Below are 69,964 nucleotides of genomic sequence, written 5' to 3' on the forward strand. Positions count from 1 at the left end.
AAATTGTTTTTCTGTTTTGTTAAATTCTGCTAACTAATATGAGCTTGAAAGATTTTCCTTGAGCATCCAGCCTAATTAGGCATCCGAAAGCTACTTTACTACCAATAACTTTGTGAAATAGTTTTTAAAAACGCTGATTTTGACAGATGGAACTTATTTTTATGCCCAACCTCACTGTTAATGTGAAAATGATTGGATGAACGAATTCAAAAGGTCAAAGTAATGTCAAGTGCGGTAAGATAGATATTTGTCCCTTCTCATATCTCCACAATATAATCATGTACAACACTCGGGTCCTCTCGCTCACTCTAAGGGACCATATTTGGGCCCTTAGGGAGTCCACAATGGGCCATGAATTCGTAGACTTGAACTCAACAATTGGGCCTCTGGCTTACTTATGAAATGACTCTTTGGAACGAGATGAGTGCTTATAATAATACAACAGTTAGTAATTTCTTCGTTAAATTATCACGTGACCTAAAAGTTTAAGCCTTACGTAATGGCTTTACATATATATTAGTCCAATAAGTCGTGGCATAAAACTTTGATTTATTATTTTACTAATTAAAATATAGAGATTTGAACTTGAACTTGACTAAGATATCATGTTAAACTTATAGATAATATTTGTCCAACAACTAGCTATAATTTCGTTAATGTTTTAGGATTAATTTAATAAAATATAAAAAGTACGTGTTAATAAATGAGAAAAACTCTAGTAACCCAATGTGTGTAGATAGTAAGAAAAGTTTATTCAAAGGTGATGACATTTTATATGCCTGAAGCATATTGTATTTGGTAAATATAAAATGTGGGGGAGAAATTATAATATTAAGTACATTATTAAGAGATGAGAGTTAGTTTTATTAACACAAGGACTCATCATTATCCAAAACATATTTTAAAGATAAAACTGTATGAAAGGCAAACCGTGCAAGCTTGATATTCTTGACTATAGAATAATATGGTAAATCCATTCATATAAATTTAAAAAAAAAATAATAAATAATAATATTCCTTGTGCAATCCTTGAATTTGGACCATATTTATTGGTCAATCAAAATCCAATAGTTGAAACTAGAAAACGTTTTCTGCTATCAAAGTACGACCCTTTTATCACAGTGTCTAACACTACCAAACCGCAACAAGGAAGGCGACAAAACGACAATACCGAATAGCCGGTAGCATGGCCGAGCCAAAGCAAATTGTGGACCTCACAATAATCACATTACAATCACATCACTCTACACGTCACTTTTCTCTCAGTCCCCCAAACTCGATACTATTCCGTCTTCGTTCATTCACATTATTTTAAAACACGCTGTAGCGTCTGTCTCTCAGTCTTCATACAAAGAACCTTATATCTCTTCCTCCTCACACACTCTCCCCTCTCTCTCCTCACTTATTGTCACAATTGTGGTGGCTCCTGTTTCCCTCGTACCACTGCTTGCCACTCGGATCTCTTCACGTGGGCTTCTGCCACCTCACCTCCCATCCCCCACCCCATCCCGGGCCATTGGGGCTTCTGCTTAGCTCAATTATGAAGAGGAACAATAATAATTAAATTGGTCATGGGTGAACCACCACCACGAACCAGCTCCATCGAATCTCTTTCTGCCCATACGTTTTCGGGGCCCATCCTTTTCATACCTTTTTTTTTTTAAATATTGTATTGTTTTTTATATGTGGATAACGTTATGTTAAAGTTATCCATTAGAATATTATTCCCAAAAAATAAAAAATATTGTTTAATTGGAAATGACAACTGTTTGATTGTCTTCGATTTATTCATATTTTAATATCAATCAATACTCGCATTTAATATTACATAGTTTTGTTAATAATGTGTGTCACTTATTATAACTTATCATTTAATGTTACTACATATAATAGTGATACATTTTTAGAATGAAAATTTAAAAAAAAAAATTACCTTTTTACTTGTAACATTATCCGTATTCAACGAATATTTAAAAGATCAATAAATTATATTCATCATGTAAGAAAAACAAATATTAATGGTATATAAGATTCTATAAGAAGAAGAAATTTTTGGTTGGTAGGCAAAGTTCATGTATTTTAGCTTTAATGTAAGTTCAAAATGAATATTAGAAAAATTATCATCACGTAATTCGTTTGAATAATTTACTTAAATCAAAATATGGGTAAAAATGACAATAACAGAATTATTTAATAAAAACAAAAAAATAATAAACTTTCTTAAAAAGAAGGAAAAGCCAAGCATAAAGCATTGGCGAAGGCATGGCCGCATGGTAAGCGTGGATTAGGGACCCACCGTACGCGTAAGAGGCATGGCTTAATCGAAAGTCGGTGAGTATCACGAGCAAGGGTCTGCCACATTGTGGACTGAAATTGTCCACGTAGACGGACTAGACTAGAGAATCTGCCGCCCTTTGGTTTAGTACAGACCCCACCCATAATCCCATGAAAATTACTCCAGTAAGCTGCCACACCACGCAAACGTATTCCGTCATAACTGACTCTCCACGTGGCACCATTTTTAGAGAACCTTATTAATTGCATTATTAAAGGACTAAGTGAGAGATCCGGTGTACACGACATCACCCTCTCTGACGAAAAACAGGAATAATCAGTCGCCACGTAGAATCACTGTGTGCTTGCTAGCCATTTATTCTTGCGCACGGTACGGTGATTGATTCTGATAATGTTTCTATTTCAAGTGTACGTATCTTTTACTAAATATACCAGAATTTATTTTAAATACGATTTTCTTAAAGAGTATTTTCTATAAAGTAATTCCGAGTATTTTTCAAATATTTAATTTTATTTGAAGTATTTTGTACAATGCTATTGTACTTGTTTGCACACAGATGAACCCGAGAAGATTTTAATCCTTCAACTAGAATGAAATGACTGGTCTACCTCGGAATTAACTTGATTAAATGCGAAAATCAGGGCTGTTTGGCTTCAATAATAAGTTCAAGTAATCAGATTCATTCTTGGATGTTTTCTATTTCAACTGCGAAAGAGAAAGAGCCAACATAGAAGAAGAAGAAGAAGAAGAGGAGAGGAGAAAAAGAGAAGAGATGAGAAAGTGTGAGCTGTGTGAATGTGTGGCGAGAATGATTGTGAATCGGACCAAGCTAATCTGTGCGGGACTGCGATGAGAAGGTTCACCGAGCCAATTTTTGTAGCCAAACACTCGAGGAGTCTCTGTGTCACGTCTGTCAGTCTCACGCCGTGGAAAGCCTCAGGCCCGAAGCTGGCCCGACGGTCTCTGTGTGCGACACGTGCGTCACTTCTGCTCACTGTGAGCTCATGATACTGAACTTGTTAAACCTGAGAATAATCAGACCGAAAGAACCACCGGTGATGATGATGATGAGTTGATATATGATGAAGATAGAAGAAGATGATGATGATGAATATGATGATCTTGATGAGGAGGAAGATGATGAAAATCAAGTGGTTCCGTGGTCAGGTGATTCACAGTATCCTCTCCTCCTGTAGCGAGTCTTCATGTAGTAGTATCAGTGAAGAAGAAGAGGTTTCATTGAAACGAGGTCGCGATTGCGGTGATTTTTACTCTGATGTAAGGCTTGTTCTAATCACTTTGTTTCTTCTATGTAGTTTAATGAGGATCTGTTTCTCTGGATCTGGCAGAATGCGATTCTGAAAACAAAAATTTTGTTTCTACTGTTTCGATTTGCTAAGGGAATCACAATTCACGTGTAAATAAAAATTTTGAACCCAAAAAAAAAAAAAAAAAGAAAAAGCGCTACTTTTGAACTAGTTTTGTGTGAATCCGTGAAGACAAGATATATTTATGAACAACAGAACATGTGGTTTTTAATTTTCTTTTGAAAACTTTATCCATAAGTTGGATTCAAATTTTTTATTTAAAAAAAAAATAAACAAAGGTTAAAGTCTAATTTGTCCATTTTATTGAGAGGAAGGTGCACTGAAATTTCCTTTTGTCTTAAAGACGCATCAAAATTCAATGAGACGTAACCCTCAATTCACTTACTATCACATTTATTTTCGCTTTGCCTATCAATTCATAAACTTTGTCTTCTTCGAAAACTGTGAAAATAATAATTGATGCTAAAATATAGCTCTTATCATCTTGAACATTAAAGCTACATATCGACGTAGAAATGTGAGGTTCATAGATCTTCTTAATGTAATGGTACGGAGACCATTAATTTAAAGAAACCGATTTAATCAACCAGCAAATAAAATATTTATATTTTTTTTCTATCTTTTGAAATATAGTCGTTGATATAGAATTTAAATATAATTTTTAATTATTTTTTAAAACAAATAATACAACAAATTCTATGAATATGTATTTAGAAACAGTTTTCAACCCTAAGAGATTGGTTTGGTAGTCAATAAAGTTTACTGACTTCTTAGATTCAAACTACCTTAAGTTATCTACCACATTTATAACTTAATTATCTAGAACATTAAGTTTATAGGGTATTCATTAGACCCTAAAAATTAATTAAGGTACTTACAAACTAATCTAAACGTCTTGATTATTAAAAAAAAAAAAAAATACATAGTTTTCAAATACAATACTAAAAACCAGTATAAAATTAGATTATAATTCAAAATCATTTTCATAATTTTCTATAACTTCTAATCTGGAAATAATTTTTAAATATTATGTGAGACATGTTTTCAAATATTAAAATTATTAAGATATAACTCAAAATTTTGAATTGTATTTTAGTTTTTAAAGATTAATTCTGAAATCTCAAATCAAACAAGCACTTTTTTATTTTAAGAATTGCTTTTGTTTTGGTAAAAACTTCTATAGTTCCTTTGAGTTTATAGATTTACATTTAACTCAAACAAAAGCAATATTTCATAAAAATAAAAGCAGATTTTTTTTATTATTATTATTTTCTTATGTTTCGTCTCTATCAAAATGACATTGATATCTAAATATAGAGACATAATTTGTAGACAGAGTAAACGACTTTTTCCCACCCAACGTTTGCCTTAACACACTTTTCACTCAAAAAGTTTTAAAATACCACTTTTCCATCCAACATTTATATTTCATTTACTACCTAAAATGCACTTTTCGATTCGGCGGCCAATAGAGGGCAAACTTGATCCATATTTTTAGGGCTTTTGAAAAGGGGATTATGGTGATTCTTTTGGTGATGGCATGTTAGATTTTGGTGGTCGAGATTGGTCAAAATCTAACTTAGGAGGGGTGACTGCACATTTCACAAATCGCTTGATTATTGACGATTGGCAAGGTCAGAGAGAGCAAGATTTGAGGGACTTTAGTAAGTGATGATAGGAGAAGAGAATAGTAGTGATGTGGGGTTGCAAAGATGTCAGAATTGACCAGTGATTGGTTGGAATATAAACTTTGAATGAAAAAATGGTATTTTAAAACTTTTTTGGGGGAAAAGAACATTAAATGCAAACCTTGGGTGGGAAAAAAGTCTTTTACTCTTTGTAGAAAATAATGGGGTGACAATGCCTAGTGATTTGAATCAGAAGAGGCTCCACCTCCCACTCCACCCAATCGCAGATAGTGTAAGTGGGAATGGAAAGTAGAGTGTACGAAAATGGTACCAACAATTTGAAGTAAAGGGTATATAATGGTACAAAATTTGTCAGCGAATTATGAAGTTGTGAACAAAATAATCGTTGTCTTGGCCTCTACCCCATTAATGATCGAGCTATTTTGAACTCTTCATTAGCACTTTTTATCTTTCTAAAAACAATAATCAACCTTGATATATATGCATAATAAAGAAGAAGAAAAGTGGCACCCCACCGTGATTCATGCATGGCTTTAACTTTTACAATATGAACTCTAAATACTGTTTAATTAACCAAATTACTCATCTCAACAAAGTTACAAAACCATGTGTAAAACGTTAAATTTTACCAACATGATGCAATGGATTTGGTATACAATAAACTACTAGTTGCAGTGTAATAGTTATCTACTAGTGAGTGACTACAAAATCTTAGGTTAGTTAAGTGAAAGCTAGCTTATTCAACATCAGAAATGTATATGATACTAAATGGTGGAAGTTTTAGAATATGTATCTACAACTAACAATGAATTAAAACCAATCTCTGTGTGGCTGAGTGATCGAATAAAGACTTTTGAGTGTATAATATTACTCAAAAGTTGTTAATAGAAATAGTCATTAGAGGATTATTCGATCGTTAATTTTGGGATTTCAGGAGATTAGCTGAGGTGCACACAAGCTAACCCGAAAACCTCTGGTCAACAGAAAAATAAATTAATATAGTTTAAAATTAAATGTGTACAGTAGAAAGCGTTTCTGAATGTCCATGTATTTTAAGTCATATTTCATAAATATAATATGAACTATTTCTTCTTATCTATTTCAATTTTATATATAAACAACCATTTAAAATTTAGAAGAAATAGTTCATTTAAAATTTTATATGAACTATTTCTTGTAAATTTGGACTATTACTACTATAGAACTCAAGATTTTAACCCATATTCCAAATGCCTTTAATCATGTGGTTAGCACATCATCTAAGTTATACAAACTAATTACCTTATTTTTATTTGTTTATTTATTATTTTTTTGGTGACCGGGAGTGTTTGGTTTCGTTTGTATACATCTCAACTAATCTCTTAGGTTTCTTAAGTTGATGGTCAGGTAAAACCCCTCAGTGGTTATCCCTATTATCAACCCATGTGGGTCTAAGTTAAGACATCTTTAGTAATACACTCCAAAAATCCTGGTTGACGGTTGGGCCCCTTATTGATGGTTTACTTTACCTTATTATTAATACATTTAGTCAATAAAAATCTTATCATATATATAGGTTCATTTTCTAAACAACCAAACTTAACTATAATTAGGCAGACTAAAAAGATGATTAACATATATGAATAGAATTTATTGGAGGGATAATAATTGACAATATGTTGTACAATCATTCTACTTAAGGTGTACCAGTAACCATATGATAATTAACAATATGTTTAATTTATTATATAATTACACTGTGTAAAAGATCCCTCGAATCTTAATATATTTCATGCAGCTTCCAGGAAGGAGAAGGCCTTCATGAATGAAAGGTTGCAAGAAACTCACCACAAAAACCCAATATTCATTTTTTTTTTTTTTTTTTTACTTCTTAGCTTCAACTTCACTGATCTTTCCGCGAAGATCCCTGCTGTTCCTTCCAAATAATTCACTTTATATAAACCCCCCTCTCCCTCCTCTCCTCGCATCACAAATTCACATCTTCTATTCACGTATATAGCCATTAACATTCAATTCTAACTCTTCAACCTGTTCTGCATAATTAAGAGTTTATTATTTGACGAGAATGGCGTTTTTATTAGATGAAGTAGCCGATTTCGAGGACTTCTTTCCATCGATGATAACGCGACTAGGAACAGAAGGGTTTATCTGCGAGCTGTGCAACGGGTTTCGTTTGTTGATGGATTGTGAGAAGGGTTTGATTACGTTCGAAAGCTTGAAGAGGAACAGCTATCTTCTGGGTTTAAACGACATGATGGATGATGAGATTGTGTGCATGTTGAGTGAAGGTGATCTTGATGGAGATGGAGCGCTTAATCAAATGGAGTTTTGTATTTTGATGGTTAGGTTAAGTCCAGGGTTAATGGAAGGTTCGCCTCAATGGATGATGGAAGATTTGTATGTGTAAAATTTAAAAATTGGGCATGCCTTTGTTTAATTATAATTTCAAAATTACAAAGTAATCAATGCTTTTAATATTGAAATTATATATTCAGAAATTATGTTGGGCATATTCAAGATGTTGTTCTCGTTGCAGCTTTTAATGATTCATGACCTAAATCAATAAAAAATTCATGCATGTTTGTATATATTCTTGAATCATTTCTGGTAGTGTTTGTGTAGAGGCAAAATTTGCTTTGTGTCGCACAAAAGCTCGTCGGAGATGGTTGAATTTCTGGTAGTGTTTTGTGTAGAGGCAAAATCTGGGTTAGGCATTGTTATAGTTGATAGGCTGAATTAGCAAGATGAACAAGTATAGAAATTACCAAAGAAAACCGTCTGAACACTGCGTATTATAGTGTAACACTTTAGTGTAAAAGGAGAGATAAAAGTTAAAAGGGATTGTTTTAAGTAAAAAGAGAGTTAAAAGTTGCCTTTTTTCCATTAATTTGAATGACACTGCTTCTGCGGTTTTACAGTATGAAATTTCACAGACCATGAATTGTATATAATATCAATGTTAATTTAATTAACTTATGTATTATTATCACTGTTTTAAAATTAGGTCCGGCTGGCCGATTCAACCGGTCGGACTGGGAATTGGGGCCTTCTTTGGGTCGATGAAACTTGAAAACCCTTTTAGCATTTAATCCAGTTTAGCATTTAATCCAGTTTAGCCTTTAGTTAGACTAAGGAAACAATAGTGAACCGCAGATTCAACCAGTCAGGTGTCAAAATCAAGTCACAAAATTAAAATCCATTACCTGATTGCGGACCACTTTTCGGCACCCCCTACCCCCTCCCACTCACCGCCCACCCTCACTTGACCGTCGTGCCCCTCGCTCCAGCCGCAGCAAGCCCCATTTATTTACATCATTTTGCATGCATGCAATTGATATTATTGGAAGCAATTATAAGTTTAAAACTTAAATTAACTTGCAGAGTAACATAGATTTTTCGCATTAATTAATTAGATAAATAATCTGAGAAAAATAACAAAACCACATCCATATGATAAACGTTCATATATATAATTAGTCTTTTCTGTGTTGTTAAGTTAATTTCTGCTAACTAATTATGAGCTTTGAAAGATTTTCCTTGAGCATCACAGCCTAATTAGGCATCGGAAAGCTACTTTTACCTACCAATTAACTTTGTGAAATAGTTTTTAAAAACGCTGATTTTGACAGATGGAACTTATTTTTTATACACCAAACTCGCCTATTAATGTGAAAATGATTTGGATGAACGAATTCAAAAGGTCAAAGTAATGTCAAGTGCGGTAAGATAGAATATTTTGTCCCTTTCTCATATCTCCAACAAATATTATATCATGTACAACACTCGGGTCCTCTCGCTCACTCTAAGGGACCATATTTGGGCCCCTTAGGGAGTTCCACAATGGGCCATGAATTCGTAGACTTGAACTCAACGAAATTGGGCCTCTGGCTTACTTATGAAATGACTCTTTGGAACGAGATGAGTGCTTATAATAATTACAACAGTTTAGTAATTTTCTCTCGTTAAATTATCACGTGACCTAAAAGTTTAAGCTCTTACGTAATGGCTTTACATATATATATAGTCCAATAAGTCGTGGCATAAAACTTTGATTTATTATTTTATCTAATTAAAATATAGAGATTTGAACTTGAACCTTTGACTAAGATATCATGTTAAACTTCATTAGATAATATTTGTCCAAACATACTAGCTTATAATTTCGTTAATGTTTTTAGGATTAATTTAATAAAATATAAAATGTTACGTGTTAATTAAATGAGAAAAACTCTAGTAACCCAATTTGTGTAGTAATAGTAAGGAAAAGTTTATTTCAAAGGTGAAATGACATTTTATATGCCTGAAAGCATAATTGTATTTGGTAAAATATTAAAATGTGGGGGAGAAATTATATATATATAAAGTACATTTATTAAGAGATGAGAGTTTTAATCGCTTATATAACACAAGGACATCATCATTATCCAAAAACATATTTTTAAAGATAAAACTGTATGAAAGGCAAACCGTGCAAGCCTTGAATATTCTTGGACTAATAGAATAATAATATGGTAAATCCATTCATATAAATTTAAAAAAATAATAATAATAATAATATTTCCTCGTGCAATCCCTTGAATTTGGACTCATTATTTATATGGTCAATCAAAATCCAATAGTTGAAACTAGAAAATGTTTGCTCGCTATCAAAGTACGACCCTTTTTACTCACAGTGTCTAACACTAGTCCAAACCGCAACAAGGAAGGCGACAAAACGACAATACTGAATAGCCGGTAGCACTGGCCTAAGCCAAAGCCAAATTGTGGACCTCACAATAATCACATTACTCATCACATCACTCTACACGTCACTTTTCTCTCAGTCCCCCAAACTCGATACTCATTCCGTCTTTCGTTCATTCACATTTATTTTAAAACACGCTGTAGCTGTCTGTCTCTCAGTCTTCATACAAAGAACCTTATATCTTCTTCCTCCTCCACACACTCTCCCTCTCTCTCCTCACTTATTGTCACAATTGTGGTGGCTCCTGTTTCCCTCGTACCACTGCTTGCCACCTCGGATCTCTTCACGTGGGCTTCTGCCACCTCACCCTCCCATCCCCCACCCCGTCCCCGGGCCACTAGGGCTTCTGCTTAACTCAATTATGAAGAGGAACAATATATAATTTCAAATTGGTCATGGGTGAACCACCACCACGAACCAGCTCCATCGAATCTCTTTCTGCCCATACGTTTTTCGGGGCCCATCCTTTTCATACCTTTTTTTTTTTTTTAAATATTGTACTTGTTTTTTTATATGTGGATAACGTTACGTTAAAGTTATTCCATTAGAATATTATTCCCAAAAAATAAAATTATTGTTTAATTGGAAATGACAACTGTTTGATTGTCTTCGATTTATTTCATATTTTAATATCAATCAATACTCGCATTTATATATTACATAGTTTTGTTAATAATGTGTGTCACTTATTATAACTTATCATTTAAATGTTACTACTATATATAAGTGATACATTTTTTAGAATGAAAATTTAAAAAAAAAAATTACCTTTTTACTTGTAACATTATCCGTATTCAACGAATATTTAAAAGATCCAATAAATTTATATTCACTTCATTGTTAAGAAACAAATATTAATGGTATATAAGATTCTATAAAGGAAGAAATTTTTGGTTGGTAGGCAAAGTATCATGTATTTTAGTCTTTAATGTATAAGTTCAAAATGAATATTTAGAAAATTAATATCATCACGTAATTACGTTTGAATAATTTACTTAAATCAAAATATTGGGTAAAAATGACAATAACAGAATTATTTTTAATAAAAACAAAAATAAATAATAAACTTTTTCTTAAAAAGAAGGGAAAGCCAAGCCATAAAGCATTGGCGAAGGCATGGCCGCATGGGTAAGCGTGGGATTAGGGACCCACCGTACGCGTAAGAGGCTTATTGGCTTAATCGAAAGTTCGGGTGAGTATCACAAGGGCTCTGCCACATTGTGGACTGAAATTGTCCACGTAGGACGGACTAGACTAGAGAATCTGCCGTGCCCTTTGGTTTAGTTGACACGTCCTCACCCAATCCCCATGAAAATATCTCAGTAATTGCTGCCACACACGCAACGTATTCCGTCCATAACTGACTCTCCACGTGGCACCATTTTTAGAGAACCCTTTATTAATTGCATTATTAAAGGACTAAGTAGAGATCCGGTGTACACGACATCACCCTCTCTGACGAAAAACACGGAATAATCAGTCGCCACGTAGAATCACTGTGTGCTTGCTAGCCATTTATTCCTTGCGGTACGGTGATTGATTCTGATAATGTTTCTATTTTCAAGTGTACGTATCTTTTACTAAATATACCAGAATTATATTTAAAATACGATTTTCTTAAAAGATATTTTTCTATAAAGTAATTCCGAGTATTTTTCCAAATATTTAATTTTATTTGAAAGTATTTTGTACAATGCTATTGTACTTGTTTGCACACCAGATGAACCCGAGAAGATTTTAATCCATTCAACTAGAATGAAATGACTGGTCTACCCTCGGAATTAACTTGATTAAATGCGAAAAATCAGGGCTGTTTGGCTTCAATAAATAAGTTCAAGTAATCAGATTCATTTCTTTCTGTATGTTTTCTATTTCAACTGCGAAAGAGAAAGAGCCAAACATAGAAGAAGAAGAAGAAGAAGAGGAAGAGGAGAAAAAGAGAAAGAGAATGAGAAAGTGTGAGCTGTGTGAATGTGTGGCGAGAATGTATTGTGAATCGGACCAAGCTAATCTGTGCTGGGACTGCGATGAGAAGGTTCACCGAGCCAATTTTCTTGTAGCCAAACACTCGAGGAGTCTCTTGTGTCACGTCTGTCAGTCTCTCACGCCGTGGAAAGCCTCAGGCCCGAAGCTTGGCCCGACGGTCTCTGTGTGCGACACGTGCGTCACTTCTGCTCACTGTGAAGCTCATGATACTGAACTTGTTAAACCTGAGAATAATCAGACCGAAAGAACCACCGGTGATGATGATGATGATGTTGATGAATATGATGAAGATGATGAAGAAGAAGATGATGATGATGAATATGATGATCTTGATGAGGAGGAAGATGATGAAAATCAAGTGGTTCCGTGGTCAGGTGATTCACAGTATCCTCCTCCTCCTGTAGCGAGTTCTTCATGTAGTAGTATCAGTGAAGAAGAAGAGGTTTCATTGAAACGAGGTCGCGATTGCGGTGATTTTTACTCTGATGTAAGGCTTGTTCTAATCTCACTTTGTTTCTTCTATTGTTAGTTTAATGAGTGATCTGTTTCTCTGGATCTGGCAGAATGCGATTCTGAAAACAAAAATTTTGTTTCTACTGTTTCGATTTTTATCAAATGAGTGAAAATAGAAATTTTTTTTGTTTTTGTTTTTTCTGAACAAATTAATTGTTAATTTAGTGAAGCGGAGGCTAATGAGTGCTTTAGTGGAAGCTTTTTTCATTTGCTACCTGAGTCTCGATATTTTCAATTTCTTTCGCTTTCTTTATTTTTCTTTGCAACCAAACAGGACATGATTTTCTCGAGAATTTTATAAATGCAGGATGAAATCGGTTGTTCAACTTCTCAACCGTGCTCTAGAGCAGCCGCTAACGAGGAAGCGAACTCTTCTTTGAGCACATTTAGACCGTTGAAACAAGCAAGAACAACAGCTGAGGAAGATCGTGGTCAAGCAGACTCAAGATCAACGACTGTTATTAGCTCTCTGCACAGACTCCAAAAACAGATGATTACAAACGACCGTGACGCCTCCGCCACAATTCTTGGGATCTATCAACTGAGCAGAGATAAGAACCGTTGATTTCCCTTCCACTGTTGAACTCAGCAAAGACGAGAACCGTTAATTTCTCTTCCACTAACCTTACATTATGAGGTAGCTTTGTTCTTTAATTATCACTAACCAAAGTTAATACTCCTTAGCCTTAGTTAACTTTGTTTAGATCAAAGGGGCCTATTTAATCTTTCTTGTGAATTATTAAAAAAAAAAAAAAAAAATTGTTGCCATCGTATTGGTTCCTTGAAATAGTACATGTGTACTTATTGTGCATGTATTTCCTGTCGTTTGTTAATATATGTCTTCGAGGATGTAATTTGAATCTTGATTTTAAGTCTGTTAAAACCTGAAACTGAAGAATACGATGATGAAAATGAACATGAAATGGGTTTGCATTTTGGAAGAAAAGATTGTGCTCCCGTGGGGGCGGGGGGGGAATAGGAGAGGAGAGAGGAGAGGTGCATTTCACGTTACAAAATTGAGTATTACAATATCAACAATTATTTCTTACCATCTTTCTTTCACAACCTTGTGTGAAAGCTTGTAATTGATTTGTTTGTAATTAATTAGTGAGAGTGAGACTTATGTGAAATTTATTATAAACTGATGAATTGAGAACTGTGAAGTCTGATGAGAACAGGTTTATGAGAAAAAATTGGAATAGTATTATTTTATGATGACCAAAAGTTGGTGTAGTATTATTTTATGATGGCCATTCATGGCTTGGTTATTATAATGTGTGGGCTTGTCTTGTGTCTTTGTCCGGGTAGGAAGCCTTGGTGCATTGTCATAAAGCAGCCACGTAGCCCCATAGTGGCTTGTGGGAACCCATTGAACTTAAAGAAAAAGGTATTAATAGTTATAGATTTTACAATTTTAACTTTACTTAATTTCCTTATAAAATAAATTATTAATTAATACTTTTTAAACTTTTATCTTTTATTTTCTTCTTTTGCTCTTTTATTATATTTTTCTTTTGGTTTGATACTCAATAAAGATTACTCCTTTAGATTATAAGGGAAGATTATAAGGGAAGATGATACTAATTTTATTTTTATTTTTTTACTTAAAATTAATTCTTTTCTTTTAGCTTTCTTAATTGATTAAAGATCATGTGTTACGGGTTTTTGTTGAGTCTAATAAATGAGTTTGAAATAATTCTTAGATTTTGATGCGAGTTTTGATTTAATCTTGTTTATATTAAGCTATGGGTTAATTAATTGTCGTTTTAAGTTGGGTTTGATAAATTGTGGTTAGTTATTGAGTTAATTTTGAATATGGTTTAAATAATTGATGAAACCCTAAGTTATAGAGATTTGGGATTTGGTTTAATTTGGATATATTTGTTAATTGCTTGATATTTAGAGTTAGATTTGATGAGTTTTTATGGGTTTATGAGTGAATTTTATCGAGTTAGTAGAAATTGCTTGAAAACCTAAATTGTGAGTTGAATTTTGATAAATTTGTGTTGTTTTTTAATTGTAATTGCAAATAAATTATATTTATGATAATAAAAATTCTTTTATTTTTTTAGTTATGAACAAGTTTTTTATCAAAAGAAAGTTTTCTAATAAGGAATCATTAATTGAACAAAACATAAGGCGTTACGATAGTGTTCATAATGAGCCTATGGAATTTAGTTCAAGACAAACATATGTTAAGCTTAACTTGAGTAATCTTTTTGCAGATCTTGAATTGAGGATTAAAATTTTAGAATATCCTCTTAATGATAGAGGCAAAGTGAGAAAGACATACTTGCAAAAAGGACCTTGCCAACCACATAATCATAATTTTAAAAAGCGAGCAATTGGAAATTTAATGGGTCGTTTTAATCCCGTTTGGTTTAGAGAATATGCAAATTGGTTGGAGTATAGTGTAAAAAATGAGAGTGATTTTGTTTGTGTTGTTATCTTTTTAGACATGAAAGTAGCATTGATATTACTTGTTGCAACTGTAAGTGTTGAAAGAGCATTTTCTGCAATGAAGATTGTAAAAAATCGACTAAAGAATCGATTAAGAGATCAATTGTTAAATGATTGTCTTACTACATATATTAAGAGAGATATATATTTGATGGAATTGTCAATTAAGCAATTATGTAACGTTTTCAAAATATGAAAAATCGTCGAGAATAATTGTAGAATTGATAATTTGGTATATATAACTTTTAAAAGTACATTTTTTATGCTTATTACTTTGGTATATATTTTATTGTAAATTTACCAACTTTTATGTTTTAAATTCATTAACTCAAAATTCTGGCTACGTCCCTGTCTTGAAGTGAATGTGAATGTGATCGATTTAGTCACAAATATAGAATTCTTTCTTTACTTTTTTAAAAATTTAGAGAAATCAAATCGAGCCAATTAAGTTGTCACACATACTCTCTAATATCAAAAAAATAGATTTGGTAAAAGTAGGAATAGAAAGGAGGATAGCCATGTTTGTTGAGCTTATTAGCTAAGGTGGATAATTGGATATGTATATGGAAAAAAGGCAATGCTGTTGCTTCACTCCAAATGGGTTAGGGGACAGTTCTCATTATCTGGTTGGTGGGTGATGGGGATATTGATATTTGGTGATTAAGAGTTGTGTTCGGTTCCTTTCTTAAACATTAGGTAAAACAAGATATTTAATTAAATAATTGTTTAATCACACACTTGGATGAAAATCTTGGGTTACTTTGAATAAGTTTTATACCAACCGATTAAATTGACTGAAGAATCAATAATTTAGTTGTGGTGGTTCCATTTCCATTTTCTAAGCGATTCTATACCACGAAATGGGTATCAAATAATATAAAAGCTAAAATAAAAATCTCTACTTCAGACTTGATGACTGATAATTAAAGAAGCCACCTAACCAGAAGATGAGAATAATGTTAATGGAAATGGAAACCTCTACAGTGAGAGTTTGGGTTGTGTTGTGTTGTGTTAAGAAAACATTAAAACGTGAGTGAGTGAGAATTGAAAGTGTCAACTCAAGTTTGATTCTTAGAGCATTAAAAAGATATGACAGGTGTTAGGTTGGTGTCACTCAATTCTAATTTTTACATATGTTTTTCTCACCATTATTTGTGGGTACAGTACATAAGGTTGACACAAAAAGAAGCCTTTTATTTGGAATAGATTTTAAGGTGGCATTACTAACCAAGTATATTGGTGAATGGTTGATCATTTACCACCCAAAAAAAAAAAAACAAAAAATTCACTTTAAGCATCAAATAAAGAATAAAGCATAACTACCATTTCTCTGGTTGGTTCTTCATCAAAGTCTTACGCGTTTTATGTCAGATTTCACATTCTGAATATTTTTATGGGGGGTAATTTCAATAGCCTCTCAAAGTTGAATCTTGACAACTATTAATATTTCATCAAACGATGAGATTTTTATTATAATACTCAAAGGAATTTGTAATAATTTAAATAGATAAATAATAGTTTTCAAAAATCATAAAGTTGACATGATTTAGTTAGATTTTAAAAAGAGTCAACAACTTTTTTCTATTCAAACAATGGTTTAATGACATTCTCTTACCTATAAATTTCTAAAATACCACTTTTTCATTAAAAAAAATGCACTTTTCTATTCAATGGCAAACGGAGAGCAAACTCAAAGAAGAGAGGGCGATGAGTTTTTTTACGGTGAAATATTGAATTTTGATGATCGTGATTGGTTGAAATTTGACTTAGAAGTAGGACTGTAAACGAGCTGAGCTGAGCCGAGCTTTTGGCTTATCGAGCTCAGCTCGTTAACTACAGTGTCGAGCTCAAGCCTGGCAAGCCTCAGAATTGAGACTCGAACTTGAGCTCGATCGAGTTCGAGCCAACTTGTGAGCCGACTCGAACTCGAGCTCGAGCTCGTTAAGGCTCGATCAAACCACCATTTCTCCAGGTTTGATTGAGCCAATTTCCCCTTTTTTACAACAATCTTCCTGCGTACAGCGTTCCATCTTTACATCCAATGTTGAATTAACCATGACAGTTTCGAACTTTAAAAAATGCCTATTACTTTACAAAATCAAAAAACAGTTCTGAATATATACAAATAATATTCCAAGGTAATAAAATCCACCAATCAAAATCACTATCCACCAGTAGTCTGCAGTAGACCTGTCTTCGACGAAAACCACAATTTTCCACTGCCTGTAGAAAATGTTCAATTTAGTAAGTATTTTTTAAGGTAACTATTACATGAGAAAAATATGTATAATCATGAAACAAAAGCAAAAGGAATGAAATTTTTACCTATGCATGCCTCTTACCACAACCAAACCATGCACTGAATCTCAGGAACTTACGGGATAGGAATGTTGATCTCCAACGGTTGCTGTTCTTCCTGAAAATGACAAAGGAGGAGTAATTGAAGTTTTGTTAGTATAAATATAAAGTAATAATTAAATTTAATAAAAACAATATTCAATATAAGCATATAACCTACTTTACATCCTTTCTTCACCCCATTCAAAGTCTTGCTCCAATCACATCCACATAAGAGCATCTCCACCGTGTTGGGAGTCAACGACGATCGGTACGTGTCAATAACCCTACTGTCTGCACTGAAAGCAGACTCAGAAGCAACCATAGTAATAGGGATGGCTAATATGTCACGAGCCATGGTAGACAAGATAGGGAACTTTGTTGAATTAGCCTTCCACCACGTCAAAGCATCAAACGTCGTAAGGTCCCCGACACATTTATGGCATCCCTCTCCCAGGTAACAGTCTAATTCTGATTTCGTTGGCTCAACCGTCTCAACCACATCCAAAAATTGACTAAAATCATCCCAATCATCCGCCGTCTCTACCGCTGCCCCTGACCCCTCACCAACAACCTGAACTCCATCCCCTATAGATGCAGAAACGCGGGCAGCTGTCAATGCTTTACTGGTATCAACATACTCCCTATATACCTCATACAAGGCATCTCGAACAACATCAATATTTGCTCGCGCTTCAGGCTCAGGATACATCTTAGGGAACGCCCATTGAATTACCCTCATCTTCAGTCTAGGATCCAAAATAGCAACCACACCCATCAATAGATTACATTCTCCCCAATATTTGTCAAACTTTTCTTTCATTTTCCAAATCATGGTCTGTATAAACTCATCTCCATCCTGACTCTTACTATCCAACATAATTTTGATTGTACAAACTTGTTTTAGAAACAAGTTTGATGTCGAATAATCACTCCCCATTATGAGATTCGACGCACCACTGAACACCTTTAAAATTGAACAAATTTTCTCATCTTTGTCCCAATCCTCTTCCTTGGGACAATAATAATAACTCAAATCTCTTTCCTTCAAACAAGGGAAAACACGCCTAAATTTCATTGTCGTTGTCAACATATCATATGTTGAATTCCATCGCGTTTTGCAATTAAGAATAAGCTTGCGAAATGGCAATCGGCACTGCTAAACAATCTCTGCAAACACCTTTAGTCTACTCTCTGATGAATTGATATATGCCACGGTATCACGGATGTCCTCAATAATGTGTCTAATCTGATAAAGACCATCTTGAACAACCAGGTTCAAGATGTGTGCACAACACCTCACATGAAACATCTTGCCCCCACATATAAGCTTCCCCGTAGCTTGGAAATTATCTTTCAACATTTTTACTGCAACTTCATTGCTTGAAGCATTATCCACCAATATCGTGTGGACCTTAGCTTCAATTCCCCAGTCCATCAAACACTTGAAAATTGCATCAGCAATGGCAACACTAGAACGAGGAGGAAGGAAATGAATAAAGTTCAACACCCGTCTATTAAACTTCCAATTATCATCAATCCAATGCCAGTCAAGGCCATGTATTCCATCCTCTAGTTGCCTGAATGCCATAGATCTGTGGTCAGACTTATCTTCCTAACACCCTTCAATAGGGTCAGCAACTTCTGCCTCTCATATTCAAACGCTCTCAAACAATCATTCTTACAAGTATTACGGGATATCGGAGTCCATTGAGGAATCCCGTACTTCATCATGTTGTTCAACCTCTCTTCCTCCACAATAGAAAATGGATGCTCATGCATCAGCACCCAATGTGCAATAAGCTCCCTCATCTTCAGCATATCGAGTTGGCCCCGTAGAGCAGGCAGGATAGTAGAGCCACCCTGAGAACTGGAAGGGGGGAAATTTATTTGTTGTTGCCTCAAGTGAGATGTTCTCTTTGCACACCTTTTCAAATGTCTATTGAATTGTGTTGTGCTTCCAATGACAGTCATTTTCAACTTTGTTTTACAATGAATGCACTCTCCCTTCCTTGTACCACCAAGGAGAACCACCTCCCTAATTCTGACCACACAGCTGATGTCTTCGCTCTCTTCTTCCTCTATAGTGGACTGTCATTGTCCTCTACATTTTTGGGGCTACTCACACTTTGCTCCGTAACACCTGTGCTTCCATAAATGCTACGTCGATCGACTGCTCTTACCGTAACACAATCGTCGACATCATCCAATGTAGGGGTGCTTGAGGAACTGTCTCCTGATGTCATACCTACAATTGAAAAATAAGACACCATTACAGGCCCTTTCTCTTAGGTTCCATCAAGTAACGGCAGAATATTTCACAGCTAGATGTACTTTCTACATGCTCTTAACTTGTAAAGTACCTGCTCTATGTTTGCATTAGTCATAATCATTAGGAGTATATATCTACTTCAAATTAAACATGGTCTTTTATACGTATAATTTCATATCAGTTATGTGAGAAAATCTTTCCAACTAAGATGTGTGCAAATCACATGTTGATGAGTTAAGTCCCCATTGATTGAATGCACATGAGCTCGGGCTAAAGAAATTTTTTTGCCAATTATGAACTCTAAACTGTTCAGATACTGGTGGTTTTGCTTGTCAATAACGTGAGTCAGATGACATTAAATGATGACACAATAATTGCTACACCTTTTCTCCTTTATGTGGTTTCTAATGACTTTGACAAGATGTTACAAGAAATACGCAGAATTCAAATTATTAACATTAGCTATTTTTTCTTTGAGCCTTCGCATTCTCATGAGTTTATAAGCATTGAAAGAAAGCCTGCATAAAGGATTTCTTTAGTTAGTGCCTTCCCAAATCTTTGTAATAGGTACATTGTCTGAACTTGTATGTGTTATATGAGATCATCAATTAAAATTTTATTGATTAAGGTCCAGAGACCCTTAATGGCTTGACACAAGTCCTTTTCAGTTCATTTGGCTCCGGCAGATGTGCCATTGCATGATACAATCACTGATTTTTATTGCTTTTTCAAATCAATTTACGCTGGAATGCAGGTCATTCTTTTGTTTCTATCAGTTCAACTGGAATGTGAACATGGACCACAGTCTAATTCGCCATGACCAGTGATGCAAAATGACCATTTCTAACTGGTCCTGCATTCAGGCTAAGTAGCCTGTGAGACAATTGACAGGTCTTACAAGGCGAGCGCACTAAATAAAAGGCGAAGACAATTGACTCCTGGAATTTTCTGGAAAGCAAAACATGCGATTCAATTTCAACATCGGTTTACTTTCAAGTAGATTTTGTGACTTTACTCCTAAATCAACTGAAACAATCAAAATGTTATTCGGGCAGTGGATGTTCAATAGACAAAGATTACAAGTTATTCAGCAAAATTCAGCAACTTATTCAGCAAACAAATCAGTTGATTTAGCAACTTATTCAGCAAACAAATCAGCAAACAAAATTCAAATCACATTCACATTAAAAACAAATCATCAACAAAATTCAGCAACTTATTCAGCAAACAAATCTCAAAGATTACAAGTTACAACAATGGCACCATACCTCGTCCCTGCCTGGCAGTTTCACGGTGGTGGCTGTCACTTTCACGGTGATGGCTGGTGCGTGTCTGCGATTTCGGGCAGTCGATTTCAGGGTGGTGGGCAGTGGGCTGCTGGCTGGTGCGATTTCGCGATATGGGGGTTTGTGTGACTCTTTTTCCGGTTGCCGAGATCAGAAATAACGACGGAGATGACTGATTTCACGGCGAGGACTCGTGTCTGGTTCATGATTTGGGGGTTCTTTGTTTGCGATTTGGGAATTAGGGCAAGTGGGCAACTGAAATTGATTTGGTGTATTCGTGTTATACGATTTTGCACTTTGGGGGGGGGGGGGGGGGGGGGGGGGGTGTAACTATCATTTTTTTAAAGTTTTTTCACTGGAAAATATCATTGTAATACCTCATGGTTTAAAAAATCACCAAAGCACCCTGTGTAAGTGCACAGTGTATACACGAGCCGAATCAGGCTTGCGAGCCGCCGAGCCGAGCTTCACTATGTTCGAACTCGACTCGGTTAATAAATCGAGTTCGAGCCGAGTCGACTCGATAATTACCGAGTCGATTTGAGCCGGCTCGCAAGCCGCTCGACTCGACTGACAATCCTACTTAGAAGAGACAATTATGCAAACCCTAATCGTTCGATTGCCAACTATTAACGAGGTCAACATGAGTAAAGTTTGAAGGGTTTTAATGAAAAATAATCAAAGAAGAAAATAGTAATGATGTGAGATCCCAACAATACTAGAATCGATCGATGATTGACGACATAGGTGAAAAGTGTCATTAAAAGGTGTCATTTTGGTGAAAAAGTAGTATATTAAAAGATAGACGAGATCAATGAGAATACAATTTAAAGGGTTTTAATAAGTGATGATCAAGAAAAAAAATAATGATGGTATGAGTTTCCAACCATATTAGAATCAACGATGATTGACAAGATATGTGAAAAGTATCATTAAAAGGTGTCATTTGGTGGAAAAGTAGTATATTAAAGGTTTGTAAAGGGAAAAATGTCATTAAGCTATTATTTAACTGGAAAAAAATCTTTTAGCCTTTTGAAAATAGTCCAAAGGAGATCGTTGCATCATACAAAAAGTACCAGTGATAATTTGGGATCCTCATTGTTTCACATTCAGATTTATGTCATGAGTAATAGGAAGAAAAGAAAATTCATGTCATTCAAGCAGATTTTATAAAATCCTCGTAGAAACTATGCTTATATAGCAATGCAGTGAAACAAGTTTTACAAACGGGCATTAAAGAAAATTAAAGCCTCGTCAATCATTCATACAAGAACACCACCAATCATCGCATACACATCACAAAATGAAATGATGAATAACCATGTTTTCAGAATAAACAAGGAACTCCTAACAATCTTTATAGATTAACAAGATTACACCCCCTGTGAACAAGATCACATTGACTTTTTTCTTACGTGTCGGCTCTTCACTGTCGACTCGATTGATTCTACGTTATCTACAACATGCGAAAACAACATTTAAGATACATAAAGTTCAAGAAAATCCTGTGGCAGATACAAGAAAATATTCGTTGAATGAGATAAAATTTGCAAAACTTGATGAGAAATAAAGAACCAGTATGGAGATTTTCCAGTGCAACTCTTACCTCCTACTGGAGAGGATCAAGTCATGACCCCAAGGAACTACTAAGCATCTGCAATAAAACACAGGCGATCAACAAAGTTACAACCAGCAAAAATTATAAGATTTAGAACCATATATAAAATGAATAAATAAATGGAGCCAACCATTTTTAAGTGAAATAAAGGATGAAGTAAGATGATCAGAAGAAACAATAATAGAGATAGCATTCAAGAATTCATTTCAGTTGCAAAATAATCTCACTCTTTCAAACAATCTTTCAGCCATATGTTTTCAACATTCTTCTAACAAAATGAATTCAATGAGAATCAGTAAGCACAGAATATTTATCTCCGAAAATGCCAAGGCAACAAAATCACAACATCCCGAACTAGTGCAAGAGAAATACAAACTATAATTCATTTTGCATGACATTGCAGAAAATCTTCTTTACATGTAAATCACCCAGTTTACACGCATTTTTGAGGTAAAAAAAATAATACCGTACTTCGGCAAGAATAATCAGGGTGTTCATAACAAATATTTCTCAATTCAATCCAGACAAGTCACATATAAGCATTTTGACAAAATGCAGTTCTTACTAATTTTTTATCACTTCAACATCTTGCCTACTGTTAACCAGGAGTTCTGGTAGACGATTTGATAAGTAAATGACTTCTGGAACTTTTACTTCAATGGATTAATTCTGGTTAATAAACATTTAAACAGTCAAAATAAACAATTTTTATCACTCCAACTTTAGATCACTCTTTTTCCCATACAAGATTTCTCACCTTCCTCTTAATAACTTTCTAGCCGTTTCATTAGGTAGGACCACACAGGAAAGAGGCCCTAGCTACGAAAGCCCACAGGAAAGAAAATAACAATTAGGTAAGCATAGGAACCTATTCAAAACTAGAGGGAGCAGGGACAACAACCCTGCCGATTAGGGAGTCCCAAAAGTACAGCCAAACTATATAAACATCAAACATGTTAAAGACCTACTGATCAAAGAATTCCAATTTGCAAGGACAATACATCATCCAAAGCTTTCAAAATACACCAAGATGAAGCTTGCCCTAACTCATAGCATACCATATCATAGAAATGAAATAATCACCAGAATAGACTACAACAAAAGGATGATACAAATAACTCTAAGATGAATATCAAACACCTCGTAATATAGCTAATGCCTCACAGGAGTGAGTCATATATATAATTTTGACACAAGACAACTGCAGTATGTGGTTGCAGAATACATCTCAGAAATCTCTATTTAGTAGTATCATACATCCCCTTTTCCTTCGGAAAAAAAAAAAAAAAAAAAGAAAGTGTCACACTAACTTTGAAAATGCTGTAGAGGCATCAAGTCGCTGCTACGAAAATAAGAGATTCCAAGTATTGGTGAAACTCTCAAAAATAACAATTAGGTTGACGTTTCAAAATTACATTATCAAAATTATCAGGCTGCATGCATGCACATGTACTAACTGATACCCAAAGAGTACTGATTTTAATTTCGGAAAATTTCAGGGGAAAAGGGTTATTGTTTATAGACTGATAGGAACTTACTCCAATAACTCAACAATTTGAGCTGGGCCATGGGTTTTTCATGGGCTTGGGTAGAAATCTCTTTGAAAAACCGGCTTGCCAAGGGAGAGTGCCCAAGCCAGGCTAACCTTGGGCCCGGGTTGCTACCTCGAGAAAGGGCATGGAGGCCCAAGGGAATAGGGGTGGGATAAATAATCCGAAAACTGAACCAAATCGATAACCGAACCGAAAATTAGGTTTTTTTACAAACCAGTTCGGTTTTCGGTTTGTGAAATTCAAAAAACCGATTCGGTTTGAAAAAAATTTCAAACCGGTTTTACCCTAAATATAAAAGCAAAAAAATTATTATATATAACATAATAAATATTTGAATTTAGGGACTTAAATGAAACATTGAAGAATTTTAAGGATTAAAGGATAATTTGAAAACCGGTTAACCGGTAACCGAATTTTCAATTCGGTTCGGTTTACATTCTGTTTTTAACCGAAACCGGTTCGGTTAATTGGGTTATCCCACCCCTACAAGGGAAACGGGATCCGCGTAGTCACCCAAGGGGTAAGGAGGCCGACGTGGACGTTGGTTGCGAAAGCGTGGTGGAATGTTAGGATCCCACATTGAAAGGGAAAAGGATGGGCATGTGGGTTATAAAGGCTTGGGCACCCTTCCTTGGCAAGCCGGTTTTCCAAGGAGAGTTCTACCCAAGCACATGAAAGACCCATGGCCTGGCCCAAATTGTTGAGCTATTGGAGTGGGTGGGTTCTTATCATAGACAATTCATTTTCTCAATGATAGGTGAAATATTATCTACTAATACATGATTAATATGAGCACAAAATTCATCCTGTCAATCATAAATCTTAACAGGTCCATTAAGAATAAATTTGAGAAACAAATAATCATTTGAACCAGATCTGTTTATTAATTGCACAAGGAAAGAAGTCTAATCTATTTATTCTTATGTTTTCTCAAGTCAAAACATAATTGTGTTGCCAAAAAATAAAAGTACAAGTTGTCTTCAAATAGGATAGTGCTTTGATCAAATTGAAGGGACTACAAGCAGCCAATGATTAAACACTAATAACTCTACCACCACAAGACCAACTTCTTCAATTCAATGAAAACATGTTTATCTATCCACAATGACTGTTGTCCCATTACATTGCTACTAAGTACTAAATTGACTCCACCATGCTAAAGTAATTGGTGATGCTATACTAGTTAGCACCAATCTCCTATAAAACCCATCTACCTGTCATGTAGTCAATAAATTTCCTGGAAAAAACTGTGCTCAAAAGTCAAAACCCTAGTGAAAGACATCAATTCACCGAGATACGCTCACAACTCAGATATTCACATAAATTTCACTACAAAACACCCAGAAGACCAACCACTTCTTATTTCTCCCGCAGTACTCAATTCATATATCAGCAACAAAAACATTTAATTCCCATGAAAAAATCCACCCTTTACAATAAAAATGAGAAACAAGCTTGACATATCCTCCATCAAAAAAAAAAAAAAAAAAACAACCCATCATTCAACAACACACAAAACAAACAATACATACACAAACCAGGTAAAAAAGAAATAAAAACTACTTTTCTAAAAAAATCTAACCTTTAAGCTTTGCATCTGCGTGGTCCTCCTCCATCTCCTCCGGTACCTTAACTTTGACCACCGGCTCGCCGCCGTCCTTATCCTCAGGATATCTAACAACCACCACAGGGCACACACAATGGTGCACACAATAATCACTCACACTCCCCAACTTCCCATCATTTCCTCTCTTCTCAGCTCCAAACCCTCTACTCCCCATTATCACTGCACTCAAACCCAACCTCTCTATCTCCAAACACAGCCTCTCCCTCATGTCATGATCCTTCACTATGTGTATCTTGTACGGGAGCCCAGCCTCCTTCAACGGCCTCGCCAGATCAGCAGCTTTCGTAGCCGTAAAGTTGTCGAAATCATGTTCTATCTGCCGCTGTTTATGCTCTTTGTTACTGTTATTACTATCATTACTATTCTCATCAGCGTTACCAGGGTTCTCTTGGTGGTGGGGCAGTGGGCCCCAGTCGGCGCCGAAGAGGACGGAAGTGGGCGACACGTGGATGAGGACGACACCGTCACCAGGACGGAGGTAATTGTCGACGGCCCAGTGGACAGCGAAGGCGGACTCGTCGGATAGGTCGACGGCAACGCCGATCTTGCGGCGGGCAAGGGAGGTAGGAGTTGGGGTGGCACCGACGGCGGAGGTAGCGGCGGCGGGGTGATGGATCTTGATGGTGGGGAGTTGGGGGTGGTCAGAATCAGATGGGGTTTGATGAGGATTCATTATTTTTGGGTAGCGTTTGCGTTTGTGTTGAGTTGGCTGGAGCAAAACGATCGTGAATCTATTTCGAGAATTAACAGTGGGAGTAGTGGGGTTTAGGCATAGACCAGAGTGTTAAAAGGATAAAGGCCGGTGTGGGCCTTATTTGGAAGAATTGGGCTCAAACTTAGGCCCACAAAACCTATTATCATATCAAACAAATAACGAATTCAATACAAATTGTCATGTGAACTCACCTTATAAATTGATTTGAACTATTCAAACGAGATCTTAAATCTAAGTCCTATTAAATAGTGGAGAATCATATTGTTACAATGCTAAAGTTTACACAATTATTGAAGTGATCAAATTAGAAGAATAACATTCTATCAATACCAGATTAAAACTTCATATTTAGAAAATAAAATTTGAAAACGGTTATCGTTTTTCGTGATTAGATTTGCGGGTTACGTAACCTAGACCTAGTTGAGTATTAGTAAAAAAAATTGTACTCTTTAAGGGGATAAATGATAATGCACTATCCAGGGGGTTTATATAATATTTTCCGAACTCATGGATGCCTTCAAATCTAATAGTATTAAATGATAAGAATATCAACATATAGTTAGTGTCAAACAGTGGACGTGCCGGAGTGGTTATCGGGCATGACTAGAAATCATGTGGGCTCTGCCCGCGCAGGTTCGAATCCTGCCGTCCACGTATTTTGGTTCTTTTTTTTTTTTCTTTGGGCTTTCCAGTTGTTTGTAATTTACTATTTTTAAGGAACATTGAAGAGGCGATATATAATCAGATTAGTGTTTGTGGAAAAAAAAAAAAAAAAAAAGGTTTCTATAAACTCAATTCTCTTTTCTACAGTCTACAAGGTAGCTTGAGCTTTTGAAGATTACCAAAATCATTGAATAAAACAACTTTTACCAAACTAAAGTACTAAACTGAACTCTCTTTTAAATGTCCAACATACTTTCCTCAATTATGTGGGTTTCTTAGAACTTAAACTTTTATAATAACGTAGATGATGACATATTTAGACTATAATCATATAACTTTGACTCCCGTTTGTTATTACTACTAGTATTACTGTTTGAATATGGAAACTAAATCAAAAATAAACATAGAAAGAGGTTAAACTGTTTCAAAAAATCACTTTATTATCCAAATTTATATTCTGACAACAAACTCGTTTTTTTACTATTAGGGTTTTTGAAGAGAGAAGACTGATAAGTTTTTCGGTGATAAAAAGTTAAATTTTGGTGGTTGAGATTGATCGGAATTTGACTTGAAATGGACAGTTGTGTAAACCCTAATCACTCGATTTTCGAAAATTGACGGGCTCGACAAGAATATGGTTTGAGAGGTTTTGGTGAGTGATGATTGGAAAAGAGAATAGTGGTGATATAGGTTCACAATGATGCCAAAATCGAAAATGAAATATAAATTTGAATTATAAAATAATATTTTAAAAGTTTACGGGTAAAAAAGTATCATTAAACCATTAATTGGGTAGAAAAAAGTCGTTTACTGTTTATAATAATGTGGATGTTGACATATTTAGACTATAATCATATAACTTTGATTCCCATATGTTATTACTAGCATTAATGTTTGAATATGAATTTTGGTTTCACACTTAAAATTAAGGTCTCTGAACAAAGCTACAAAAAAAAAAAACCAAATGAAAGAGGGTTATTACTTATTTACCAAAATACAATGGCAAGAAAGAGGAATAAAAAAGAAAAAGCTGAGAATGAATAAGACAAACTGATGACTGAGCATCCAATCAATCGAAAGGGAGTTAGAGAAAAAGGGTTTCCACATAGCCCTTTACTTCTACTGAAACTAACACAGACTCCCAGTGATCTTCACCTGCATCTATTTTTATACTTTACTACAGATTTGTACTGGTCTGGTGTTTTGGCTATGGCTGCCTGCCTGCCTGCCTGCCCTCTGTGCTGCCTCCTTCTGCCATTTTTATTCATCAAAATAAACCAGTGTCGTTATGAGAAGTTTATTCACTTTCTTACTAGTTTTACAGTCTTTGCTTTTTTATTTATTTACCTTTTTTCACAGTTTTTAAAGCACTTCTTAAAAGCTTATGCTTGACTCCCATATACAGAATACTTAGATGCTCATTTGTGGTTTTCAGTCCATGAAAGATGTTCACTGACTCTAGAATGGAAAACCCATCTTCATTTTTTCCAGTAAAAACAATTAAGAGACAGAGAGAGAGAGAGAGAGAGAGAGAGAGAGAGAGAGAGAGTGAGAGAGAAATACAGTAAAAAGCTAGCTAGGGTTGTGAGCTATACCACAGTAAAAGCCATAGCCTGTAGCTCTCTTCTCCATCGTGCAGCCTATTTATAAGTAGTTTATATATATTTTCCATCATGTTTTTCATATTTAAGCTCGTTTAACCTAAATATAATTTGCCTTTGATAAATAAAATATAACATTAGAGACAGAAGAATAATATCAAATTTATGAACTACTGCATTGCCTTAAGCTCTTCAGATCATATGTTTTGCAGTAAAACCAATTAATGTTGGAGGATCAAAAGATCAAAACATTTGCTTATTTGGGGAAATTATCAGAGATAGCGGGGCATCTATATGCCTAATGACAATTAAATAAGCCTTAGAATGCTCTTATTAAGCTATAGCTAGACCCAGAAAAGATTGGTTAGAAGACAAGATAGATTACAAGATGAGAAACAATGGTAATATCATTAATGAAGCTGATGAGAAAATTAAAACAGTTTCTGACACAATCTTGGGTTGAGATCAGTACAAATACTTCACTATTTTGATGAAGATCTTTGAGTTAATTAACAGCAAAAAGGAAACCAAAAAAGCTGTAATTTGGGTTCTGGTTCAAATATATAAGTAAAATATCCCTAATCTGATACAAACAGAAATTTTTATTTGCATCTAATATGAAAGCTTGAGGGACAAATCAACAGAATTAGAAGATGCATTAACACCATAAACAGTAGCAGTAAAACAAGAAGCTTCACCACCCACTACTGAAACTGAAGCTTCTGTCGGCATCAATTCCATCTCCTTGGAGGAAGTGCTTTTCGCATCTTTTCCCGGAAAAAATTCATACTCCATTAACACATTTCTATCCCTTGAGCTACCATTTTTGTGTATTGTCTTCACTTCTACACCCTGTACAATTAAAATCCCATTTCACACAAGTTAATCTAAAGAATCATATGTGCATATACATGGTTTTTTTTTTACAAATGATGTTCAAGAATGAAATAGTTAACCTGCTGCTGATTAAGATCGTGACTTGCATAAAGAGCACTTCTTGCGGCTCTAGCACCAAAAGCGTTTAAACCGCCATTGAAGTTTATGTTGTTTTGTTGATGGGAACCATGAATATCTGAGGTGTTCATGCCATTGAATCCTCCGTTCTGCCCATGGAAGCGCTTCTTCTAAAACAAAAAAGAAGAAAAAAAATGCCAAACTAACATCATATGCAAAGATGAAAAAGCACTTCAACTGTTCAACATATATAATAACATCGGGATTACATAAAGCTAATAAATCAGCTAGAGAAAATGTTGGGAAAGTGAAAAACACAAACATAGGATAAAAAAAACTTTACATTCAATCACCTGTTAGAAAAAAGATCGTGCACTAAGTACATAAACTCTAAACTCAAACTCTTCTTCTTAACACAATCAATCATAAAATCGTACTTGTTTTAAGCCCAGTTAAATTGAGATCTAATGACCTAGTTGATGTTACAACTGTTATGTAAAAAAAATTTCTCAAGAACCAAACAGAAAAAATAAGAAGTATACCTTTGAGCAAATATCACAGCGTTCAGAGGCCAGAGCCCACTGAGGCTGAATCTTTGGTATTGAAGAGAGCTCGTTTGAGGTCTCAACAAAACTCAGCTGGCTAGCTGTAAAATCCGGGTTATGTTGACCCGATCCAGAACCATTTCCAGCACTTTGGATCATCACAGCAGTCTGGTCCAAACCCAACAACGACCCACCTCCAACTCCACCGAGAACGGACACACCATAGTTTGTCGCTCCGTGCAACACGGGAACACTGGGAATCGGCTTCATTAAGGGCATGTGATGAGGAGAGTAATAGTGTTGGTGTTGAAGACGGTGAAGGTCAAGAGGGGGCATTTCAGCCATTTTCTTCAACGTAATTTCTTGCATCCTCAAACTTTCAAGCTGAGCCACTCCCATACCTCTCTGAGGCTTCTTCTTCTGAGACGTTCCGGCTTTGTTGCCGGCGTGCTTTCTTCCTCTACAGCTCTTGGTAGCTTCACCTTTTGCTGGCCCGTCATGATGAGATGCAATGTACACCAAGCTCGCCTCTTGTATTGCGTTGTTGAAAGTGTCCATGAATAAGCTAAGTTAAAGCTTTGTTGGTTGGTTTGGTTTTGTTTATAATGTGATATTGATGAAGAGGCCTATATAAAGAGGAAAGAGATTGAGGGAATAACTTAAATTAATTTAATTAAAACAATTAATAGTTAATTAATAATAAGAAAGAATATAATTAATTGCATGGAATTTGGTGTTTGGAAATATGCCAAAAAATGCTTCTCATATTAATTTTTTATTTTATATTAAATTATTAATTGCTTTTATGAATTAGGGTTCTTCGTTTTTGTCTATTTTCAGACCATGTTTTTCACTCTCTTTCTTTTGGGTTTGTTTTTTGCAATAGTAAAATTGGGCTCAACATAACAATACCTTTTTCTGTGAAAAATGCCATTCTTATTGCCACCATCTTTCATCTCACTCTCCCTTTTTGGCGCGTGATCCACGCTCCAACTAGTGTACAAGAAAACAAAAACACTGAAAAATATAAACCAACCTGATTATCCTAATAAGATCATCCAAAACTTTGTCTGAAATTCATAGATATAAATTCTTAATTCATTATATTTAAATGAAGGGATTATTTATAAGTACGCAAGTATAGCTACGCTCTAGAAAGAGGCGTGGGGAACGAGGGTGTGTAGAATGGTACCTACGGACAGGTGTCAATAACCCAGAAAAATATTCTCCAATTCTACCAAGCAGTTTCTGAGGCAGAGGAGATGAAGACATTGAAGGAAGCTAAAATAAGGCAGGGCGAAAAATTAGCATAAAATCATTATTTTTCAATTAAAAAAATAGATTTGTTTCATATCATTTAATGGCCATGATCTTGTGATCATATGGGATTTTGAGCTGATCAGATCAGGTGGCCAAAAACAATCATATTAAGTAAGATTTTTTTATGATCACCCTATGGTGTAGACTAGCAATCATACTCCTCTTATTATAGAAATTTTTTATCAAAAAGTTTTATCCTATTTGGTAACTTCCAACATGGCAATTCCTTTCTTGAACCAATTGAGAATGTTATATTAACTCGAATATTTCAATTAAATTTGTCATATTAATTTATAATCTTCAATCTATTGAATTATAATTAATATATCTAAATATTTGATTAATTTACATATATTCACGATTCCGTTTAATATATGTTTGTGAACAACAAAAGATGAAACGGGCGGCGTTTACTATTAAAAGCAAAAGCTTATTGACCAAAGAATCCCCCAAAAAGAAAGAAAGATATGTTCCTCTTCTTTTTCAAACTGCATTCTAATATGATTTGGTTGGAGGACAATATAATTTTTTAACTACCATGTCAACATTTTTTTTTTTTTTTTTTTAAATGATAAAGGTGTTTACATGTACTTTAATTAGTCTCTTACGACTCTAGAAGTAAATCTCTAGTAGTTATCCCTATTAACATTCGAAGAAAAACTGAAACTCAAAACTTTTTAAATAATACACCTAAGAATTCTTATCAAACTATGCAACAACTCAGAAATAATTATTTATGGCTCGTTTCTTTTGTTATGTACCATTAAGGCACATGTTTAAGATACATATGAAATCTTGATATAGTAAAGTTACATGACATCCTAATATTCAATATACAATATACTCAAAAAGCATGCGCAAGGCATTACGTCATTCACATATATATATTAAAAGAGTGGTGAAGACAAGTTGGCGGCTACAGGTTCAATCAGTGTGACTGAACAAACGTGGATCAACATGTTTTAAATGAAGATTTTGAACATCTTTTTCACATCTCCGTTAAGCCTACAAAACCAAAATGTTATCGCCGCATTAACCCAATTCGACAAATTAAAGCAACCAAGTGCTTCAATAACTTTACTTTAATTCTTTATTTTCCCTTCATTCATAGCTCATACTTTTAGTACTTTATGTTGATTACACTAAGGTTTTTAGAATATTATTAAAAATTAATATTTAATGTAAATTTTTACTTGCTCTTGCATCAAACATAAAGAGGTGAATGCCTTTTCAATTTCTCAAATTCAATCTCGTATTTAGCTTTAACACTTTCAAATTATTAGAGAATAAATTAATAGATGTTTAATTGATGAAATTTTTGATAAGAGGGGCGGGTGGTTAATATCTAGAAAGGACTAAAATTTTGAAAATGATTCAAAGTGGTCCAAAGCGCCACGTCGAATGAGTGGGCCGGGGGCGGCTGAGTGTCATACACTGTTGGGACAGACATGGTGGGATTCTTGGGTACTGCGAAGCAGATTGTGCCTTGTGTGGAATGATTACCTTTTTTTTTCTTTTTTTTCTTTTTTTTTTTAAATTTCATTTTATTTTTATTTGTATTTTCTTTTGGGGATTTGGGCGTGGATTGAAAGATGCGGCTTCAAAAGACTTGTTACGTAAATGTTCTTGCAATTGCATCAACTTTAAAACGTTACTAAATTCACATGATCTAATCTTACAAATATATATATACCGGAAAATGTACGTGTTCCGATGACCACTCTCGACAGCAACACAGTTTCATTGGGACTCTTGATATATAGGCCAGCGCCAGACCATCATTGCTTTGACACAGCATGTCTTGACTCGTTTTGCCTAACGCCATGATCAGGTGTTGGGGCGGAGCGGAGAAGGCGTCGGAGTTCACTTGTACTTGCGGTGTAACCTTCTTGTCGGGGAAGAGATCAATCTCCTACGGTTTTCCAGAACAACACCACCACCCACAGATGATTTGTTAAGGGAGTTATTTTGATTAAATATCAGTGGATGAGTGAGTTGTTGTTTCCTAGAGAATTGCTATTAAGGAAGGGTAAAGTTAGAGTAACTGTTAGGTCTAGCTCTTATGTAACCTGTGGAAAATGTAACCATAAATGGAAGATCACAATCCCTCTCAAATCTCCAAATATATTTGGATGGACCACAGAGAGAAACAGAAACATCCAAGATGTTAATGTAATTATGCATTTAGATCACAATCTCAACTGGGATTTTTTCTCTCTCATTATTTTCTCAGAGTTTCCCACTTACCAAGCAGCCCCACAGGAAAAGAAAAAAAAAAGTACACTGCATGAGGGGACAGGATGTGAATGCAGAGAAATCAGGATCGTTGAAGAGAAGGGAAGGGAAAAATCTGAGCAACAAAAATATTCGGAGCTGGGGCCTGGGGGGTGTAGCATTTATGTACAGATTGGGGTTGTAATTTGATGCATGAAAAGGTCACTATCATCTGTTAGTTGTGTTGCAGAAAAACAAAAACAAAACACAGTACAAAACAAATAACCTAGACAGACATAACTTGCTTTTATGTCTGTGACATGTCTGCCCCTCCAAAACTACCCACCTTCTCAATCCTATCCTATGCTATTTTATCATCACTATATTTTTGTTTTTACTTTCAATAAACAAAAAAACAAAAACCTTCTGTTAAAAGAGAAAGAAAACCAAGTAGTTTTGTTAAAACTCTAACACAGTTAACTATTTTTGAGTGATTAAGTAGTTTAATAGAAACTTTTGGATGAATTAATCAAGAGATTTTGAATTCAAGTTACTCTTCAGATATTAATAAGAGTAACCATTAGAGCTTTTACTCAATTTCTTAAAGGATTAATTGAAATATACATATACACCTATCAAAAGTTCAGGTAATTGACCGCACGAAAACAGTTTTTCCTAAAAAGAGAAAGGCTTCCTGGTTTGAAACCCAAATCTTTTAGCAGCTTGTGGGGGCCTACCTAACTCTATGGCGAAGCATGGGCGGCGGATGGCAATGGAGAATACTTCCTCCTCCTTTTCTCTCTAATTCTTCTCTTTGTAGCAGTGGCAATTACCCTGGTCATTAAAAAAAAAAAAACTTAATGGGGTTCAATATTCAATGTTAAATTTGTATTGCTTATCGTGATGGAATTTGTTTTCTAAAAACGAAACTGATGAGATTATAAGCATGATATTTTTGACGGTCATGAAGAGTTCTTGCTTTGCTCAAAGCCAACATTGTCATTATAATTTTGTACTGTGTAACAATCTGGCAAACAAGAATTGAGAAATCCATTTGTGCATAAAGTTTCTGTTACTTTCCCTAAGAATTTCACCTCATTTACAGTTTTTGTTACTCCGCATTGCAGTAGTGTTTTGAAACACGACCCAACCAATGGAATCGGTTCAACCAAGACTCGAAGCCTTCACCGGGTCGGATTACAAGTTTTCCTATTAATTGAAAACCTTAGAAATTAGGACATCAATCTATAAACAATTGAAGGTTGAAATGTTAAAACTTTTGAAGTGAAATGGTCATGAGTACAATAGTGGCAACGACGTCGATTTCTAGTGAGTATATCGATCAGAAATTGCAAAACAATGTCGTTGGAAAAAACTTGATGTCGTTGACGATTTAGGAGATGAATGGAGGAGGGGTGAGATAAGTTTTGGTTAGGAGGCTAAGGGAAGTGTTTTTGTGATAATGGAGAGTGTTGTCATCGTCGAAAACAAGCCCTATTTTCCGGTGCTAACGGTGATGTTTGAAGTGTTTTTGCAAGATTTCAAACCTATAAGGACTTACAATAGGTTGCAAATATATTTTTGTTACATTTCAAACTTTGGACATCGGTTTGACCGACGGTCAACCTGAGATCCGGCCACTTTGCCGGGTTTCACCTTGGGTTGGGTTTTAAAACATTGACTATAACAATTGAACATTAGTATATAGTTGGCGAACTAGCTAGAAGGACAAGAAATGGAACTATGCGGTACAGGAAAATTGATAATTATGAAACAACCATTGTAGCTTTTACTGTGATCTACTTCATATTTAATGAACTTTTTGCAAAAGCTACACTCTCTGGTAGAACAAATGATGCACATAACATCCATTTTCCTGGGGCAACATGTCGTACGCTCCGCATTTCTACATTAACAGCTACCTCTGACAAGCAATTCTTATGCGCTGGTGTGACAGGAAAAGGAAAAATAGAAACAAACATCAGGGAAAAGAAAGAGATGATAAACAAACTTGGCATTTGTTAATTCACAAACACAGAGACACACAGGAGGTTGAGTTCAGCACTATACCTCGGTGAAAGTCAAATTCTGGGTCTCGAGCTTTAGAGAATCCATAACATAATTGCTGGGAATGTGAATTTTGTGTCCTTGGGTCTATCTGTATATTCCTCTAAAAACATCTGTTCATAAAGGTGAAAATGTAAGAAGGATAGATTTCAAGAGTTAAATCAACAGAAACCACTCTTGTGATGTTCTCAAAACCACCTTTCTTTTATAAATCTCCACAAAGCACATCATAGCTAATGTAAGAAGATGCGGCGAAAGCACAGCAAACATGACGGCCGCCACTTCAATGATAACTGATACCTTTCAAAACTAGCAGTATGCAATTCATAAGTATTTAACCAACATGAATGTAGACTAAATTAATTGCCACATGGGCAGATCAAAGTTTAGACTTTAGGCCGACTTGTAAAAGCAGCAAAATGTTTCGGCGCCACCGGCCCACTGGGGACCGGGGGTGTTGCAACGTATTTAAAATTTGGGCAAGGGCCATGGAAGATCTGCCCATCCTCTCAATTCTATAAACTTCTGACAGACAGACCTTATGAAGTTCCATAAAATTGATAAGTGATGGCAAGAATTTTGTCAATGCAAATTGTAACTGAACAGAACTGATCAAATTATATGAGCAACTCTTACTCTCAATTTACTCTGAGTATAGAATGAAAAGAGTTTGGTAATGGGTTTGGCAACACACCTAAAATTCTGCTGCATCATTGGTAAATCATAACCACTTGTGTTATGGACTGAGCTTTGTCACTAGCAAACAGCATCAATGAACCTCCTGCCATCCATGTTATAGACCTAGAAAGTAACATACAAGATCTCCATTCAAAGGAGTACATGGCCACTTATTCTTTTATTTAATAAACCAAAAAGAAGATTTTCACAATAAATGCTAAAGAGAAGTCCAGACCACACTCAATCTTTCTCTCGAGTTTGTTGAGGACACTATTTCTTTCAAGGTAGTCGACTGCATAAGGATTCAAATCTAGCATATACACGTTTCACTTACTTGCCGCAGATATAGCTTTGGACCACCACGCAAAAACATCACCTGTCAAATCAGAAAAAAAGAACAAAAAAGTATAAGTGCACACATGTATCCATCTCGGTTGGGCCCGTTTCAATTTCTATTCAATACATAAACACTAATATTGATATTGGTTGTTCGTCAATTCCTGCAAATCCCTACGGAATAAATTCATTCTTGTTTTGGTCTTACAGAATATTATATAAAGAAATATATTGCGAGACGAGAGTCACAGAAAAATATATGAGAACATTAACTAACAAATAACTATACTAAGAACACCCCAAAAACTGACCAAAAATGTTGGATTAGAGACGCAAGCAAACCCACCCCGAAACATACATAGTTACAAAAGACCAGATTTTAGAGAGTATCAATAATAATCTGCAAGCTCCCATAGTAATACAATCAAGATACAAACATACAAAACACATCTTTGTGATTGAAACCATTTAGAAGCCTTTGCCTTTCAGTTGCAAGCTTTGAATTCCATATCTGCATGAAAGAGGATCTATAAGATACTTGTTGTTTCTATTTTTTTGACACTAGTAGGATTGAACCACAGGTGTTGGTCGACAGATTCATAATTAGACACATCTTTGACTCTCTGAAAGAGATGCGCTAACCATCTAGTAATATCTCAGAAATGTTTAGTAGATACATGATGTATACCAGATGACTTCTTGATGATCCAATATGAAATCACATTAGTATATGAAAAATACAGGTGATTCTTTCTGATATATTACTGTGACACAGGAAATGCAGTCAATCAATGTTAGACAAAGACTCAGAGAGGATAAATTGAGATTTAGCTATAAATGGTCACTCAAATCAGTAACAAATCAGAACAGATGCCTTACTCAAATAAGGAACAACGCATGAACCTAGCTGTTACATGACTGTGCTAAAAGAAGTCAAGAAAGAGCATGACTGACCACTACAGAGAGCAGCATTAGAGATGTCAGAGAATTTCATTAGCTTGAAAGAAAGGAGAACATCACTGTAGCTAAATCACATTAAATCGTAATCCATCTCCTACGACGTCACAAGGGAATGATTTCCAGCTAAACCTCAAGTTGCATGGTTCTGTAGTCATTATGGTAGCATCAATTTTATTGACAACTGTTTGTATTTTTGGCTTGTTTTTATCCAAAACTACCTGAATAAGAGCAAAACCTTCTTTAGAAGCCAGTTCTCAAACCCATAAGTCAAAACAGTAAACACTGTAACTAGTACTAAGCACCTTTGCTATGAGATTTTTGCAAGGTAAATGCTCATCTCTAAGGTTCAGGTGTGCGATATGCCCAACTGTTTCAAAAGATGAAGGGACAATCATACCCCTGGTAACAAGGCCTCCAATATCTGCAGGTAACCCAGGAGTTAATAATTCATCAGCATTCAAACTTTCAGCAATTCTCAATGTGACAAATACCATTCCTTCCTAGCAGCAGAGCCCTAATGAAGAAGTGAATACAAAGGATTTGGTCTATGGAGAAATTGGATATTCAATGTTTAAAGATACAATGAGCTGGTTCAGTTTTTGAGAGAGATTGAAAACAAAAAGGTAAACGTTATACCAATATCATAACTGAACTGACCCAAAACAAACAGTTAAGCGAAAAATACCTAAAATTAGAGTTCCAGTTTTATCCAACCCCAATGATCAATTATTAAAATCTAGTGTGCAGAGTCATGGCAACTTCATGTTCATACATTTTTTGCCTTACCATATATAACAGACATATATCTTGCTTTGATGCTTATTTACTCTTAAATTTATTAATTGAAACAGGACCTAAGTTATCAATTTTGTCTGGACGTAATTATGTGAATCACTTTAAACAACTAACAATGTTGTCATAAATGACAGAAGAACATGTGAACCACAATGATAAAAGCAAGGAATACACAAAATAATAATAAATATATAATAATAATAATATATAAGCGTACACAGAAAAATTCAGATGGAATACCTCATCCATTTGCCGTAACTTAATACAATGTGAGCCTGCATCTCACAAGCTCTAAAGTCGGTATTCTATTTTTACTCTTATCTTCTTCAAATACAACCTGAAGCACAGATAATAGCATATATATAACAACATCAGCAAAGAAATAAGCAGTAATAGCAATAACCTCAATAGATTCACACAACAATTAACAAAGAGAAGCCCAAAAGCAGACAACAGACTGCTACAAATGATAATGTCCCACACATTTAACGCCCATGAACCAAGGAGGAACTGAGAGTTACCCAACAAGAACTTCCTCAAGAAATGGCTATAGAACTTTCAGATAAGAGTCACAATTGAAATAATCTTGATTAATAACAGCATGGCAAATCAACCAGAGCATAGTGTGCATAATTACATATCAGCTATTCTACACGAAGATTATCAACACATTTGAAAAAAAATAAACCAATAGAAAAACCAAATTCGTAATTAAAATGAACTCAAAAAAAACCTAGATTCCTTTCACCATTGAATGTTCTTTACTAACCAACCATGGCAAGCCAACAAAGCACCACCCCTATCTTGTAAGGACTCTTCTATTCTTAAATTATCAACACATTATGCTAAACTAAGCACACACAAACCAAATTCACAATTAAATGACTCACAAGAGACCTTGATTGCTTCAGGAAACTCCTCCACACTTTATCCGCTAACTCTTCATCTAAAAGCAACAATCTGTTGCCCTTCCATTCTCCTCCCCTCTAAATTCCTCCCCTAACATCCTTCATTTCTTCACTTTCCTTTTCAACAACCTCCACCACACAACTCCTTTTTCCTCCCCTTTCCCTTCTCTTCTCCCCTTCTTTCCTTCTTCTTCCTCTTTTCGGCCGCGAAATCTTCGCCAAATTCCAAACTTAACAACCCCCGAACGTTAAAGCTCTTAACTAACTATCCCTATACAAAACAGAATCAGAAGATCTAAACTTCTTCATCAGTGTCATTTTAGTATTATCTTGTAACAGAGTGATGAATTGAGTATCCACTCATCACCAGGCACACGACAATGTTGCGGACACGTGGCCAGTTGAGAAGTGTGCCACGGAGGCGGACTCGAGGGCAAAACAACTTTTGCAGGGACACGGACGCGGCAATGTCGAAAATTCTGGTGAATTGGGATCATCGAAGAGGGGATTAGCTTCATCTTGCAGTTTTTTGGGGAATTCTGGGGTTTTGCCTTTCAGAAGAGAGGGGCCGTAAGGGAGGGAGTGGTGGTGTGGCGGTGGTGGTGGCGGAGACGGCGGAGAAGAGGAGAAAGTGTGTAAATTTAGATTTAGCGAAGAGAACGTGAATTGATGAGAAGAGAAGATTGGGAAGGAGAGGGTTTTGTCTCAAGAAAGTTTGGTGGTGGCCATTTGGATTTTTCAAGAAGGATTTATTATGGATAAGGGTTTTTACCAGGGTTTAAGATTTGTGACTAGTGAGAAGATGAGTCTGCCGGCAATATTACCGGGTTTTAGTCCAGTGCTCAATTTTTATTTTTTCTTTCCGTATATTATGGTTATTATGAAACCTTTTTTTTTTTTTTTTTTTTATTCTTTTTATTGTTGAGTATAAGGCTTATTTTTATTGAAAATATATATATTTTTGTATAATTTGATGTACAAAACAATAAAAATCCTAATTTTTGAAATATTGATTTTTTTAATTTTGTTTATTAGTGGCCTACACAGATCAACACCTCATTTGGTCAAAAAATACTTTTAAATAGAAAACGATTATTAAAATAAAGGAATTTTTCAAATGTACCAAAAAGTGTATTTTTTTCGTTTTGGATTAATTAACTGTGCATTCAAACAACAAACTTAATTTTTTACTTAATGTCGTATTTTATAACTAGTTGTAATATTGTTTATATATATTTTTAATTTCTTAGTGCCATAATAAAACAAAAATTATTCACAAAAGCTCTTAATCGAAAAGTTATTTTATCTATGAAAACATTATATATTGTGTTTCACGGGATTTTTTCTTTAACAATCAAAAGTATTTATTAAATGAAATTATTCATCATAAACTATAGTATAATATTGAAAAATAAAATTATATCTAAATGTATATACAATCACCATAAAAATGTAAATACGTCATCGTATGTATACAAGAACAATACAATGTGATAAATGAATCTTACAAACGTTCCCTATACCCAACGTGACAGTTGATAATTGGTTTCTGATGAATTTTTTGTCTAATGAATTTTCATCAAAACCAATTATCAACTGTCACGTTAGTTGTGAGAGAAAATTTATCAGCATATCTTTATTGATATCGATAAGACTTTCACATAATATTTCAATAATATAGTCCAGGATGAAATCTGTTGAACGCAAACTGTTGAAATCTGCAGATAAAAACGGTAAAGAAATAAGAGCAAATGCAGATAATAAGCACCACTGTTAGGTGGTCGAGTAATTGAATAGGGACTCTTGGTATTCAAGAGGTCTTAAGTTTGGTTCCACCTTGGTTACTAATATGGATAGCCACTAAGATTTATCCGATCGTTAACTTGGAGTCCTCAAGATTAGTTTGAAAGTGCATAAATTAGCCCAAAAAAAAAAAAAAAAATCAGGTAATAAGTACTGATTCGTTAACTCTTTCTTTCTAAGAGATTGCTTTATAAGTAAAATATCAGACAAATGCTTGTGCATTTTCCATTATACACACTTCAAACAAAAAAATCATCTTCTCCTCAGAAAAAAAAAAAAAAAAAAAACTGTAGAATCCCCCTAATTCCTGGCTCCCACAAATTTACATGAACCCAGAGCCTGACTAAACGCAAATCAAAACCTACACTAGTAGAAAAATACAGTTAACCTTTTGCAACTTTTGTAGGCTCAAACTCACTTCATTTTATTATTAATATTTTTCCGTATCGAATATGAGAGTTATCGATTGCGCAATTGTGCCTTTCGAGTATCCTCCGATTTAGATCTTCTTCTTATAGTCTGAATCAAGCTGGGTGAATGTAACCAGATTTTGTGATTTTTTGGCAATAGCCCATCGAGGCACCAAAAAAAGCAGTTGAAGTGCAGAAAATGGCACAACATTTACCCAAGACCAAAACAAGAACTAATTAGAATAAACACAACCCAATGTGGGGCCATAACACCCTTTTCCATGCTCTGCTTGCATATTCTCCTCCTGCTTCTCCTTCATTGGTACTACTCTCTCGATGTGCTTAACCGGAACGATTTGTTCCGATCCAAAAACAATTTGGTTTATCACAAAAGGACTGTTCCGATCGGAAAAAGATTTGGTTTTATCAGAAATGCTATTCGATCGGAAAACGACTTGTTTGAAGAGCACTTTGAATGGAGGAAAGTGATGAAAGACATATGAAGAGGATGTGATTCCAGACGAATCGAAGAAAAACCTATAAGAAGTAGTAGTCGAAAAAATTCTTCCACTTCAATGCCCATTATTTCTTGACTAATCGAACTTTCATTGAATGATTCCGATTTTTCGGGTTCTGCCTGTAATGTGGCGCCTTTTGATGCTGCTTCTGCTTCTTTACCAGTTTTCCTCTTTTTAAGCTCTTGCCTGTTCATTAACAAAACAAAAAATATGAACAAAATCAATATAATCTCACAAATCAACAATCGAAAACAACAAAATTACAAAAAAAAAAAAAAAACTAACCATTGAATTTCGAACAAATGGCCTTGAAAATTCGCAGAAGCTTCTTGCCACCGCCTTTCTCTTCTTCCTCTTACCGCCTTCAATATTTCTGCATCATCACTTTCATACTCACCACCAACAGCAGCGTACTTAAAACACCGCTCCTTCAACTCGTCCGCACAACCCCAACGGAACGCAACGGAACCATCTTTATTCATGTTCATGTTCATGTTCATGGCAACAAGCGGAGTCCCCGGCGGCTTGGTACAACACAACAAGAACTTCCTGTTGGTTTCATAGTTGTTTTTATTGTTCCTTGTGATCAACTTGGTGGTGGTTTTTGAGTTCATAACGTGAGACTGTACGAGCGGTTCTTGAAAGAAAAGACTATTTTTCTTTTGTAGGGTGGGCGAGGATTTAGCGAGTGTTTGTGGGGGTAGAAAATTTAGGAGGATCAATCTGAGAAAACGAGGGAAATGAGGGCGGCGATTCCGTTTCTTAGGATGGTCCGTTCATAATTGAAGTACTAAAACTAATTGCATTTCGATAATAATTAAGGATTACGTATAATTAATTTGATGTTTCTCTCACTAAGTAATTACCACTCTTTTATACTAATATTATACCTTATAAATTAGAGTAAACAACTTTTTCCCACCTAAATAATAGTTTAATAACATTATAAATAATAGTTTAATAACATTATACCATCCACAGATTTTTAAAATACCACTTTACTACCCAAATTTATATTTCGTTTCCGATGTTAGCATCGTTACAATCCTACATCATCACCATTCTCTTCTCCGATTATCACTTACCAAAACTCCTCAAGCCTTACTCCTGTCGATCTCGCCAATTATCGGTAATTGAACGATTAGGGTTTGCTCAGCTGTCCCTTCCAAGTCAAATTTCAATCAATTCTAATCACTAAAATCTAATATTTCACTACCAAAAGACTCATCGACCTCCTTTCTTAAAAGATCATAACAACCTGAACTGAGTTTATTCACTGTTTATCGTTGAATAGTATTTTAAAAATACGTGGATAAAAAAAGGTTATTAAACTATTATTTGAGTTAAAAAAAACGTTAACTCTTACAAATGATGGCAAATGCGTGATCTCATAGAGTGATTGTCACGTTTCCAATTTTCTAAAAATAAAAAATAAAATAGTTTATAATTATAATATTATTAGTATATTATAGGGATTGATTGAGTAGAGCAGCTAATAATCTTCCACTTGGAAGCAATAAAGCTCCGTTCAAATCTTCAATACACGTTGATCTGCCGTGTAAATATCCGTTGACCGAGTCTGAGTGTACTTTAAATTGAACGATATGTGTAGACTTTGACTTTTGCCTCGACCCAAATTAGACGCATCGAGTAAAAAACTGTGTCAAACTTACGGAGAAAGATCACACAACTATCAAAACACTATACAAACATCACTCCCTCACAACATCCCCTTACAACATGACATGACAGCTGACATGGCAGATGCCACCTCATCTGCCATATCAGCCATATGCCACATCATTCCCTCCAAAAATAAAAAAAAAAAAAATTCTTACAATAAAAAATTCCAAATTTCATTTTCCCACAATCCACATCCTAAATCAATTTCATTTTCACTCAAATTGGAACCCTAAAGTTTTTCCCAGATTTTCTTTCAATTTTTAGAACTCTAGCACCACATTCCCCAATCTCAGGCGAAAACGCAGTCACCAACACAGCCACACCAGGTTGACCTCTGCACCAACTCTGTTGGGTATTCATCTGTCAGGTCTACGGAATTTCGACCACCTTGATTGTGTTGAGCACTCTGGTTTCCTCCATCACCTTCTTTACTCTTCCATCAACAACCTCCCGAGGAGCAATTCTGACCTTCTCCCTTTCCTCTCACTGGTCCCTTTCATCCGTATGTCCATATCCCTTATTTCTCTCTCTATCTCTGTCTCTTTTATTTTCTTAATTCTGATAGGATTTTGCTAATTATGATTCTTAAACAGATATGGAGGGAATTTGACTATATCCATGTCTTTATTTATTCATTTCATTATAGTTGTTTATCTTTGACTGCATCTCTGCTCTTTATTTTTTTGAATTTGAAAATCCTTTTGTTATGTTCCAGATGTTCTTTCCTCTTGGATCAACGACTGTTGTTGTATATGGTGGAATCAGTTCTTTGGTCTTCTACGAATACATAGTCTATGACACTGATCATTTGATCAAGCGCTTCCCACATGACAAATATATTTTGGCCTCCGTTGCTCTTTATTTCGATATACTGAATTTATTCATTTTCATTTTTCATGTGCTAAGGTCAGCTGACATTTAGGTGTATGGTGGTCTACAAGCAGCCTGGATTAGGCTTGAAAACACACCATTTGGTGATCCGTTGATGTGTTCATTTGAACTTGAAATTGAAATATGAACTATGGTATTAAGGATATTGTACATGTTCCCATGTACTCTTGTGTTAGTGTCCTCACAAACTTTCTTAAGTGTGGTAAATAGGTATATGATTGAGATATTTTTCCATTTGATGCTCCTTCTCACTGCAAATGTGTTTCTTATTATTCATTAATTTTGCTTGAGATACCAAATACTGACAGGTAACTCAGGAGTTAATAATTCATCAGCATTCAAACTTTCAGCAATTTCAATGTGACACAAATACCATTCCTTCCTAGCAGCAGAGCCCCAATGAAGAAGTGAATACATAGGATTTGGTCTATGGAGAAATTGGATATTTCAATGTTTAAAGATACAAGTGAGCATGGTTCAGTTTTGAGAGAGATTGAAAACAAAAAGGTAAACGTTATACCAATATCATAACTGAAACTGACCCAAAACAAACAGTTAAGCGAAAAATACCTAAAATTAAGAGTTCCAGTTTTATCCAACCCCAATGACAATTATTAAAATTAGTGTGCAGACAATGGCAACTTCATGTTCATACAATTTTGCCCTTACCATATATAACAGATATACATATGCTGCTTTGATGCTTATTTACTCTTAAATTTATTAATTGAAACAGGACCTAAGTTATCAATTTTGTCTGGACGTAATTTAGTGAATCACTTTAACAAACTAACAACGTGTTCATAAATGACAGAAGAACAATGTGAACCAAAATGATAAAAGCAAGGAATAGCACAAAAAAAAAAAAAAATAATATAATAAATAAAAAAAAAAAAAATATAAATAATATATAAGGTACACAGAAAAAATTCAGATTGGGAATACCTCATCCATTTGCCAGTAACTATAATACAATGTGAGCCTGCATCTCAAAGCTCTAAAGTTGGTATTCTATTTTTACTCTTATCTTCTTCAAATACAACCTGAAGCACAGATAAATCATTATATATAACACATCAGCAAAGAAATAAGCAGTAATAGCAATAAACCTCAACAGATTCACACAACAAATTACAAAAGAGAAGCCCAAAAGCAGACAACAGACTGCTACAAATGATAATGTCCCACCATTTAACGCCCATGAACCAAGGAGGAGCTGAAAGTTACCCAACAAGAACTTCCTCAAGAAAATGGCTATAGAACTTTCAGATAAGAGTCACAATTGAAAATCTTGATTAATAACAGCATGGCAAATCACCAGGCATAGTGTGCATAATTACATATCATGCTATTCTACACGAAGATTATCAACACATTATGCAAAAAATAAACCAATAGAAAAATCAAATTCGTAATTAAAATGAACTCAAAAAAAACCTAGATTCTTTCACCATTGAAATGTTCTTTACTAACCAACAGCATGGCAAGCAAAACAAGCACCACCCCTATAACTAGTAAGGAAGCTCTCTATTCTTAATTATAACACATTATGCATAAACTAAAGCAACACAAAAACCAAATTCACAATTAAAATGAACTCACAAGAGACCTTGATTGCTTCAGGAAACTCCTCCACATCTTTATCGCTAAATCTCATTAAAAGCAACAATCTGTTGCTCCTTCCATTTCTCCCACCTCAAATTCCTCCCCTACAAATCCCTCATTCTTCACTTTCCTTTCAAAAACCTCCACACACAAAACTCCTTTTTCCTCCCCTTTCCTTTCTTCTTCCCCTTCTTTTCCTCTTCTTCCTCTTTTTCGGCCGCGAAATCTTCGCCAAATTCCTAAACTTAACAAACCCCGAACGTTAAAGCTCTTAACTAGCATATCCCTATACAAAACAGAATTCAGAAGATCTAAACTTCTTCATCAGTGTCATTTTTAGTATTATCTTGTAACAGAGTGATGAATTGAGTATCCACATCATCACCAGGCACACGAGCAATGTTGCGGACACGTGGCCGTTGAGAAGGTGGCACGGAGGCGGGAATCGAGGGCAAAACAATCTTTTGCAGGGACACGGACGGCGGCAATGTCGAAAATTCTGGTGAATTGGGATTCATCGAAGAGGGGATTAGCTTCATCTTGCAGTTGTTTGGGGAATTCTGGGGTTTTGCCTTTCAGAAGAGAGGGGCCGTAAGGGAGGGGTGGTTGGTGATGGCGGTGGTGGTGGCGGAGACGGCGGAGAAGAGGGGAAAGTGGTAGTAAATTTAGATTTAGCGAAGAGAACGTGAATTGATGAAGAAGAGAAGATTGCGGAAGGGAGAGGTTTGGTCTCAGAAAGTTTGGTGGTGGCCATGTTGGAATTTTTCAAGAAGGATTTATTATGGATAAGGGGTTTTTAACAGGGTTTAAGATTTAGTGACTAGTGAGAAGCTGAGTCTGCCGGCAATATTACCGGGTTTTAGTCCAGTGGCTCAATTTTTTTTTTCTTTCCGTATATTTGGTCATTAGAAAACCTTTTTTTTTTTTTTTTTTTATTCTTTTTATTGTGAGTTTAAGGTTATTTTATTGAAAAATTTTTTTTTATTAATTTGTGTACAAACAATAAAAAATCCTAATTTTGAAATATTAATTATTTTATTTTTTTATTAGTGGCCTACGCAGATCAAAACAACTCATTTGGTCAAAAAAATACTTTTAAATAGAAAACGACTATTAAAAAATAAAGGAATTTTTACAAATGTACCAAAAAGTGTGTTTCGTTTTGGATTAATTAACTGTGCATCTTAAACACAAAACTTAATTTTTTACTTAATGTCGTATTTTATTAACTAGTTGTATATTGTGTATATATATTAATATTTTTAGTGCCTAATTAAAACAAAAAAATATCACAAAAGCTCTTAATCGAAAAGTTATTTGTCTATAGAAAAACATATATTAGGTGTTTCACGGGATTTTTTCTTTAACAATCAAAAGTATTTATTAAATGAAATTATTCTCATCAAACTATAGTAAATATTGAAAAAAAAAATTATATGCCTAAAATGTATATACATCAGCCATAAAAATGTAAATACGTATCGTATGGATATCCATAGAACAATACAATGTTGATAAATGAATCTTACAAACGTTCCCTTATAAACCCAACGTGACAGTTGATAATTGGTTTCTGATGAATTTTTTCCCTAATGAATTTCATCAAAACCAATTATCAACTGTCACTTGAGCTTGTGAAGAAATTTATCAGCATATCTTTATTGATATCGATAAGACTTTCACATAATATTTCAATAACATAGTCACAGGATGAATCTAGTTGAACGCAAAAGCTAGTTGAAATCTGCAGATAAAAACGGTAAAGAAATAGAAGAGCAATGCAGATAATAAGTAACCACTGTTAGGTGGTCGAGTAATTGAATAAGGACTCTGGTTATAAGAGGTCTTAAGTTGGTCCACTTGGTTACTAATAGGATAGTCACTAAGATTTATCCGATCGTTAATTCGGAGTCCTCAGATTAGTTGAGATGTGCATAAATTAGCCAAAAAAAAAAAAAAAAAAAATCAGGTAATAAGTACTGATTCGTTAATCTCTTTCTTTCTAAGAGATTGCTTTATAAGTAAAATATCAGACAAAATGCTGTGCATTTTCCATTATTTACACACTTCAAACAAAAAAATTCATCTTCTCCTCAAGAAAAAAAAAAAAAAAAAAAAAAAATCTGTAGAATCCCCCTAATTCCTTGGCTCCCACAAATTTACATGAACCCAGAGCCTGAACTAAACAGGCAAATCAAAACCTACACTAGTAGAAAAATACAGTTGAACCGTTTGCAACTTTTGTAGGCTCAAACTCACTTCATTTTATTATTATATTTTCGTATCAGAATATCGAGAGTTATCGATTCCGCGAATTGTGCCTTTCGAGTAATCCTCCGATTATGATCTTCTCTTATAGTCTGAATCAAGCTGGGGTGAATGGATAACCAGATTTTGTGATGGATTTTTGGCAATAGCCCATCGAGGCACCAAAAAAGCCAGGTTGAAGTGAGAAAATGGCACAACATTTACCCCATAAGACCAAAACAAAGAGCTAATTAGAATAAAACACAACCCAATGTTGGGGCCATAACACCCTTTTCCATGCTCTTGCATTTGATATTCTCCTCCTGCTTCTCCTTCATTGGTACTACTCTCTCGAATGTGCTAACCGGAACGATTTGTTCCGATCCAAAAACAATTTGGTTTTATCCACAAAGGACTTGTTCCGATCGGGAAACGATTTGGTTTTATCAGAAAATGACTTGATTCGATCGGAAAACGACTTGTTGAAGAGCACTTGAATTGAGGAAAGTGATGAAGAACATATGAAGATGATGCGATTCCAGACGAATTCGAAGAAAAACCTGATGAAGAAGTAGTAGCGAAAAATTTTCCACTTCCAATGCCCATATTTTTGATAATTGAACTTTCATTATGATTCCGATTTTTCGGGTCTGCCTGTAATGTGGCGCCTTTAATGCTTGCTTCTGCTTCTTTATCAGTTTTCTCTTTTTAAGCTTCTTGGCCTGTTTTAACAAAACAAAAATATGAACAAAAATCAATAATCTCACAAAATCCAATCGAAAACAACAAAATTACAAAGAAGAAAAAAAAAAAAAAAAACTAACCATGAAGTTTGAACAAAATGGCCTTGAAAATTCGCAGAAGCTTCTTGCACCGCCTTTCTTCTTCTTCCTCTTACCGTCCTTCAATATTTCTGCATCATCACTTTCATACTCACCACCAACAGCAGCGTACATTAAAAACGGCTCCTTCAACCGTCCGCACAACCCCAGACGAATGTGAATTTTGTGTCCTTGGGTCTATCTCTGTATATTCCTCTAAAAACATCTGTTCATAAAGGTGAAAATGTAAGAAGAGGGATAGATTTTCAAGAGTTATAATCAACAGAAAACATCACTTCTTAGGTGATGTTCTCAAAAACCACCTTTCTTTTATAAAATCTTCCACATAAGCACATCATAGCTAATGTAAGAAGATGCGGCAAGAAAGCACTAGCAAACATGACGGCCGGCTCACTTCAATGATAACTGATACCTTTCAAAACTAGCAGTATGCAATTCATAAGTATTTAACCAACATGAATGTAGACTAAATTAAATTGCCACATGGGCAGATCTAAAGTTTAGACTTTAGGCCGACTTGTAAAAGCCAGCAAAATTGTTTCGGCGCCACCGGGCCCACTGGGGACCGGGGGGTGTTGCAACTGTATTATAAAAAATTTTGGGCAAGGGCCATGGAAGATCTGCCCATCCTCTCAATTCTATAAAACTTCTGACAGACAGACCTTTATGAAGTTCCATAAAATTGATAAGTGATGGCAAGAATTTTGTCAATGCAAATTGTAACTGAACAGAACTGATCAAATTATATGAGCAACTCTTACTCTCAATTTACTCATGAGTATAGAATGAAAGAGAGTTTGGTAATGGGTTTGGCAACACACCTAAAAATTCTGCTGCATCATTTGGTAAATTCATAACCACTTGTGTTATGGACTGAGCTTTGTCACTAGCAAACATAGCATCAATGAACCTCCTGCCATCCATGTTATAGACCTAGAAAGTAACATACAAGATCTTCCATTCAAAGGAGTACATGGCCACTTATTCTTTTATTTAATAAACCAAAAAGAAGATTTTCACAATAAAATGCTCAAAAGAGAAGTTTCCAGACCACACCTCAATCTTTCTCTCGAGTTTGTTGAGGACACTATTTCTTTCAAGGTAGTCGACTGCATAAGGATTCAAATCATTAGCATATACACGTTTCACTATCTTTGCCGCAGATATAGCTATTGGACCAACACCAGCAAAAACATCACCTGTCAAATCAGAAAAAAAGAAACAAAAAAGTATAAGTGCACACATGTATCCATCTCGGTTGGGCCCCGTTTCAATTTCTATTCAATACTAATAAACACTAATATTGATATTGGTTGTTCGTCAATTCCAGTGCAAATCCCTACGGAATAAATTCAATTCTTGTTTTGGTCTTACAGAATATTTATATAAAGAAAATATATTGCGAGACAGGAGAGGTCACAGAAAAATCAGATATGAGAACATTAACTAACAAATAACATATACTAAGAACACCCCAAAAGACATGACCAAAAAATGTATGGATTAGAGACGCAAGCAAACTCCACCCCAGAAACATAACAATAGTTACAAAAGACCGAGATTTTAGAGAGTATCAATAATAATCTGCAAGCTCCCATAGTAAATACAATCAAGATACAAACATACAAACAACATCTTTGTGATTGAAACCATTTAGAAGCCTTTGCCTTTCAGTTGCAAGCTTTGAATTCCAATATCTGCATGAAAAGAGGGATTCATAAGATACTTGTTGTTTTCTATTTTTTTGACACTAGTAAGGATTGAACACACAGGTTGTGGTCGACAGATTCATAATTAGACACATCTTTGACTCTCTGAAAGAGATGCTGCTAACCATCTAGTAATAGTCTCAGAAATGGTTTAGTAGATAACATGATGTATACCAGATGACTTCTTGATGATACCAATATGAAATCACATTTAAGGTTATATGAAAAATACAGGTGATTCTTTCTGATATATTACTGTGACACAGGAAATGCAGTCAATAAAGGTGTTAGACAAAGACTCCAGAGAAGATAAATTGAGATTTAGCTATAAATGTGTCACTCAAAGTCAGTAACAAATCAGAACCAGATGCCTTACTCAAATAAAGGAACAACGCATGAAACTAGCTGTTACATGAGCTTGTTTTGCTAAAAGAGAGCACTACAATTGTTGAGTCAAGATATGACATTATGCTCACTACAGAGAGCAGACATTAGAAGATTCAGATGAATTTTTCATTAGCTTGAAAAGAAAGGAGAACATACACTGTAGCTAAATCAACATTAAATCGTAATCCATTCTCAACTACGACAGTCACAAGGGAATGATTTCCAGCTAGAACCTCAAGTTGCATGGTTCTGTAGTCATTATGGATAGCATCAATTTTATTGACAACTGTTTGTATTTTTGGCTTGTTTTTATCCAAAACTACCTGAATAAGAGCAAAACCTTCTTTAGAAGCCAGTTCTCAAACCCATAAGGTCAAAACAGTAAACAACATGTAACTAGTACTAAGCACCTTTGCTATGAGATTTTTGCAAGGTAAATGCTCATCTCTAAGGTTCAGGTGTGCGATATGCCCAACTGTTTCAAAAGATGAAGGGACAATCATACCCTCTGGTAACAAGGCCTCCAATATCTGCAGGTAACTCCAGGAGTTAATAATTCATCAGCATTCAAACTTTCAGCAATTCTCAATGTGACAAATACCATTCCTTCCTAGCAGCAGAGCCCTAATGAAGAAAGTGAATACATAGGATTTGGTCTATGGAGAAATTGTGATATTTCAATGTTTAAAGATACAAGTGAGCATGGTTCAGTTTTTGAGAGAGATTGAAAACAAAAAGGTAAACGTTATACCAATATCATAACTGAAACTGACCCAAAACAAACAGTTAAGCGAAAAATACCTAAAATTAAGAGTTCCAGTTTTATCCAACCCCAATGATCAATTATTAAAATCTAGTGTGCAGATGTCAATGGCAACTTCATGTTCATACATATTTTGCCCTTACCATATATAACAGATATACATATGCTGCTTTGATGCTTATTTACTCTTAAATTTATTAATTGAAACAGGACCTAAGTTATCAATTTTGTCTGGACGTAATTATGTGAATCACTTTAACAAACTAACAACGTTGTCATAAATGACAGAAGAACAATGTGAACCAAAAATGATAAAAGCAAGGAATAGCACCAAAAAAAAAAAAATAATAATAATAAAATAAAAAAAAAAAAAAATAATAATAATAATATATAAGTGTACACAGAAAAAATTCAGATTGGAATACCTCATCCATTTGCCAGTAATCATAATACAATGTGAGCCTGCATCTCACAAGCTCTAAAGTTGGTATTCTATTTTTACTCTTATCTTCTTCAAATACAACCTGAAGCACAGATAATAGCATTATATATAACAACATCAGCAAAGAAATAAGCAGTAATAGCAATAAACCTCAATAGATTTCACACAACAAATTAACAAAAGAGAAGCCCAAAAGCAGACAACAGACTGCTACAAATGATAATGTCCCACACATTTAACGCCCATGAACCAAGGAGGAACTGAGAGTTACCCAACAAGAACTTCCTCAAGAAAATGGCTATAGAACTTTCAGATAAGAGTCACAATTGAAATAATCTTGATTAATAACAGCATGGCAAATCAACCAGAGCATAGTGTGCATAATTACATATCATGCTATTCTACACGAAGATTATCAACACATTATGAAAAAAATAAACCAATAGAAAAACCAAATTCGTAATTAAAATGAACTCAAAAAAAACCTAGATTCCTTTCACCATTGAAATGTTCTTTACTAACCAACAGCATGGCAAGCCAAACAAAGCACCACCCCTATAACTATGTAAGGAAGCTCTTCTATTCTTAAATTATCAACACATTATGCATAAACTAAAGCAACACAAAAACCAAATTCACAATTAAAATGAACTCACAAGAGACCTTGATTGCTTCAGGAAACTCCTCCACATCTTTATCCGCTAACTCTTCATCTAAAAGCAACAATCTTGTTGCTCCTTTCCATTTCTCTCCACCTCTAAATTCCTCCCCTAACAATCCCTTCATTTCTTCACTTTCCTTTTCAACAACCTCCACCACACAAAACTCCTTTTTCCTCCCCTTTCCCTTCTCTTCTTCCCCCTTCTTTTCCTTCTTCTTCCTCTTTTTCGGCCGCGAAATCTTCGCCAAATTCCTAAACTTAACAAACCCCCGAACGTTAAAGCTCTTAACTAACTTATCCCTATACAAAACAGAATTCAGAAGATCTAAACTTTCTTCATCAGTGTCATTTTTAGTATTATCTTGTAACAGAGTGATGAATTGAGTATCCACATCATCACCAGGCACACGAGCAATGTTGCGGACACGTGGCCAGTTGAGAAGGTGGCCACGGAGGCGGGACTCGAGGGCAAAACAATCTTTTGCAGGGACACGGACGGCGGCAATGTCGAAAATTCTGGTGAATTGGGATTCATCGAAGAGGTGATTAGCTTCATCTTGCAGTTTTTTGGGGAATTCTGGGGTTTTGCCTTTCAGAAGAGAGGGGCCGTAAGGGAGGGCGTGGTTGGTGATGGCGGTGGTGGTGGCGGAGACGGCGGAGAAGAGGGAGAAAGTGGTAGTAAATTTAGATTTAGCGAAGAGAACGTGAATTGATGAAGAAGAGAAGATTGTGGAAGGGAGAGGGTTTGGTCTCAAGAAGAGTTTGGTGGTGGCCATTTTGGAATTTTTCAAGAAGGATTTATTATGGATAAGGGGTTTTTAACAGGGTTTAAGATTTAGTGACTAGTGAGAAGCTGAGTCTGCCGGCAATATTACCGGGTTTTTAGTCCAGTGGCTCAATTTTTCTTTTTTCTTTCCGTATAATTGTGGTCATTATAGAAAACCTTTTTTTTTTTTTTTTTATTCTTTTTATTGTTGAGTATAAGGCTTATTTTTATTGAAAAATATTTTTTTTTATTAATTTGATGTACAAAACAATAAAAAATCCTAATTTTTGAAATATTAATTATTATTATTTTTTTTATTAGTGGCCTACGCAGATCAAAACAACTCATTTTGGTCAAAAAACAATACTTTAAATAGAAAACGATATTAAAAAATAAAGGAATTTTTACAAATGTACCAAAAAGTGTTTTCGTTTTGGATTAATTAACTGTGCATCTTAAACACAAAACTTAATTTTTTACTTAATGTCGTATTTTATTAACTAGTTGTATATTGTGTATATATATTAATATTTTTAGTGCCTAATTAAAACAAAAAAATATCACAAAAGCCTTATCGAAAAGTTATTTTCTATAGAAAAACATATATTAGGTGTTTCACGGGATTTTTTCTTTAACAATCAAAAGTATTTATTAAATGAAATTATTCTCATCAAAACTATAGTAAATATTGAAAAAAAAAATTATATGCCTAAAATGTATATACAATCAGCATAAAAATGTAAATACGTATCGTATGGATATCCATAGAACAATACAATGTTGATAAATGAATCTTACAAACGTTCCCTTATAAACCCAACGTGACAGTTGATAATTGGTTTCTGATGAATTTTTTCTAATGAATTTCATCAAAACCAATTATCAACTGTCACTGAGTTGTGAAGAAATTTATCAGCATATCTTTATTGATATCGATAAGACTTTCACATAATATTTCAATAAATAGTCACAGGATGAATCTGTTGAACGCAAAAGCTAGTTGAAATCTGCAGATAAAAACGGTAAAGAAATAGAAGAGCAATGCAGATAATAAGAACCACTGTTAGGTGGTCGAGTAATTGAATAGGGACTCTGGTATAAGAGGTCTTAAGTTGGTCCACTTGGTTACTAATAGGATAGCACTAAGATTTATCCGATCGTTAATTGGAGTCCTCAGATTAGTTGAATGTGCATAAATTAGCCAAAAAAAAAAAAAAAAAAATCAGGTAATAAGTACTGATTCGTTAATCTCTTTCTTTCTAAGAGATTGCTTTATAAGTAAAATATCAGACAAAATGCTGTGCATTTTCCATTATTTACACACTTCAAACAAAAAAATTCATCTTCTCCTCCAGAAAAAAAAAAAAAAAAAAAAAAAACTGTAGAATCCCCTAATTCCTTGGCTCCCACAAATTTACATGAACCCAGAGCCTGAACTAAACAGGCAAATCAAAACCTACACTAGTAGAAAAATACAGTTGAACCGTTTGCAACTTTTGTAGGCTCAAACTCACTTCATTTTATTATTATATTTTCGTATCAGAATATCGAGAGTTATCGATTCGCGAATTGTGCCTTTCGAGTAATCCTCCGATTATGATCTTCTCTTATAGTCTGAATCAAGCTGGGGTGAATGGATAACCAGATTTTGTGATGGATTTTTGGCAATAGCCCATCGAGGCACCAAAAAAGCCAGGTTGAAGTGAGAAAATGGCACAACATTTACCCCATAAGACCAAAACAAAGAGCTAATTAGAATAAAACACAACCCAATGTGGGGCCATAACACCCTTTTCCATGCTCTTGCATTTGATATTCTCCTCCTGCTTCTCCTTCATTGGTACTACTCTCTCGAATGTGCTAACCGGAACGATTTGTTCCGATCCAAAAACAATTTGGTTTTATCACAAAGGACTTGTTCCGATCGGAAAGATTTGGTTTTATCAGAAAATGACTTGATTCGATCGGAAAACGACTTGTTGAAGAGCACTTGAATTGAGGAAAGTGATGAAGAACATATGAAGATGATGGATTCCAGACGAATTCGAAGAAAAACCTATGAAGAAGTAGTAGCGAAAAATTTTCCACTTCCAATGCCCATATTTTTGACTAATGAACTTTCATTATGATTCCGATTTTTCGGGTCTGCCTGTAATGTGGCGCCTTTATGCTTGCTTCTGCTTCTTTACAGTTTTCTCTTTTTAAGCTTCTTGGCCTGTTCTTAACAAAACAAAAATATGAACAAAAATCAATAATCTCACAAAATCCAATCGAAAACAACAAAATTACAAAGAAAAAAAAAAAAACTAACCATTGAAGTTTCGAACAAAATGGCCTTGAAAATTCGCAGAAGCTTCTTGCACCGCCTTTCTTCTTCTTCCTCTTACCGTCCTTCAATATTTCTGCATCATCACTTTCATACTCACCACCAACAGCAGCGTAATTAAAAACGGCTCCTTCAACCGTCCGCACAACCCCAGACGGAACGAACGGAACCATCTTCATTTCATGTTCATGTTCATGGCAACAAGCGGAGTCCCCGGCGGGTACAACACAACAAGAACTTCCTGTTGGTTTCATAGTTGTTTTTATTGTTCCTTGTGATCAACTTGGTGGGTGTTTTTGAGTTCATAACGTGAGACTGTACGAGCGGTTCTTGAAAGAAAGACTATTTTTCTTTTGTAGGGTGGGCGAGGATTAGCGAGTGTTTGTGGGGGTAGAAAATTTAGGAGGATCAATCTGAGAAAAACGAGGGAAATGAGGGCGGCGATTCCGTTTCTAGATGGTCCGTTCATAATTGAAGTACTAAAACTAATTGCATTTCGATAATAATTAAGATTACGTATAATTAATTTGAGTTTCTCTCACTAAGTAATTACCACTCTTTATACTAATATTATACCTTATAAATTAGAGTAAATTTTTCCCACAAATAATAGGTAATACTTAATGTTATACATTATACATCAAGATTTTTAAAATACTACTTTACTCCAAATTATATTTGTTTCGATGCATCGTTATACACATCATCACCATTCTCTTCTCCTTATACTTACAAAACTCCTCAACTTACCCTGTGATCTCGCCAATTATCGGTAATTGAACGATTAGGTTTGCTCAACTGTCCCTTCCAAGAAATTTCAATCAATTTAATCACTAAAATCTAATATTCACTACCAAAAGATCATCGATCCTTCTCTTAAAAGATCTAACAACATGAATGAGTTTATTCATGTTTATGTTGAATAGTATTTTAAAAATAGTGGATAAAAAAGGTATTAAACTATTATTGAGTATAAAAAAACGTTAACTCTACAAATATGGCAAATCGTGATCTATAGAGTGATTGTCACGTTTCCAATTTTCTAAAAATAAAAATAAAATAGTTTATAATTAATATTATTAGTATATTTAGGGATTGATTGAGTAGAGAGCTATAATCTTCCACTTGGAAGCAAAAAGCTCCGTTCAAATCTTCAATCACGTTGTCTGCCGTGTAATATCCGTTGACGCGTCTGAGTGTACTTTAAATTGAACGATATGTGTAGACTTTGACTTTTGCCTCGACCCAAATTAGACGCATCGAGTAAAAAACGTGTCAAACTTACGGAGAAAGAAGATACACCAACTATCAAAACACTATACAACATCACTCCCTCACAACATCCCCTTACAACATGACATGACAGCTGACATGGCAGAGCCACCTCATCTGCCATATCAGCCATATGCCACATCATTCCCTCCAAAAATAAAAAAAAAAAAATCTTTACAATAAAAATTCCAAATTTCATTTTCCAAAATCCACATCCTAAATAATTTCATTTCACTCAAATTGGAACCCTAAGTTTTTCCCAGATTTTCTTTCAATTTTTAGAACTCTAGCACCACATTCCCCAATCTCAGGCGAAAACGCAGTCACCAACACAGCCACACCAGGGGGACCTCTGCACCAACTTGTTGGTATTCATCTGTCAGGTCTACGGAATTTCGACCACACTTGATTGTGTTGAGCACTCTGGTTTCTCATCACCTTCTTTACTCTTCATCAACAACCTACCGAGGAGCAATTTGACCTTCTCCCTTTCTCTCACTGGTCCCTTTCATCGTATGTCCATATCCCTTATTTCCTCTATCTCTGTCTTTTTATTTTTAATTCTGATGGATTTTGCTAATTATGATTCTTAAACAGATAGAGGGAATTTGACTATATCCATGTCTTTATTTATTCATTTCAATTATGTTGTTTATCTTTGACTGCATCTCTGCTCTTTATTTTTTGAATTTGAAAATCCTTTTGTTATGTTCCAGATGTTCTTTCCTCTTGGATCAACGACTGTTGGTGTATATGGTGGAATCAGTTCTTTGGTCTTCTACGAATACATAGTCTATGACACTGATCATTTGATCAAGCGCTTCCACATGACAATATATTTTGGCCTCCGTTGCTCTTTATTCGATATACGATTATTCATTTTCATTTTCATGTGCTAAGGTCAGTGACATTTAGGTGTATGGTGGTCTACAAGCAGCCTGGATTAGGCTTGAAAACACACCATTTGGTGATCCGTTGATGTGTTCATTGAACTTGAAATTGAAATATGAACTAGTGGTATTAAGGATATGTACATGTTCCCATGTACTCTTGTGTAGTCCTCACCAACTTTCTTAAGTGTGGTAAATAGGTATATGATTGAGATATTTTTCCATTTGATGCTCCTTCTCACTGCAAATGTGTTTTTATATTCATTATTTTGCTTGAGATACCACCACTGGATGGAATATGGAATAACATGTTATTGATTCGTTTGGAGTTTGGAATGGATGGCAACATGTTGCTTTGTCTTTGAAGACCTTCAATGAGAGAAAATTGATGGAATTAAGACAAGATACATAGATGATAGATTTAATGTTCAGCTTGGCAGCAGCCTTCAGTAATTATTTTTATGGTCTGCAATATCTGGTTAATTGAAATATAACTGATTGTGTTGACATTCCAGTCTATTAATATGTGGTTACTGGTTGGATTTGTTTGTTATAAATTCCATCTTTTAGTTATTGATAACTAAACAACTTGTGTTATATGATTGTTAGGATTGCTGGATTATGGTGGTCTTTGGTGCTGGTAGTGTTTTTGCTTGTAGGCAGGATGCATGAGCCTTTTTTGATGGCTTTTGTTGGCTCCTTCTGTATAGAATTGATGGGCTATTGTGTATAGGAATTGTTTATCTTCCTTGCCCTTTTTGTTTTTTGTTTCATTCTCTGTGGGATATCTATTGTGTATAAGGATTGTGTATCCTCCCTTGCCCTTTCTTTTTTGTTTCATTCTCCTTGGGTAGCCTAAGGTGATTGCTCTTAAGGGAGTCCCTTTATTGAATATTATTCTTTATTCCTATAAAATTACCAGGATTACCAAAAACAAAAAAACAAAAAAAGGTAAGCAATGTATTGGATTTTGTTAAATGTTCAATGTGGATCTGATTCTTATTTTGTTTTTTTTTTCTTTGATTTTGATGCTGTAATTATGGGTTTATGGCCTGAAATTGCCTGATCTTTTGGAGTGAGAGATCTTGGATTTGTTAAATGTTAAATGTTCAAGTATTGATCTTAGGGGCAGGTAAGTCATATTACTGTGTTGAGTTACTTAGTTGATTGTAAGTTGATGGTTCATTGTTCTTCAATTTTGACATTTTGGACAAGACTTTCAGGTTCCAATGCCTTTGTATGTGCATTCCTAGGTTTACAAAGTCAGACATTTGGTCAAAGTGGAAATCAAGCCAGATTTTGTCCTAATGCTGAGAAGGAACTTGGTATCATGCTGGTCTTAGATAGAGCGAGTGGCATAAGTCTATGGTGGCCTTGTTTACATGGTATGTGATGTTCATGCATATATGTTCAAATGCTCTATAAATCTGATGCATGTCTTTTATTTATAATATGATGCATATGTTCAGTGTTGAGAAGGAATTTTAGTTTTCACGTATTTTCCTTTCTATTTTATAACTGATGCATGTCTTTTTTGTTTATAATCTGATGCATGTCTTTTTTCTGTTGCAGTCTTTCTCAGTTTGCGGATGGGAAGCTTGGGTAGTTTCTGTTGCAGCTGCAGAATTTGAGAAGTTGCAATCTTTCTCCAGTTTGTGTAGAATTTGAAAAAATCAGAATGTGCAGTCTTTCTCCACTTTGGAATTTGAGAAGCTGCAGAAAAGTTCGTTTAGGATGTTAGGACTTAGGACGGAGCTTGTTAAATTGAGCTTATTGTTAGGATGTTAGGATGGAAAAGGCTGTTTAGGATGAAACTGGAGAAAAAAATCAGTTGTGGAGATATCATGAACTTTATTTTCTTTAGTGAATAAATATGGCTTTCATGCATTTGCACATGATCAGTTACAATTCACATTTGTTTTTTCTATTGTTCTTTTGCAGATTTTCCTCTTGAAACTGTGGGTAGAAATAAGTATCATCTACTTTTAGTAATTGCAAACATTAAAATCCAGGGTTTTTTTTTTTTTTTTTTAGGTAAAACTGCTAATTTATTAAAACATAGAATTACATCCTAAAAATAGCACTCCTTACACAGGCGAGGACCTTGGACATGCCCAAGGACCAAACTACACAAAAAGAAACAAAGAGCAACCAAGATATATACAATCCTTATACACAAACAGTAAGACTACACAAGACAACCAAACTGAAGCCTTCACCTAGAAACTGCAGAAAATGCAGCAATCATGTTGCACCTCCATACATACCATTGTCCGATCACTACTAAAATTCAAGCACACACCACCTGGACATACTGCCCAAGACTCCTGGAGACTACATAAATAACTGCAACCTGCACACCTGCTAATCTAATAGTGCAAAAACTACAACATGCCCAGGCTTCTTATCCAGCACCCACAATCTACACCAGCTGCATAGAATCATGGCCTCACTAAAATGCCGAAATCTAAAGCAATAATGCATAGCCATAGTAACTACCTGACAATCCCGCTGAAGCTTGGGCTGCCTCCATTACCTATTAAGACCAAACCAATTATTTAAGAACTATCACAAGCTTTAAAGTAACAATTCTAAAATCTAAGCTCCACGCAAATGTTCAAAAAATGTTGACAGACATACCAGCTGCAAATTTAAAGCAAAAGAAACACAATGATGCATTTTTTACTGGGGATAAGTCTCAATTAACAAGTCATGCGGTTTAAAAACAATAACAATATACAGTTTAAAAAATGAAAATAAAAAATAAATGCTACAGTATAGAGATTTATATATTTAATAAACAGCCCCCACCTTGGCTTAGCCTTCTAGCTTAAATCCCATCCTTATGATGAACTGTGAGTTTCTAGATCACAATTAATCATAATTAGTCAAGCATTTTGCTGCTTCACTAATTCCTTAAATTTGTTTCCATCTCCTTGATAGACTTGAATGCTATAGGCAAAAGTCAATATCGTATTCTTTAATGAGAGTACCCGAAAGCCATATTGAACAACATTTTACTACGACTTTCTAAGCATATCAAGAAGTCTATGACAATAGAAGAAAATAAATATGAAGCAAATACATCCCCATAAGTTCAAATATTGAGGCAAACATGGAAAGTTGAATCATCAGATAGCACCGACTACCAGTAAACCAAGCCCAAGACCAAATTCAAAATGTGCTTAAAAAACAATAACCATACAAATGCATTTCATCTGCATGAATCTTAACAATAACCAGTAAACCAAGCCCAAGACCAAATTCAAAATAGTTGCTTAAAAAAACAATAACTATATAAATGCATTTCATCTGCATCGAATCTTAACAAAAAAAATTTTGAACATTCAAAGAAAAAATCACCTTATCATTATGCTATCTGGTTCTGTATCTGTCCTAGTTACTCTACAAACAACTCTCTTCTTCCTGCAAAATATACATTAAACATGTACTTCATACTTGTGGAAACCAAAAAAATAATAAATTAGAAACAAACAAAATAAAATGTTACCTTGAAAAAAACTGGCAAAACAACAGCATTCCACGCGAGGAACATGTAAAGAAGCTAAAAATGGCTGAAGGGAACATGGCAGCAAGAACTACACTGGCAGCAAACTCAAGTTCCCGCAAAAACTTACTGTGAAATTCAGTTTCTAATCGAAAAAACAAAGCTTGGTGGATTGAAGTCAACATTGAAAAGTTCGGAGATCTTAAGGTTTCGGGTGTAAATTGGAGATTTTTTTGAAATCTTATCTTGACACTGAACAACATTTCGAGAGTCTATGAAGATAAGGGGGAGGAGGACGAGCTGGAGGGAAAGAGAGCTCAAGTGGTGGCAGGAGGAGTCCGCGAGAGAGAGAGAGGAAAGGAGATTGAACTTAGGGTTTGCCAATGAATTTTGGGATTAAGATTTGATCATTGAGTACACGTGAATTTTGAAATTTAGGGTTAGAGAATTTTTTATTTTTTTTATTTTTTGGGGGAGTGACTTGGCATCTGGATGAGGTGGCAGATGAGGTGGATCTGCCATGCATGTTGTAAAAGGATGTGTAATGACTGCTTCTACTCGTATTCTCATAAAATATGCATAGTAAAATACATGTAAAATAGTATAAAAAGTTGGGCCCAATTTTTTTATTAAAATATACATTCTTTGTACAAACTCATATCAATACAAAAAACTATGAACAATAAAGTGGATAGTGTAGCCATTTTCCTTCGCTTGCCGACATCCATCGACCGTGTCCTCACTAGATCCTGCAAAAACATAGGGACAAACGGGGTGAGCATAAAACAATGCCAGTAAGTAAATCCTCTACTAATCTATCCCTGTAACTCTTTCCTCAATTCTGTCTTAAAATTCCCATTACGCTTTGCTTTCTCTCCTTTGTTTCTTTTCTCTTTTCTATTAACTCGTTCTATAGCAAGTCACGACCCCATCTGACCAGAGGCACGATTGGGACTCACTCCCACTCTCCATGACTTTTCCATTTCTAGCCGACGGACTTGGTTATGACTGGATTCGGAACACTTGGCCATGTGAGTGTATAAAACTCTCTCTCTGGGTAAACTCGGGTATAGTCATCCATCGCATGCAACCAGGGGCTACACCCTTCTCTCTCTACTCATGCCACTCTCTCAATGCGGCGTAATACGGGAATACTCTACCCATACTCACAGGTTCCCATCGCATAAACCTACTCTATTCCTTATCTAGCATACTTCTCTTTGTCTCTAGTGCTCATTCTCTCTTTCTCTCTACCTTAGAGTAGTTTAAACTCAATTTCTCTACTCTCTACTCTCTTTTTCTAATGCATATTTAATGGCATGATTAATGCAACATGTGACTCATGTTCATTAATGCACTTATGAGATGCAATATGCTTGGAGCAAAATAAGGCTTCCTACTTTACTCATGCTTCTCTGAGCATTTCATCATACAAATCATGTGCATATATAAACTCTACTTAAACAATAACTTTTCTCTTTTCTTGAACTTCCCAATATGGGAGAAAACTCTTCTAAACTTCTAATTTCCTGTCAATAAAACAAACACTTCTAAAGAGTTTACTCAAATTCCCTTCAAATCAATCAAACTCAACTCAACACCATAAAATATCCACACTTCCATATTCCAATCATTCAATTCATAATAACTATATCTCAATCTCATTCATCTCAATTTCTCAATGACCATAAGATATACACATGCAACATAAGTCTCTACTTAAAAGAGTTCTTAAATCTCACTTGAGTTGGATTAATTACCTTGTGAGGAAAATAGCTCTAATACTTTCTTTCCTTTGGTAACTTGATTTCTCTCACAACTTTTAAAACAACCAACAAAACAATAATAACAATATAAGACTTCAATATAAACATAAGCAAAACTCACATCTAAAGCAAGAATATTATAGGATGCTTTAGAGAAATCTCTACAAAATACTCAAAAGCTCTCTTACCCTTAGAAATCTTAGGAAAATTGAATGGAAGATTGAGAGAAATCAGTTTCTTCATTTTGCCCTTGCTCTTCTTGAAATTCATCTATATTCTTTTGATTCATTTCACTCACACCCCCATACTAACTATTCTCCATGAAAATTCCTACAGTTTACTCCCCACTTTCCTACTATATTAGGGGTAGAATGGTCATTGTGCCCCAAAGGAAGAATTCTCTAGAAACTCATTAAACTTTTCAATGACTCGTCGCCGCGGCGAAGAAACTTCCGTCTCCTGGCGAAAAGTACAGAGTCGACACGTAATACCAAGCCAACGTCACCTCGACGAAGACTGGAATTTAAGATTCCTCAAAACTCAATCAATTTCAAGACAAACACTAACAACTCAAACATACCAACTCAATTAAAACTAAATCAATAACAATTAAGCCATACAACAATCTTAAGTACGTACCTCAAGTGGGGCGTTACGATGTTGTAAGGGAGTGATGTTTGTGTAGTGTTATTGCACAAGTATTACCTTATTTTTTTTCTTATCCGTCTAGTTATGCGCATTTCAATAAGATTTATTAAATATCTTACAAGTCCAAAAGAGCAGATAAGTTATAGTATTTCAATAAGATTATATGAATATTTTCAAGTCTAAATGAACAGATAGTTACAATATTATTATAGTAGATAACCCCAAATTTGAACTTAGAAATAAAAAAAAAGAAATAAACCTCTTTGATATCAGATCAACCCCCAGGTTTATTATCTATAATTTCATAATCATTCTTCTTGTTATATAAAGTAATGTTTAATTAATTATTATTATTATAATAATTATGGTATAAATTAGTTTATAAAATTTGCTTTTTAATAGTATTAAAAACGTTTAAAGGAGTTTTATTTTTAAGGTTAATTTAGGTGAGTAGGTAAAATCGTGGCAACTAAATCCCTATCGTTTTAATCATGGCTTAGTATATAAGATTTGTCTCTTCGTTTGAAGTTTTTATCCTTTTTTTTTTTTTTTTAGTAAACGACGTGTTCTCACATAGGGGTGGGAGAAATAATCTGAAAACCAAACCAAACCAAATTAGGGCTTCGTTTGGTTCAAAATTGGGGGTTTGGGAAAAAGTTTTTGAAAAAGTTAAAAAAAAGTTGAATTGGGCGGGTATTACGATGATGTGATTTATAAATAATAAAATGCTTTGTTGTTTTTTACAAAATACCCCATATAATAAAACGTTAAAAGTTAACAAAAACACCCCCAACCACCCTCAAACACCCTAAACCGGCCAACACAACCGGAGGTGACCGGAGTCGCCTTATGGCGCACATGACCGGCTGGATCTTGCCTGTCATGCGCCGATATGGCCTTTTCCGGCCAGATTACGGCTAGACAGCCAAATCTAGCCGTAATTGTCTCAATGACGGCTCGTGACGACTGGTTATGGCCAAAGATCTGGCCGTAACGGCCAGATCTTTGGCTTAGATCTGGCCTTTCCGGCCAGAATCACCGTGGATCTGGCCAGAAAAAGGTGATCGGCGCACTACCGGCCAGATTCATCGGTAGCACGCCATCCTATAGATTTCGGCCATTTTCCGGTGGTGGTGGCCGGAATCTGGAGAATGTGGATTGTTAGGGTATTTTTAATTTTAAAAAAATTTAGGGGTATTTATTGAATTAACAAATAGAGGGTTTAAAATAAATGAATAATATTGAAAATAGTATTCCCAAAATGAGAGTTTTGGGTATTTACTGTTTAACTTTTTGGGAATACTAAGAGTAGTATTCCCAAGTTGAACCAAACGAAGCCTAGGTTTTTTTACAAACTGGTTCGGTTGCGGTTTGTAAAATTTAAAAATCAGAAAAATCGGTTAAACTCTAACTATTAAGCAACATGCATTTTGTTTTTAAAATATTATTTTTTTTTCTTCAGTCTTCCCGCCTCCAAGCCTAATCTCCATCTCCACAGTGCACACCCTCCACATAAGCAGCTCCAAATCTGCCCATTCCTCCACTCCAAATTCACTCCATCTTCGATGTTTCAGCTGGCTATTCGCCTGTTTGTCGGCAGCACCCAACAGCTCCACTCCCTCTAGTACTCACTTCATCTTCGATTCTTCGTTTTGCTCTTCGCTATTGTCGGTTACGCACCTAGCAGCTTCACCCACAGTGAGTTCACAGTCCACACCCATCCACTCCAACATCCATTTCACCAACAACCACTCACACACAACACCATTCAGCACAAACAACCACCCACTCAGTCACTTACCGTGACGAGCCGACGACGATAGTCCACCTTGGTTGCATTGTAGTCACAGCAACCCCCACTCCACCGCGTTCAGATATGCAACGAATTTTATAAAATAATAAATATTTGAATTTAGGGACTTAAATGTAAAAAGTGAAGAATTTTAGGGTTTTAATTTGAAAACCGGTTAACCGAACCGAATATTCTGTTCGGTTTATAATCAAAAACCGGCCCGGTTTTGGTTTGCATTTTGTCTAAACCGATAACCGATTCGGTTCCAGTTTTCCTAATCCGGTTCAGTTAACCGGATTATCCCACCCTTAGTTTCACCCACAGAGTTTTGGCAAAAATCCAAGGTTGGTACTAATTATATAAATTCTAGATTCCCACTCTTAAACAGATGTCTATTTGTTCGTTTTTTAACGTTAAGGTAAATGATCATTAGGGGGTGTTTGTCTAAGCTTATAGTTGGTCAAACTACTTATAAGCTCTATAATTAAGATACCTGTTGTTTATAATATTTGAGCTTACAAGTTGAGCTTATAAGCAAAAAAAAAAAAAAAAAAAAACAAAAAAAAAAAAAAAAACAAAACAAAAAAGGTGGGGGGAGGTACTTTTTTTTTTTTTTTTTTGCTATAACACTCTGCTATAAGCTAGTTTGACCAAGTATATTACCATATTATCCTTGTTTAATTTAAAAATTCTATAGTATACCCTTGTTAATGTAGTACCTTTTTTAGTCATTTTATAATAAAAATGTACTAAAGCAAAATTTATCAAACACGTCGACTATTAATCAAGTCAAATATAAAGTATTTTAACCAAACACGTAATTGCTTAAAATTTCAAATGCTTATAAGCTAAAATTAGCTTATAAGTACTTGTTGTTTATAAGCTAATTTTCATAAGCTCAGACAAACACCCCTTAATATTTTCATTTCTGAAAAACATTCTCTCACCCACCCAATGTCGTTGCCTGATCTCGACGCCATCTCTAGCGTCAAACACTTCCAAATCAATCACAATCAACTTCCAAACAACCATTAATCTCAATTTCCTTTCAAAACTCTCTGAAACAAACACCAATCAAATCCAAAATTCACCAAAATTGTGAAAACCCTAAGGGAAGAGGCAACCGATAAATGGCAGGCAATCAGGACCTGGGATGTTGGGGATTTTGGAGAGGTAACGCTAGTGGTGCAAAAGGTGGTGGTGGGGGAATTTCTGGTGGAGGGAGTAGCCATAATTTTGTTGGGAAGGGGCGATAATTATGAGAAACCTTAAGGGGTTAGTGGCGTTGGTCGACATGCAATTGTGGTGGGGGAGCTTAAGGGTTTTGGTGGGGGGACTCTGGTGAGGCTAATGGTGGGCTTGAGGGTGATTGTCGTCAACGAATTCTATCGGAAAAGCTTGAAACTTGTGTGTAAGAGGGAGTGGAAGCTAAAAGCTGGGGAGGAATGGATGTGTCAGGGTAAAGCTATAGTCAGATGGAAGTTTGCCCAATGGGGACAAGCGCTGGGCGGTGGGCATTGGCGTTGGAGGAGCATGCATGCAAATGGCATGGCAGTTCTCTTGGGAAATTCGTCGAATGGGTGGTGTGCTAGCAGCTAAAAAAAATCAATCTCTCGTCCTCGATTCGTCCAAAACCTAGAAAATCAACAAACAACACTTCAAAAAACACTCAATCAAACTCCAAACATAACCCCAACAGTCAATCTCCAATAAAAAAACAAATAACCACCAAAATTACACAAAAGGTCGGCGGTAGTGAAGACAAGGAAGGGAGATGAGGAAGAAGACGGTTTGAGGGCAGTTTGGTAAAAGCATCTGCTGCTCTTGTGTCTAAAGTCTAAACCCATCCGTCACTAACGATGTCCATTTAAAAGTGGGAATCTAGAATTTATGAAACTAGGATACCAACCTTGGTTTTCACTAAACCTTAGGTGGGAACATGTCATTTACCCTTTTTTTAAAACCAAAAATAAACTTTATTTTTAATTTAAAAATATTGGGTGTATAATTATGGTTATCTTTAGCAAATTTATGGTTTTAACCACCATTGGGTGACCTGATGATAAAAGAGTAAATGAGGATCTAACATAGTCTTTCAAGTTCGAGTCTCTACGATTGCTAATAGGGGTGACTATTTGAACTCTTACCCGATTGATAACTCTAGGGTCCTGAGAAGTTAGTTGAGCTCAATCTGGTCTGGACACCCCCGGTCATTTAAAAAAAAAGAAAAATTATAGTTTGGCAGAATGTAATGAGCAAGTGGAGTTGATTAAACTATATATGAAAATGGATGTAAATGATGTGTACAAGATATTGTTTTGGTTCTTGAGGAATTTTAAAATTGCTAGCTGTTGAGCCAAACCTTTTGTTTATGAGATTCCAAATCTTCACTTATATCAATGTGATAGCATCATTAATTAATAAGCACATGGAAATAAAACGGTACAAGTTGGAGATTGAAAAGCCAAATAGAGTAAGGTTAAATTTGAATATTCGAAAGTTATGCTACATATCTATTTATTAGGGAACTAAATGTAAAAATTGAAGAATTTTAGGGGTTAATTTGAAAACCAGTTAACCGAACCAAATATTCGGTTCGGTTTACAAACCGGTTTGGTTTGCATTTTGTCTAAACCGAATAACCGGTTTGGTTTCCAATTTTCATAATCAGTCGGTTAACTGGATTATCCACCCCTGTTCTCACCCAAGGTTTGCAAAATCCAAGGTTGGTACCTAGTTTTATAAATTCTAGATTCCCACCCTTAAATAGATGTCTATTTGTTTCTTTTAATCGTTAAAGGTTAAAATGATCACTTGAAAATTCGCAGAAGCTTCTTGCCACCGCCTTTCTTCTTCTTCCTCTTACCGTCCTTCAATATTTCTGCATCATCACTTTCATACTCACCACCAACAGCAGCGTACTTAAAAACCGGCTCCTTCAACTCGTCCGCACAACCCCAGACGGAACGAACGGAACCATCTTTATTCATGTTCATGTTCATGTTCATGGCAACAAGCGGAGTCCCCGGCGGCTTGGTACAACACAACAAGAACTTCCTGTTGGTTTCATAGTTGTTTTTATTGTTCCTTGTGATCAACTTGGTGGTGGTTTTTGAGTTCATAACGTGAGACTGTACGAGCGGTTCTTGAAAGAGAAGACTATTTTTCTTTTGTAGGGTGGGCGAGGATTTAGCGAGTGTTTGTGGGGGTAGAAAATTTAGGAGGATCAATCTGAGAAAACGAGGGAAATGAGGGCGGCGATTCCGTTTCTTAGGATGGTCCGTTCATAATTGAAGTACTAAAACTAATTGCATTTCGATAATAATTAAAGATTACGTATAATTAATTTGATGTTTCTCTCACTAAGTACTTACCACTCTTTTATACTAATATTGTACCTTATAAATCAGAGTAGATTTTTTCTCACCCAAATAATGGCTTAATGACATTATATCATCTATAGATTTTTAAAATACTACTTTACTATCCAAATTTATATTTCGATTTCGATTTTAGCATCATTGTAACCCTATATCACCACTATTCTCTTCTCCAATTATTACTTACCAAAACCCTTCAAACTCTACTCCCATCAACCCTACTAATCGTT

General features: G+C 35.1%; 6 protein-coding genes, 1 non-coding gene and 1 pseudogene across 8 annotated transcripts; 3 read left to right on the top strand and 5 right to left on the bottom strand.

Annotated features, from left to right (window-relative positions):
• Positions 1–7,338: 7,338 nt before the first annotated feature.
• On the top strand, positions 7,339–7,826 carry LOC116138482 (calcium-binding protein PBP1-like). The gene is made up of 2 exons (XM_031424192.1): positions 7,339–7,670; positions 7,769–7,826. The coding sequence occupies exons 1-2, from the start codon at positions 7,339–7,341 to the stop codon at positions 7,824–7,826; spliced, it is 390 nt and encodes a 129-aa protein (XP_031280052.1).
• Positions 7,827–11,823: 3,997 nt separating this feature from the next.
• LOC116138483 (zinc finger protein CONSTANS-like) lies at positions 11,824–13,081 on the top strand. Its single transcript, XM_031424193.1, has 2 exons — positions 11,824–12,490; positions 12,824–13,081. The coding sequence occupies exons 1-2, from the start codon at positions 11,879–11,881 to the stop codon at positions 13,079–13,081; spliced, it is 870 nt and encodes a 289-aa protein (XP_031280053.1). The 5' UTR covers positions 11,824–11,878.
• Positions 13,082–16,928: 3,847 nt separating this feature from the next.
• On the bottom strand, positions 16,929–18,391 carry LOC116138484 (zinc finger BED domain-containing protein RICESLEEPER 2-like). Its single transcript, XM_031424194.1, has 4 exons — positions 17,495–18,391; positions 17,355–17,392; positions 17,142–17,199; positions 16,929–17,045 (listed from the first exon to the last, which is right to left on the bottom strand). The coding sequence occupies exons 1-4, from the start codon at positions 18,389–18,391 to the stop codon at positions 16,929–16,931; spliced, it is 1,110 nt and encodes a 369-aa protein (XP_031280054.1).
• A 3,645-nt stretch (positions 18,392–22,036) lies between these two features.
• Positions 22,037–26,415, bottom strand: LOC116138524 (universal stress protein PHOS32-like). 2 transcript variants are annotated; one of them, XM_031424232.1, is made up of 3 exons: positions 25,625–26,415; positions 22,478–22,525; positions 22,037–22,327 (listed from the first exon to the last, which is right to left on the bottom strand). In XM_031424232.1, exons 1-2 carry the CDS (start codon positions 26,340–26,342, stop codon positions 22,518–22,520), a joined length of 726 nt encoding a protein of 241 aa, XP_031280092.1. In that variant the 5' UTR covers positions 26,343–26,415; the 3' UTR covers positions 22,037–22,327; positions 22,478–22,517. The 2 variants fall into 2 exon arrangements, with proteins under 2 accessions (XP_031280092.1, XP_031280093.1); XM_031424233.1 differs by having other exon boundaries at positions 22,037–22,376.
• A 541-nt stretch (positions 26,416–26,956) lies between these two features.
• TRNAS-AGA lies at positions 26,957–27,038 on the top strand. Its single transcript has one exon. It is a non-coding gene; the product is annotated as a tRNA-Ser (tRNA).
• A 2,222-nt stretch (positions 27,039–29,260) lies between these two features.
• Positions 29,261–30,705, bottom strand: LOC116138485 (protein SPOROCYTELESS). Its single transcript, XM_031424195.1, has 3 exons — positions 30,145–30,705; positions 29,605–29,772; positions 29,261–29,500 (listed from the first exon to the last, which is right to left on the bottom strand). Exons 1-3 carry the CDS (start codon positions 30,703–30,705, stop codon positions 29,261–29,263), a joined length of 969 nt encoding a protein of 322 aa, XP_031280055.1.
• A 4,585-nt stretch (positions 30,706–35,290) lies between these two features.
• On the bottom strand, positions 35,291–49,538 carry LOC116138486 (annotated as a pseudogene).
• Positions 49,539–49,552: 14 nt separating this feature from the next.
• On the bottom strand, positions 49,553–54,230 carry LOC116138488 (tRNA (guanine(37)-N1)-methyltransferase 1-like). The gene is made up of 8 exons (XM_031424196.1): positions 53,389–54,230; positions 52,709–52,807; positions 51,931–52,050; positions 51,677–51,843; positions 51,051–51,121; positions 50,481–50,623; positions 50,246–50,357; positions 49,553–49,629 (listed from the first exon to the last, which is right to left on the bottom strand). Exons 1-8 carry the CDS (start codon positions 54,160–54,162, stop codon positions 49,553–49,555), a joined length of 1,563 nt encoding a protein of 520 aa, XP_031280056.1. The 5' UTR covers positions 54,163–54,230.
• Positions 54,231–69,964: the final 15,734 nt, after the last annotated feature.

Source organism: Pistacia vera, unplaced genomic scaffold, assembly GCF_008641045.1.
Source record: "Pistacia vera cultivar Batoury unplaced genomic scaffold, PisVer_v2 Contig341, whole genome shotgun sequence".
Classification (NCBI taxonomy): Eukaryota; Viridiplantae; Streptophyta; class Magnoliopsida; order Sapindales; family Anacardiaceae; genus Pistacia; species Pistacia vera.

Coding starts and splice junctions, on each gene's coding strand:
- LOC116138483 (XM_031424193.1), top strand. CDS start 11,879: ATGTTTTCTATTTCAACTGCGAAAGAGAAAGAGCCAAACATAGAAGAA. Junction 12,491..12,823: donor GCGGTGATTTTTACTCTGAT/GTAAGGCTTGTT, acceptor TTATAAATGCAG/GATGAAATCGGTTGTTCAAC.
- LOC116138484 (XM_031424194.1), bottom strand. CDS start 18,391: ATGAAATTTAGGCGTGTTTTCCCTTGTTTGAAGGAAAGAGATTTGAGT. Junction 17,393..17,494: donor GGGTGAAGAAAGGATGTAAA/GTAGGTTATATG, acceptor TGTCATTTTCAG/GAAGAACAGCAACCGTTGGA. Junction 17,046..17,141: donor CTGCAGACTACTGGTGGATA/GTGATTTTGATT, acceptor CATTTTTTAAAG/TTCGAAACTGTCATGGTTAA.
- LOC116138488 (XM_031424196.1), bottom strand. CDS start 54,162: ATGGCCACCACCAAACTCTTCTTGAGACCAAACCCTCTCCCTTCCACA. Junction 51,122..51,676: donor AATGTTGATTTAGCTACAGT/GTATGTTCTCCT, acceptor CTTTTCATGCAG/ATATTGGAATTCAAAGCTTG. Junction 49,630..50,245: donor TGATGCAGCAGAATTTTTAG/GTGTGTTGCCAA, acceptor CTTTATGAACAG/ATGTTTTTAGAGGAATATAC.
- LOC116138485 (XM_031424195.1), bottom strand. CDS start 30,705: ATGGACACTTTCAACAACGCAATACAAGAGGCGAGCTTGGTGTACATT. Junction 29,773..30,144: donor GCTGTGATATTTGCTCAAAG/GTATACTTCTTA, acceptor TTTTTGTTTTAG/AAGAAGCGCTTCCATGGGCA. Junction 29,501..29,604: donor ACGATCTTAATCAGCAGCAG/GTTAACTATTTC, acceptor TTAATTGTACAG/GGTGTAGAAGTGAAGACAAT.
- LOC116138524 (XM_031424232.1), bottom strand. CDS start 26,342: ATGAATCCTCATCAAACCCCATCTGATTCTGACCACCCCCAACTCCCC.
- LOC116138482 (XM_031424192.1), top strand. CDS start 7,339: ATGGCGTTTTTATTAGATGAAGTAGCCGATTTCGAGGACTTCTTTCCA. Junction 7,671..7,768: donor CAATGGATGATGGAAGATTT/GTATGTGTAAAA, acceptor TTATATATTCAG/AAATTATGTTGGGCATATTC.